This window comes from Castor canadensis, chromosome 5 (assembly GCF_047511655.1).
Source record: "Castor canadensis chromosome 5, mCasCan1.hap1v2, whole genome shotgun sequence".
Taxonomy (NCBI): Eukaryota; Metazoa; Chordata; class Mammalia; order Rodentia; family Castoridae; genus Castor; species Castor canadensis.
In genome coordinates this window covers 156,520,025-156,577,512 of record NC_133390.1, presented here as the reverse complement: position 1 = coordinate 156,577,512, position 57,488 = coordinate 156,520,025, and the positions used below count along the sequence as shown (strand labels likewise).

The 57,488-nt window shown below is 44.8% G+C and overlaps 2 protein-coding genes across 4 annotated transcripts; one reads left to right on the top strand and one right to left on the bottom strand.

The window, feature by feature from the left end:
- Positions 1-5,773: 5,773 nt before the first annotated feature.
- Positions 5,774-43,550, bottom strand: Pofut1 (protein O-fucosyltransferase 1). The gene is made up of 8 exons (XM_020171948.2): positions 43,349-43,550; positions 41,714-41,835; positions 37,684-37,866; positions 36,498-36,610; positions 26,796-26,988; positions 24,935-25,177; positions 21,344-21,494; positions 5,774-8,669 (listed from the first exon to the last, which is right to left on the bottom strand). Exons 1-8 carry the CDS (start codon positions 43,479-43,481, stop codon positions 8,590-8,592), a joined length of 1,218 nt encoding a protein of 405 aa, XP_020027537.2. The 5' UTR covers positions 43,482-43,550; the 3' UTR covers positions 5,774-8,589.
- Positions 43,551-43,654: 104 nt separating this feature from the next.
- Positions 43,655-57,176, top strand: Plagl2 (PLAG1 like zinc finger 2). 3 transcript variants are annotated; one of them, XM_020171944.2, is made up of 3 exons: positions 43,655-43,781; positions 49,094-49,467; positions 52,102-57,176. In XM_020171944.2, exons 2-3 carry the CDS (start codon positions 49,208-49,210, stop codon positions 53,330-53,332), a joined length of 1,491 nt encoding a protein of 496 aa, XP_020027533.1. In that variant the 5' UTR covers positions 43,655-43,781; positions 49,094-49,207; the 3' UTR covers positions 53,333-57,176. The 3 variants fall into 3 exon arrangements, with proteins under 3 accessions (XP_020027533.1, XP_020027534.1, XP_073930645.1); XM_020171945.2 differs by lacking the exon at positions 49,094-49,467 and having other exon boundaries at positions 43,704-43,781; XM_074074544.1 differs by lacking the exon at positions 43,655-43,781 and having other exon boundaries at positions 44,109-49,467.
- Positions 57,177-57,488: the final 312 nt, after the last annotated feature.

Below are 57,488 nucleotides of genomic sequence, written 5' to 3'. Positions count from 1 at the left end.
CTTTCTTAGGTAGCTACGATGACAGGCGCACACCACTGTGCTCAGCTATTCATTGAGATGTGATCTCCTGAACTTTTTGACCTGGCTGGCCTCAAACCTATATCCTCCCAATCTCTGTCTCTCAATTAACTAGCATTACAGGCTTGAACTTCCAGGCCTGGCTTTTTTTTTTCTAATCCACAGCCTTGTGCATGCTAGGCAAGCACTCTACCACTGAACTATACTCTGAACCCCTTTCTCTACTTTAAAGTAAAGTGTTTTAAAGAACTCTGAGGCCCTAAGAGATGACTGAGCTATAAAATAGGGAGAATCTGGATCAATGAGATACCCCTGAGAAGACAACTAGCCGAGAAGTCATCTAAACTGGATAATTCAAGTTAGACAAGAAAATAAACTTTTACTGGATTAAGCCATTGAGAGGCTTTTTGTAGTCAAAAGGCTATAACAAGTTGAGTGTGATGGTACATGCTGTAACCCCAGTACCACAAGTTCAAACCCAGAGTAGGTTACAAAATGACACCCCATCTCCAAAACAAAAAAAAGGAAAACAAAAACAAAAAAGCCATAACAAGTAGATACCTAACTCTGAATCAGCCTTTGAGCCCCAATTTTCTTCCCTTCCCTGCTAACCCACCCTACCCATTGTTAATCTAATTAGTTCAGTTGATAAGTAATATTTTTCTTTTTTTTTCAAAATTTATCATTCATTTTTATTAGGATATATTCATTGTACAGGGGGGATTCATTGTGACAATTCTGAATAGGCTTGCACTGTTCATTGGTTAAACTGACCCCATCATCTCCCCCTCTTCGGCTCCCTCCTGTCCCACTTAAAGCAATTGCAAGAGGTTTCATTGTTCTAGTTCGTATATGATTAATACTTTTCATTGATTACAAATATTTTTGTCTTCTTAGCCAAGTCATGTATGTGCTTATGTTCATGCTTCCTTTTGTTTCTGTGTCATTTTTTCCATATCTTTTGGTATTTTCTGAGGCTAATAATTGCTTCAAGTCTTTTCCACTTTTATTAGTTTTCTTTGTAACTATTGTTAATTTTCTTCTATGTTTTTGGTAAATTGGACCAATAGCAATGATTTGGCCAAATATTTAAACCCAACAGATGGTTAGTTATTTTATTTACTTATTTTTTTATTTTTTTCTCTTAAAGACTTCCACTCTAATCCGGACAGTGTTCCTCAGGCCTACTGTGTACCTATCATACTGGGCTTTCCTCTGTCCTGCCCCTGGGTGACACTGTGTCTTCTCTATTGCAGGTTCACTCCCTCGTTTCTGTATAGCACATCTTTCAGTATGTTCCTGAGATAGGGTACTGGGAAACACATAACTTAGTCCTGTGTGTCTAAGTATGTCTTTATACTGTTCTCACACTTGATTAATAGTTTAGCAGCATATAGAAATCTAGGCAAAAAATTGTTTTCTTTCAGAAAAATAATTGCACTACAGTTTCTACTATTTAGACTTAAGCCATCTAGTGCCACTCTTAATCCTGTCCTCAGTCATGCTAGGCAAGTACTGTACTACTGAGCTATTACCTCCAGCCAGAGAGTTCTCTCTCTCTTTCTCTCTCTCTCTCTCTTATTCTTTGGAAACTTTTAGACTAGTCTCTTTATCTATGATATCATATTTTAGAAAGATTCCCTCAGTAAGGGCTTTTTTCACTTGTGTTAGCTAGACCCTTCCAATATGAAATTTTCTTGTATTAGTTCTTTTGATATTTTCTTCTTTTATTTTCTTTTTCTTTTCAAGAACTTCTCTCTTCATCAGAAGTTGTTCCTTTTAGTCTCAGATCATAATTTCCTCATTGTTCCTCCCATCTTTTTTTTTTTTTTTAGTTTTGGTGGGAATGGAATTTGAACTCAGGGCCTCACACTTGTGAAACAGGAGCTCTACCACTTGACTGACACCTCCAGTCCATTTTGCTTTGGTTATTTTGGAGATAGGGTTTTACAAACTATTTGCCTAGATTGGCCTCAAACTGTGATCCTCCATATCTTAGCCTCTCAAGTGAGCCACCAGCACCTAGCCTATTTTCTTCTTAATTTCTTTCTTTTCAGTGTTTTTGTTCTATGCTGGGGGACTCTTGTTCCCATCTCTGGCATCCACCTCTTCTCTGGAAGGCATCAAGCTAATATTCCCCTCTGCCAACATTCTGGTTGTCACCTGCTACCCTGATTTGTCAGTTATTCCCTTTCTGTCTCTGCTTTTCAAAAACTTGCTGACGTCTCTAAGCTACCAGTCTCCTCTCGTGTCTTATTAAATTGTGAGTTAATACTTTTTTTTATTCCTTATTGTCACATAGGTAGGAGCTGAGAAGCAAAACCAAATACATGTCAATAATTTACCATGTTTTTAGAGCCAGTGGAGTCACTCAAGCAGTAGACCACCTGCCTAGCAGGCCTGAGACCCTGAGTTCAAGCCCAGGTTCCACCAAAAAAAATCTAAAGGGCCATGTTCCACAAACCACTCAGTCAAGGCAAACCAAGGTGATTGGTCACCTGAGTATGGTGAAATGGGATGATTTTTTTCAATACAGAACTCTTAGGTTTCCATTCTGGCATTTTTTTTTTTGGTGGACTGGGTTTTGAACTCAGGACTTCATGCTTGCAAAGCAGGCATTGTACTACATTAGCTATGCCTCCAGTTCATTTCGCTCTGGTTAGTTTGGAGATGGGGTCTTGAGAACTATTTGTCCAGGTTGGCCTCAAACTGCCATCCGCCTGATCTCAGCCTCCCAAGTAGCTAAGATTACAGGTGTGAGCCACCAGCTTGTGTTTCCTTTTCATACCTTCTTCCCCTCTCCATCCTGCGTGGGCTGTGAGGCAATTTTTGGTCAGGGGAGAGTTATCGCAATGGAAAATAGAGAAAGGACTTTCTGAGTCCAAAGTGTGAGGGAGGGGACTTGGGCTATGGAATAAGTCTTGTGAAATCAGAGCAGAGCTGCCAAATCCCACCCTGCTGGAGATTTGCTCAGTGTGATAGAGAAGAGATGGTAAGGATGTCACAATACGAAGGACACCAGTGGGACTGCGACAAGGGTCCCGAACTGGAGAGGTCGTGTGGACCAGTGCAGAGAGCGTTCCTGCCACCTCCCCTGAAGCAAACTCCCGCCTAGAAATGCTCTGGTCTAATTCCAAGGAGCTCAGGGTGTTTGCTCATCATAAACCGTAGAAAGCATCCCTGACTGATGGTAGTAGAAAAGGAATTTATTAGCAGGGCAGTGAGAAGTTCACAAAATCACCAGAAAGTTTCTAGAAGTGGCCAGGAATGAAGCATGCCAGGTCACGTAGGACCATGTGCTGCTACTGGGCCAATCTGGTGAGAACTCACAGTGAGCCCTGACAGGCTGTCCCAGCACCGCCTCACCTTCCCTCCCCATAGACTCCTCAGGCCCCAACGTCTTTGTAATGCGGGCTCTGATTGGTCGAGCCTTATCACGTGCCCCTCCTACCTATCCACAATAGAAGCTGCAAAAGCAAATACCTAACCTTTACAGCTTCTATGGTAGAAGGAAGATCTGCCTCATACCCACAAAGTGAAATGCCCCCAAAGTGCAGGAGGCTCTCTGCTAGGCAGGGGAAAGCCAATTCATTGTAACCCTCTGCCAAGGAGCTCCATTAACTCTGTTACTCAGTGATTAATCTTCCCAGGAGCAAGTGTACCACCCGGTGACCCAGTCAGAATGGGGCCTCCTGAGCCATGAAACTTTTCTCAGTCTCCATCTGTTTTCTCCTGTAAGTACACCCTGTTTTAGTGGCTGGGTACAGGCCAAATCTCCTGTGACAGAAGAGGATACTGGATTCTTGGGAACTTGGGAGTAGAAGGAGAATGTGGGAAAATCTATAGACACCTATCATGAGTGGGATTGACTAAAGCACAAACCAGGAGAAAGGTAAAACACAGCACAGAAACCCACAGCTGGATTTCTTATGACCTTGTGCAACTTCTAATAGACTCTCTACAGAGTTGCCAATGGCAGATGGCGTGGCTCCCCACACAAGAGGAAAATCACTCAGGTGATTTTTAGAGCACATCTTTCCCCAATGATGGAAATGTTTTATATCCTTACTGTACAATATGGTAGTCACCAGCCACATGTGGCTACTGAGCATTTGAAATGAGACTACTGCTACTGAAGAACTAAATTCTATTTGTTTAATTTTAATTAATTTATGTTAAAATCATCACCTGAGGCTTAGTGGCTACCATAGTGGACAGAATAGCTTTGGGTTATGAAAAATCACAAATGAACTGTCAGGTCCAAAGGGTCTTAGGTCTAAATCCCAGTTCTGTCCCTCAACTAGCTGGTACTCAGGGCAAGCCACTTGTCTCCTTAGGACTCAATGTCATCATCTATAAAATGGGTTAGAAAATCTATTGCTAGGAGAATTAAATAAGGCGTCATCTGGGACAATGGCTGCCACATAAGAGGTGTTCCATGAATGGTAGCTTTCTTTCTTCCCTTTGTTGGATGGGGTCATGATGATGCCTATCCCTGAGGGACATAGTAATTGCAAATGTGAGGTGTCCTGCTGGTAAGAGAGCTCTATCTTCTTGGAAATTTAATACTATTTGGGGAAGAGGTCTGAAAAGGGTTTTGTAAAAAAGACTGCAAAAGGAATTATTTATTAGACTGCAAGGAGGTGGCAACCCAAAGCCCCTTTCAGAAGAAACAAGATGCTGGACTTGGAAGGAGGCCAAGCACCTGAGACGGCCTTGACTGTTTTCACTTGGCCGGGTGCCCAGATTCAGCATGGATGAGACCCTGGGACCTGAGGGAGGCTCTCAGGGCTGGGAGTGGAGCTAATGGCTTCTAAATTCACATCTTTGATGTTTCTGAAGAAAGCCAGACAGGAGTTGGCTGCTAATTGCTTCCTCCTCAGGCACTTAATGTCTGCATGACCTTGGGCAAGTTAGTTCACCTTTCAGGGACCTCATTTCCCTACTCACACCTTTGCAAGTTTGCTGTGAGGATTTGCCCAAGGAATGAGTGTGAAAGGCTGTCCCAGCAAATAGAAGAGGATGACAAGAGCAATAGTTATAGTAAAATCTGAGAGCCAGCCAAGCACTGGTGGCTCACACCTGTAATCCTAGCTACTTGTGAGGCTGAGCAAGAGGATCGCTGTTTGAGGCCAGTCTGGGCAAGTAGTTCAAAAGACCCCCACCAATTGGAGAACATCATTCTGAGTGAGGTTAGCCTGGCTCAAAAGACCAAAAATCGTATGTTCTCCCTCATATGTGGACATTAGATCAAGGGCAAACACAACAAGGGGATTGGACTATGAGCACATGATAAAAGCGAGAACACACAAGGGAGGGGTGAGGATAGGTAAGACACCTAAAAAACTAGCTAGCATTTGTTGCCCTTAACGCAGAGAAACTAAAGCAGATACCTTAAAGCAACTGAGGCCAATAGGAAAAGGGGACCAGGAACTAGAGAAAAGGTTAGATCAAAAAGAATTAACCTAGAAGGTAACACCCATGCACAGGAAATCAATGTGAGTCAATGCCCTGTATAGCTATCCTTATCTCAACCAGCAAAACCCCTTGTTCCTTCCTATTATTGCTTATACTCTCTCTACAACAAAATTAGACATAAGGGCAAAATAGTTTCTGCTGGGTATTGAGGGGGGGAGCGGGAGGGGGTGGAGTGGGTGGTAAGGGAGGGGGTGGGGGCAGGGGGGAGAAATGAACCAAGCCTTGTATGCACATATGAATAATAAAAGAAAAATGAAAAAAAAAAAAAAAACCCCACCATCTCCAAAAAATAAACATAGCAGAATGGACTGGAGGTAACTCAAGTGATAGACTGCCTGCTTTGCAAGCACAAAGCCCTGAGTTCAAATCCATCTCACCAAAAAAAAATTTTTTAATTTTAGCGTCAAAGCTGGGCATAGTGCTTTATGCCATATGCCTATAATCCCAGCATTTGGAAGGCTGAAGCAAGAGAAGGTAGCTTGAGGTCAAGGTTACATAACAAGACCCTGTCTAATAAAAACAAGCAAGCAAAAAAAACCAACAAAAACAAAAGAAAAAAGTGGACAACAAAAATCTTAGACTTGGAAGGAGGTCATTGTATGCATGTATGGAATTATCAGAATGAAATCTCCTTGTATGATAATTCAAGAAAAGGATCAAAACACACACACACAAACAAAAACAAAAACAGGTCAGAGGAGCCTGGCAATGGAATCAGACCTTTTTTTGGGAGGTGGGGGCAGTACTGGGGTTTAAATTCAGGGCCTCACACTTACTAGTTAGCCACTCCACCATCCGTTTTTTTGTGATGGGTTTTTTCAAGATAGTGTAACTGGGATTTTCAGCTCCTCTTAAAAACGCAAATCCAAAGATCTGGCTACATCGCACCTGGGTCCCCACATAGTGATAACTGGTGTGTGGGGAGGGGAGTTAATAGCTTTGCCCCCATTAAACAGGATGCGTGTGATTTACTTTGACATTTCCCTCCAGCCCATCCCACCAAGTGCCTCAATACATTCTCATTGCCTGTCTGGCTGGCCACTGGAAGCATTTGAGTTTGTAGCTCTGAGGTCTACACTTTCAAATAGTTGGAATTGTGTTGTTCTGAGCTCCCTCTCACTGGAGACAGACAAACTGAGACTCAGTGCCTACTTGGTAGAGACGATGAGGAAGGATTTAAAAGCCAGAAGAGGAACTGGATCAGGTAACATGTACAATTCCATCCAGCTCTGCAATGGCAAATACTTACTTAAGACTTTGTGGCATATATTTTTAATAACTAACTTCCCCTCTGGTCTCAATTTACTATTTCAACCTTTCCTTTCCCAGCACCTTGGTTTCTTGATCTATTTATAGATTTTTAATCATATGATTATACTGTATGAATTCTTGTAAACTTCCTCAAATCCTTTTGGGAACTAGGCATGGGAGAACAAATAAGTCTATGCAGAAATATTTGCTCAAAGGGCTTGGTTCAAGGTACTGAAAAGAAACAATAAAGAACTACAAACTGCAACTGCCAAGTTATGTGAGTTTCCCTGTAATGCTCAGACGTTTAGTCTGGGTGTAACAGCTGTGAGCATGTGCCACAGCACTCCCCACCCACTGTCTCAGAAAAGGCAGCCCAAAGTTTTATCCCCCCCCATTCTTTATTTAAAATAGACTTTTCTTTTTTTAGTGCTACTGGGGTTTGAACTAAGATCTTTGTGCTTGCTAGGCAGGCGCTGTACTAATTGAGTCATACCCCTAACTCTTAAAATAGATTTTTAAACTCTATAACCAGTTGTAGTAGTTTAAAAAAATGGCTTCTGATTCCTTTGACACTCTCATTGGAGGGGGAATGTCCTCTTTCCTTGACTCTGAGCAGGCCTGTGGTTGATTTAAACAAGAGAATATGGCCAGGTGCTGGTGGCTAACTCCTGTAATCCTAGCTAGTCAGGAGACAGAGATCAGGAGGATTATGATTTGAAGCCAGCCCAGGCAAATAGTTTTTGAGACCCTATCTCAAAAATACCCTACACAAGAGGGCTGGAGGGGTGGCTCAAGTGGTAGAGTGCCTATCTAGCAAGCATGAAACCCTGAGTTCAAACCCCAGTATCAAACCCCAGAAGTGACATTGTGGTAATAAAAAGATAAATAGTTCTGCCTTATTCTCCTGGAATAGTCTCTCTCCAGATGCTTCCTCCTGGAATGCTTCCTGTCGGAACACAGCTTCCATGCTGTGAGGATGCTCACGTGGCACTGAAAAGCCATTTGTAGGTGTTCTAGTCAAAAGAAGTAACCTAGCCTCACATTCTGGGCATGCTGGGTCCTGTCCAAATTCCTGACCCACAGAATATGTGGGCAGATTATAAGGTGTGTTGTTTACGCCACTAAGTTTGGGGTGGTTTGCTAGCCAGAAACAGAAAATTAGAACAGTAACCCAAGAACACATTTTTACAGTAAGCAATTCAAACCATAAAACACATTGTGTAAAAGTGATGGGCACAGGGCTGGTGGAGTGGCTCAAGTGGAAGAGCACCTGCCTAGCAAGCGTGAGGCCCTGAGTTCAAACCTCACACTGCCAATAATAATAATAATAAAAGTGATGGGCTCCTTTTTATGTCTACCATTCCTCTCCCTCTCCACGGGTGACACTGTTAATATTTTTAGACATGCCATTTTAGATCATTTTATAGATATTTATGCATATGCATATAACAGAAATGTATAGGTTTTATGTTTCTTTTTTATTTAAGTGAGGTTATATAAAATGATAACTTAGCTTTTTTCTATTAATTATATGTCTCAGTGATCTTTTTTACTTATTTATTTTTTGGTTGGTAGCAGGGCTTGAACTCAAAGCCTTGTGCTTGCTGAGCAGGGGCTCCACCACTTGAGCCACACCCACAGACCCTCAGTGACCTTTTAAGTTTACAGAAGAACATGAATTTAGTGGTACATTAACATGCTATGGTAGCCAGCCTCCAAGGTTGGTGGCAGTGATGACCGGCCAAATCTTTGCATAGTTCCTTCCCACACTGAACCAGCATTGGCCTGTGTGACCAACAGGACATGGCAGGAACGATGTTATAGGCCATGCCTAATATTAGATTACAGAAGACTCCAGCTTTCATCTTGGTCTCTTGCTCTCTCTTGGATCCGTTGCTGTGAGGATCTCAGTGTGAGCAGCCCTGTGGAGAGGCCCATGTGGGGAATGACTAAAGCCTCTGGCTAACAGCCGGTGGGAACCGAGACCTCCAGCCCATAGCCACATGAATACACCATTTGGAAGTAGGTCCTCTCGACCCAATCATGCCTTCAAAGGATGGCTGTTTTGGCTATACCCTCATGAAGGACCTCAAGTCAGAAGCACCCAGCAAGGTTGATTCCAGATCCCTTCTCCTTAGAAACTTCATGAGATTATGTTTGGTGTCTTCACAGCTGAGATGAAGGGTAATTTATTTGCAGCAATAGATAAGTAATACATGTGGTCCAAAAAGGAATATAGCCAAAGCTCTTTGTCATTCCTACATCTAAACACCCCCATCCTTTCCCATATCATTTACAGTAGGCCCTTGGGAAATATGGCAGTCCTGGGCACAGAAGCAGAGAGCCCCCTGATCCCCCTCACAGATCACCTGGTTGAGGAGAGGCTGCAGCAGTGAGCCATACCCTTTCAGCAGCTGTCAAAGCATGCCTTTCTTCCCCACGGATGCCACCTTTCCCTCTAGGGCTCTGACCACCTCCGAGCATCCCCACATCCTGTCTCACGACTGGGGGTGGGGACTTTCCCTCTTCAAACACTGGTGGAAAACATCACCTGGTCTCTTTCTTCCACTCATAGAAATTAGAGACCAATACTCAGCCCAATATCTGACCCCAGCTGCCGTCTCACTGGCCTCTCATGCCACTGGCCTCCTCCTACCCCAGGCTTGCATCCTTCACTTCAGACTTCCCAGAGTGCTAGACAGCTTTTCATCACTGTCACAAATACCTGAGATAAACCAACTTCTAAAGAGAAAAGGTTTATTTTGGCTCACAGTTTGGAGGTCCAGTTCATAATTGTCTAGCTCCAATGCTTTCAGGCCTGTGGTGAGGCAGTACATCGTGGCAGGAAAGCATGGTGGAGCAAAACAGCTCACCTCATGGCCAGCAAGTGAAAAAGAGAAAGAAGAAAATCGGTCCCTTACTCCTTCCACCATGTGAGGACACAATGAGCAGGGGCCATGTATGAGTTAGAGAGCAAGACTTCACCAGACACTGAATCTGCAGGCCTTCCTAGATCTTGGCCTTTACAGCCTCTAGAACTGTTAAGAAATGAATTTCTGGGGCCAGACCTGGAGGAACACACCTGTATCCTGGCACTCAGGAGGCAAGAGGATCAAAGATCATGAGGTCAGCTTGGGCTAAGGGTTTCAAAAGACAGAGTCAGAGGGAGGGAGGGAAGAAGGAAAGGAGAGGGAGGGAGGAGGCCCAGTGTAGTGGCTTACATCGGTAAACCCAGGTACTCAGGAGGTGGAGATTGGAAGGATCACAGTTCAAGGCCAGCTCAGGCAAAAGTTAGCGAAACCCTCCTCTCAACCAATAAGATGGGGATGGGTGTTGTGGGCATGCCTGTTGTCTCAGCTACGTGGGATGCATAAATAAGGAGGATCGTGGTCCAGATGGCCCTGGACAAAAAAAAGAAACCCTATTTGGAAAATACCAAAGCAAAAGAGGCTGGTGAAGTGGCTCAGGTGGCAGAGTGCCTACCTATCAAGCAAGAGGCTCTGGGTTCAAACCCCAGTTCTGCCAAAAGAAAAAGAAAAAAAGAAAAATTCCTGTTGTTTGTGAAGCACCAAGTCTATGGTACTTCATTCTAACAACCCAAATAGCCTAAGACACTGCTTTATTTATAACTCTCTCAAATTGAAACAACCCTTTCAATGGGTAAATCAAAAACAAACTGTAGTATATCCATACAGTGGGGCACAGGTCCACAATAAGAGTGAAGTATTAATACCTGAAATAAGTTAGATGACTCTCAGAGGCATAATCCTTAGTGAAAAAAGCCAGCTTCAAATGGTTCCATAGTATATGATTTCATTTCTATGACATTCTCTAAAAGTCAAAACTCTTGTGAAGGATTCTTGGTCAGGTTAGGTGGGAGGAATGTGTCACTATAAAGGGCAATACAAGGGTTTTTTGGGGGTGACGAAACTGTCTTATATCCTGTTTGTGGTAGTGGTTACACAAATCAACGTGTCTGAAAATTCATAGAACTACACACAAAAAAAAGCAAAGAAAAAGGTCAATTTTACTATATATGCTAATTAAAACAAAAAGCTTGTGCTAACCAGCTGACGATGGTCTTTGCCTCCTCCTAGTACTTGTGCCCTTGTGTCCCCTCTTCCATAGAGTAGGGCTAGCCTGCACAATCAATAAAAATGCAGAAGAGAGCTGGGCGTGGTGGCACATGCCTGTGATCCCAGAACTGAGGCAGAAGGATCATGAGTTCTGAGGCTGGGTAATAAAAATCATTGCACTAGCAAGTTTGAGGCCTTGAATTCAAACTCCAGTCCGAAAACAACCAAACAAAACAGCCACTGCAGCTTTGTCTTGGTCTGTAGAGTCACTCATTCTAGGGAAGTCAGCCATAGTGTTGCAAGGACTCTTGAGCAAGTCCATGGACAGGAGTGGAGGCCTCCTGCCAACAGCCAGTCCCAACTTGCCAGCCATAAGGGTGGGCCGCCTTGAAAATGGAGCCACCAGCCTGCCAAACCTTCAGGTGAGTGTAGCCCTGGCCAACATCTGACTATCATGAGGAACCCTGAGCCAGAACTGCTCAGCCAAGCTACTCCTGAATTCTTGGCCCCCAGAAATTGTGCAGGGGAATGAATGATTATTGTTGTTTTAAGACACTATGTGTGTGGTCTAAGTTAGATATGCCATTTCTCTCATCCAGTGGCTTCAGATCACTGGTAAAGCCAAGGCGATGTTCATTACCATCTAGTCCCTGTTCCTTCTCCTACCTCACTTCCTGCTCCTCCCTCTCCTTTGATACTCTCTCACTTTTTTTTTTTGGTGGCACTGGGGTCTCACACTTGGTAGGCAGGCACTCTACCACTTGAACCAAGCCTCCAGCCTTCCCTTTCCTTCAAACATGCCAAGCTCTCTTCCACCTCAGTCCTCTGCCTTTTACCTGGAATGCACCTCCCCAGAAAGCCATATAGCTCATTCACTCACCTCCTTCAAGCCTCTTTTCAAATGTCACCTGGATACAGACACAGAGGCCACTCTCTTTACCATATTTCTTTCAGAGTCTTCATGGGAGCAGGGACTTAACTCATAATGGTTTAGTGGCTTAATTTGTATCCTCTCTCTCTCTCTGTTTGTTTTTGGTAAGACTGGGGTTTGTTTTGTTTTTTTGTTTTGGTGGTACTAGTGTTTGAACTCAGGGCCTCAAGTTTACAAAGCAGGCACATTACAGCTTGAGCCACACCTCCAGTCTGAGACTGGAGTTTGAATTTTGGGCTTCACGCTTGTGAGGCAGGCACTCTACACTTGAGTCACTCCACCAACCCTTTTTGTGTTGACTATTTTTGAGCTAGAATCTTGTGAACTATATACCAGGGCTGGCTTTGAACCTATATCCTCTTGAACTCTGCCTCCTGTAGATAGGATTACAGGTGTGAGCCACCAGGTCTGGCTTGTATTCTCATTTTACAGATAAGAATATCAAGTCAACTATAAACAATTCTAGACTGGATTGATAGTAAAGCTAAGCCTTGCACCAAGCCTTTGGTCTCCAAGCCTAATGCCCTTTCCAAAAGGGCATTCAGTCCAAAGCCCTGGTTTTCCAGTTGAAGAGAACACAACAGTTGGGATGACCCAGGGCCTGCCACAAACAGGCAGTTTTAAGCCTCTTCCTATTCCCTCCCTCTTACATCACAGGCCTGAGTCCTTGGCTCCCTCTAAAAGCCTAATCCTCTGGAGGCCTGGGGCAGAGTGTGTGTGTGTGTGTGTGTGTGTGTGTGTGTGTGTGCGCGCGCGTGCGTGTGTGTGTGTGTGTGTGTGCGCGTGTGTACAGCTGGGAGAAGATGGTCTCACCTTGAGCAAACAGAACATGAAGAAACCAGGGGAGGTTTAAAGAAAGCTTACAGGAGGGTACCTCAGAAAAGCTTAATCCCCTACCCTACCCCTTCTAAGACTTGCAAAGCATTTTCAGAGCTTAGCATACAGTCTTTCTGGCTGCTCTGTGTCAACTGATGGTTCAGAGTTGAAGAAACTGAGCTTCAGAAAGGGTATGCAAGTTCACAAAATAATAGCACACTACTATTAGGTTATCAGATACTATGGCAATATTAGTGGTTTACCTTCTCAAAGCAGTAAGGTGTTGTATCATATGCAGGTTTAACAAATTGGAACAGCCATTAAGATATATAACTTTTTTTTTTTTTGGTGGTACTGGTGTTTGAACTGAGGGCCTCATGCTTGCTGGGCAGGCACTTTACCACTTGAGCCACCCTGCCAGCCCCAATATGTACAATTTTAATGTGTCAGTTAAAAATACACTTAATTTAAAACAAACTAACAACCAAACAAATTGGGGCAGAAAGAGAATAAGTTTTTCTTAATACTTTTGGGCCTGATTCTGCTGAAGACATTGTTTCCATCTTACAGTCACAAAAATAGCAAGGTTAATGACTTGACTCCCACATTACCTAGTGGCTAAGCTGGGATTTGATCTGAAGTCTCCCAGGCTGTATACAGCCAGCATGTTGCAGCACTGGAACAGAAATCAAAGCTTTCAGATCCAAGAACAGTGTCTCCCTAGGTCACATGAAAAAACAGTGAAGGTCAGTGTAGGGGACAGGCACTAATCTGGAGAGGATGAAGCACACAGCTATGGAGGACACCGTGACCCTGTCAATCAAATCACATATGTACATGGCCTTTTTTTTTTTTTTTTTTTTCATCACGGGGGTTTGAACTCAGGGCCTCATGCTTGCTAGGCAAGAAGTGCTCTTACCTCTTGAGTCACAGAACCAGCCCTTTATTGTGATGGGTGTTTTCGAGAGAGGGTCTCACAAGCTGTTTGCCCAGGGCTGGCTTCCAACAGTGATCCTCCTGATCTCTGTCTCCTGAGTAGCTAGGATTACCAGTGCCTGGCTTTACATGGCTTTTTTTTTTTTTTTTTTTTTTTTTTTTGGCAATATTAGAGTTTGAACTCAGGGCCTTGTGTTTATTAAGCAGGCACTCTACCACTTGAGCCACTCTTCCAGCCCCTACATGGCTTTTTGACCTACCAATTCTACTTTCACAAACATATCCTTTGTGATGGCTAAAAATGGCAAACTTAAATGTCTCACAATAAGTTAAGTGCATTGTTTTTGGTCCATTTCATATTATGGAATATTATGTGACAGACAAAAAGAATGAACATGAGCCTGGTATGGTGATACATGCCTATAATCCCAGTACTTGGGAGGCAGAGGCAGGAGAATTGGGAGTTTGAGGCCAGCCTGAGCTATATAGTGAGATCCTGTCTGAAGAAAAACAAAACAAAACAAAAAAACCCAATATACTTCTAAGGTAAAAGAAAGCAAGAGCCAGACAGTGAGTTTTGTGTTTAAAAAAAAAAAAAAAAGACACACGTGCATGTATACTTATAAATGGCATGAAAATCTTCTGGAAGGGTTACAAGAAACTGTTAGTAGTGTTTGCCTCTGAGGTGGGGTCTGGTCATTTTTCACTCTACAAACATATTCTTTTGTATTTTTTTATTTGTTTTACCTTGTGCATGAACTTATTTTAAAGTAATTTGCAAATCCAGAGCTCAGCCTTTTGGAGTGTGGGGAGACACGCACTCATGACCAGGTTGTCCTTAGTGACCACTGAACATTCTCTGTGCACATCTTTACCCCATATGCCCTAACCCAGAGACACTGTCTAATTAACGTCTGGTCAAGGGCTTGGATGTAGCTCAGGTGGTAAAATGCTTAGCAAGTGCAAGGATCTGGGTTCAATCCCAGCATCACCAAAAAAAACAACAACAAAAAAAACCCTCAAATTTCAAACATCCTCAGTTTAAAACCTTCATCTGACTCCCCAGGGGTGAGGGTTAAACTTTGGTTTGATGTTCCAGGCCTTTCACATACTGTTCCCATCTTCCTACATCCCTCATCTCAGGCCCCCACCTCACTAGTTCCGAATCTGGGACTGCTCCTTGCTCCCCACACAGCATATCCCTCAACTCGCCTGTTCAGGCCACTTTGCATATTCATTCATTCAACCCTCACATACAGGACAATCTCATAAGCCAAGCACTGGGTTAGGTGCTCTTACACGGAGCTACATCCAGTGCGCCAGTGTGGTCCCTATTCTTTTTATGGTGGTACTTGGGTGTGAACTCAGGCCTTCACTTGCTAAGCAGGGAAGGCTACCACTTGAGCCATACCCCCAGTCCCTTTTTCCTTTGTAGTTATTTTTGGGGTAGGGTCCTGAGTTTTTACCCTGGATTGGCCTGGACCTTAATTCTCCTCATAAAGGTTTTTTTGTTTGTTTTTTGTATTACTGGGTTTTGAACTCAGTTCAGGGCTTCATGCTTGTTAGGCAAGCAGTCTGACCTATGACTTGACCCCTGTGATCCTATTTAAGCTTCCCACGTAGCTGGGATGACAGTTGTGAACCACAATCCCCAGTTATTGGTTGAGATGGGGTTTCACTAACTTTTTGCCTGGACTGGACTTGAACTATGATCCTTCCAATCTCCACTTCCCAAGTAGATGGAACTGTAAGTGTGAGCCACCGCACCTGGCCCAGGTGTGGTCCCTATTCTTCGGGGGAGCCTCTGGTCTACCTATAGAAAAAAATACGCAAACATCCTCCTCTGGAAAGTGACATGAGAGACAGCTCAGCACAAGGGTCAATGGCACTGAATCTTATGCATCTAGTGTTTGAAACCTAGCTCTGCCACTCACAGGCTGTGTGACCTTAAGCTACTTCTTTTACTTCCCTGTATCTCAGAGCCCTTTTATGTTAAACAGAGATAATAAGAAAAGAAACCTCTTAGGGTTGTTCTGTGAATCAGATGAGCTGGCTTATGTAAAATGCCTAGAGTACAATCTGCCATGTATGGTAGTAAAGCATGCACATGTGTGAAGCCTTGGGTGTGATCCCCAGCACTGCAAAAATACAAGAAGCAAAGCAAAAACCAAATGATCCATGCTAATTGTCATGATACATGTTAGTTATAACAATTTCTGCAGAACTCAGAAAGGAAAAATTTCATAGAATAAGACCTTAACACGTTAGTGAGTACTAATTAAAGCAGAGGGAAGGGGTCGACAACACGGTGGAGATGGAAGGGTAAGTAGAGTCTCTCTTGTTCAGTAACTGAGGCCTTTGCATCTTGTTCTGAGATGTCTTTAGGGGATAAAGATGAGGTCTCCCAAACTTTATCTTCATAATTCATGCGTCATCATTTACTAAGCATTTTTCTCTGAGCCAACTTACTTTTTATAATCTAAATAAATTCCTTAAAAGGAAGCTTTATTTTTTCTATTCTTTCTTATCCCCCCCATTTTTTGCAATTTGTAATGGATTTCATTATTCTATTTTCATACATATATATAATGTACATCAACCAAATTCACACCTGCCCCCCCAACTCTCTCCTTTCACCCCCACTCCTCTGGTTGGTTCCCATCCCCATTCCTCTTAAAAGGGAAATTTAAATTATATCTGTAAGTGAAAAAAAAAAAAAAACCCACAGAGGATAAAAAAATAAATATAATGAAGACAGTTAAACTTTAGCTGTCCGACTCTGAGGTGTGCTCTTGCCACAGAAGGGCAGTTACTAGCAGATGTAGAGAAGAGTTAATGACGCCCTGGCACAGAACTGAGACTTTCTCTGGCATTGTTATCTGGATTGAGAAAAAGAATTTCTTTGAGTGCTCTGGGATCCTAAGCCATCCTGGACACTACTCAAGAGGTGATCGCCCCCACTCATTCTGAGGGAGGGAATGTCAGTCAGACTGCTCAATGTGGTGCAAGTTTGTTTTGGAGGTGCATTTTCAGAGAGGGCTGGGGTGTTCTCCCTCCCACCTTGGCTGCCACCAGGTAAGCACTGCTTCTCTGCTTCTGCTGAGTCCCACTCTCGGGAAGGAGGCCCCTGGGAAAGGCCTTTGTTACCTCCTCCTGTTTACCTGGTGATACTTGGCTTCCCCTGCTGCTGATCAATACAGGATTAAACCTGCTGGCTGTTAAATCATGCTATTTCAAGAGAAAGGTCCCAACCCTGAAATAAACCAGGTTTCAAGCACGAATCTGAATTAATTCTGACAACATAATCCAGAGTGCAGGATTTGCCTTCAGGACATGGGGTTTTCTGTCAACTCTAGTAAGGACAGAAAGAGCTGGGGAGAGGAGCGGATCTTTATTTTCAGGCCAGCGAAAGCTTATTATTATTGTTTTCTATTCTCATGTACGATGCTTCTTTGAGGTGAATAATGGAAATGAGAGCTCAATTCTTTCTTCCTTCCCTTGTCCTTTCTCCCTTTCCTTCTTTTTGCGCTTTCCTCCTTCCCTTCCATATTTCTGGAGGTGCTTATAATATTTCAAGAAAGTGTTTCTTGACTTTGGTTCCTAGAAAACCAGCTTCTCTATTTCTGCCCAATTCACAACCCATCTCTACTGGTAGCTACTTGATTTTAAAAATGTCTTTCCGGGTGGTAAGGGAGGGGGTGGGGGCAGGGGGGAGAAATGAACCAAGCCTTGTATGCACATATGAATAATAAAAGAAAAATGAAAAAAAAAATTAAAAAAAAAATAAATAAAAATGTCTTTCCTTTGTTTACTTATGTAAATTTGGTCTCATCCTAAAATAAGGAAAGGTTTGATCATCTAGTTGCATATCTCACCCCTATGATACATAAGAAGGAACATAAATGATAGAAAATGAGCACTTAGGCACCTGCTAAAGCCACTTTGTTGAGGATACTTGGTGGCACCTATAAGGCTTTCTGGGCAAGGCTACAGAGAGCTCCCACACTGCTTGTTGGTGAATGACACAGCTATATCCCCCCACAGGCCAGTGCTGCCTCTTCAGAGTCTGACTTAGCAGGCCTGGGAGTAGGCATGTCTAACAGGTTCCCCTTGTGACCAGACACTGCTGATCTGAGGACAATCTAAACTGGCTTGGGCTACTGGGCATCAAAATCGTTTGGAGGTGCGTGTGATAGTGCAGGCACCGTGTAGCACCCACCAGTCACTCAGATTCTTTAGGTGTATGGGCATGGGGACCGCCTTGTCCAGGAGCACTGCAAGGTAGTGCTGGATACTGCTGTAGCACATAGTTGACAATATCTGCCCGAGGTCCCTGCAGGTCAGGGACAACTTCTCTGGGAAGCTCAGGCCCTAAACACAAAAGCATCTGGGCTCCTCTTTCCCTCCCTCCCCCTCAGTGTGGCAGCAAATCCTGTTGGCTTTTCCCCCAGCAAGTATTCAGACTATCTTTAAAAGACTAACAAACAGATTTGGGGGTAGAAGAGTAAATGAAACCAGAGTGGCAAAATGTTGACAACTGTTAAAACTCTGAGTCTAGTTTATTACTCACAACTTTTGTGTATATTTGAATTTTTCTATAGTAATATGTTTTATTTTTAAATCTTGGACCCAACAAATCCATTTCTGGGAATTTATCTTGCATATTTTAAATAAAGAAAAATCTTTACAAATAAAAAGTTTTGAAACAATTATAGTGAAAAATTGGGGACACATTAAGGTCTCACAATAAGAAAATGATAAACTGTGGAATACCCCTCAGTGGAATTTTATATACTTAAAAGCATTTATTCAGGAAAAGAGCATTAACAGGGAAAATATGGGATCCCATTAAGTTAAAAAATATCAAGACATTAGGTTGTATATACTGCATGATAAAAACTATGCAAAGATTTATATCTTTGAAAAAGAATGAGTTACAAAAATAATTTCATATATTCAAAAATGTGACCATTTCCTACCACCCTTAATGCAACAGCCTTTGCCTCCTAGAAGAGGATGCTGGAGTTCCAAGCTAAGGGAGAGATAGACAAGTGTCTCCTACTTGCACCCCTGCCACACCCCACACTGCTATCACCCCTCCTCTCTCCAACCTCTTCTTAGTATGCTAACTAGAGTCATCCTTCAAAAATGTAAATCAGACCATGACCCTCTTCTGTCCAGAACCCTACAAAGGCTCTCATCTCTCCAACTAAAAGCCAAGTCTAAACTTAGCATGGCCCCCCATGCTATGGTAGTGTCACCTTGCTGCTCTCATCTACTGCTCTGCTCCCATCCTCACCCCTGTTGCTCCACAAATGCTTACTCCATGCTGCTCTCTAGGCATAAATGTAGCCTCAGGGCCTTGGCACATGCTGTTTCTTCTGCCACGTCCTGTTATCTGAACGATTATGCTTCTTTCCTCCATAAGGAAGCTCTTTTTAAAAATAGGTTCCCTCTTCACCCTTATCCCCTTTTCTTTATAGTGTTTACAAACACCTACCACAATACACTTGTTTATTATCCCTTCCGCTTTCTAGAATGCATTCTTTGAGAACAAAGACTTGATTCTCTGCTGTAGCCCTGTACCTAGCAGAGCCTGGCACATGTTGAGCTAAAGAACTCTATGGGCTTTCTGTTTCTTGGGTGACCTCCTCCCAAAAGTGGTAGTAGCAAACCCACAGCATGTGTGCAGTGGAAACCAAAGTGGGAGATGGTCATTTTCCAGGGAGGTCTCCATAGCACACACAGTACAAAGAGTATCCTGGGAGCTGGAGGCAGTTCAGCGCAGTGGAGAACAGAAGCAGCTTTGGGAGATCAAATCCTGGCTTACCACCACCAACTGCACAGCCTTGGGGAAATCAGAATTTCTGAGCATTCATTTTTTCCTTGTACAGAAAGAGAAAGATAACAGTTCCTGCTCCCCAGGGCTGGGGTGGGGACTAAAGAAAATGCCCACAAAGCACTTAGCAAGCACAGTGCCTAGCATGGAGTAGGTGTGCAATGAGAAGCAGTCAAATTTATCAATAGCCACATATATGCCTGTCTCTTTCAAGTTTACAATGTGCTCTTAATATATATGCTTTAGCTGATTTGGGCCTTTCAAACAATCCACCAATTTTATCACCATTTTACAGGGGAGGAAACTGGGTCAAAGAGTAAAGTGCTTGCCCACAGGCATAGCTGAATCTGATGAGTGCTTTGGCACCTTCTCTTCCAGAACACAGTGCCAACTGGTAAGGTGTGGACAGCCTGCAAGGATCCCAGACTCTAAAGCATGTGCTTAGTATAAGGCTGAGTTCAGAAATGAAATGGGCCACCAAGCTATGCTGTGTTAAGCTCAGGGAGGCAGCAAGTACACAGAATCCCTCGTCTGTGGCCCTTCCTCTGGGCGAGGCTTGAGAGCATGTCCGCAGATAAGCTGTCTCTACCTCTGAGTCCACCCAGGGTTAAAACACTCTATTGTTTTCCCCAGAAGGAAAACTACAAACACCATTCTGTACAGTTTCTCCTGTTTAGAACTGAGCAATAGCTGTAGGTAGCAAATGCCAACTTTGGTGTTGGAGGTCCCTGTGACCTCTGACCTCTGGCCCCATCTGCCCCTGACAACAAAGCATTTCTTCCCAAAGGTCATCAAGGGAGAAGCCCCTGAGTGGAGCTCTGGGCCACCTATTCAGGATCAAAGGCTAAAAGAGGCCACATAGCAGGGAAAAGATCACAGATGTTAAATGTGGAATTTTAGAATGAGGTTAAAAAAAAAAACAAAAAAAACACAGGCTTTCAGGAGTTGTGGCTTATGAGAACTGCAGCATCTGAGAGTAAAAAGTCCTTATGACTAAAACACCTTGTACCTCACAGCATTGGCAGAGATTACACTGGATGGGAAAGGGCAAGGAACTTAAGATGGCTCCTGAGCATCTTTTATGGGTCCCAGGCTTGGTGAGTATTCTGTGGTGAATAACTGGTGTAAGGGCTGCAGCCGCAGGACGGAGGCTGGGAGAACAGCTCTGCATATCAACCTAATAGCAAAATTCTATCCACAGGTCCTTGGATTGGGCAGTCTTCAGCGCATCCTGTTAAGCCAATCAGGCCTGACCACCAGTGTTGTATGGTGATGCCCCAATGGTGCCAGGTTTGCAGTTGTGACCAAGCTACCAAAGGACCATGATCATCGGCCTTGATGGAACACACTGTGTGAGTAACACTTAGCTGCCTTGGAAGCACTGCACAGCACCATGACTGGTTCCCATTTGCATGGTATTTACCATGGAGGAGAGTGTGGACCCCAAACCTTGGAAATGGCCTCAAAGGTGGGAATGACAATGGCTCTAGCCAGGGTGTGGGGATGGGTCCGAAGGCCACTTTGGGGCCACCTGGTATAGTGACCCATAGGTCCATCCCAGCCCTGGCTTCATCCACATTCAGTTAAGGTCACTTTAGGTGTCTATGCAATGGACTTCACTGATTTTTAAAAAATGAGTTCTCTGGTAGTCATGACCTAGTATCAAAACTATAAAAATCTGTCTGGAGGGAGTTCACCATCCCAGGCTGCTCAGTGCAGGGCAGACCAAAGGACAGAGATTGGACAGCTCTACCAAGGTCAGAAATCCTGAGGAGAAATAGCAGGAAGCATGTGCAGTGGGGAGATATTATGAATTTGAAGAGTTCGGAGGCCCTGTGCCCTCCACCAGGAAGTCCCTGGTACTGCTCTCCATCTCTAGTGGGCAAAAAGAGGAGCTTACAATTCTGAGAGCCAGGACTGGTTGGGGGGCCCTGATTGGACTGATGGGGTCTAGTCATGATCAGAATTCATCCCGCAGCTGAGGGGGCCTATCCATACCGAAGAAAGAGGACGGCCTCCCCTGAAGGTCTCGTTCCCGCTTTACGAAGGCAGTAAAAGAGGAGACACAGTTGCCAATAAAGTGGTCGGCCTGGCCGAGGATGTACAGGTCAATCTGGGCCACATCAGGCTTCAGGCTCACAACTTTCACCTGCAGGAGCAAGGGCAGAGTGTTAGCTGGGTGGCCACCAAAAACCAAAGTCAGCTCAGCCAAGGCCGGTTATAGCCCTAACCTTCCTCCCCTGGGTTGAGGTTATAGACAAAAGGAAGAGTAGAGAGGATAGAGACAAGGGGTTGGTTTTCTGAAAGAAGACCTGGGTGCTGCCTAGGCCCACCCTGTGCCCTTTCCCCTCCAGATTTGGCTCCAAACATACCATTCCCACCTCTATGCCTTCACCTGTGTTGTTCCCTCTGCCTGCAATGCCTTCTCTCCACCCATTAAAATCCTGACCAGGGTTGGACCTAGTGACCCATGCCTGTAATCCCAGCTACTTGTGAGGCAGAGATCAGGAGGATGGTGGTCTGAGGCAAGCCCAAGCAAAAAGTTGGTGAGGCTCTATCTGAACCAACAAGTTGGATGTTATGGCACCTGCCTGAGGTCTCAGCTATGGTGAGGCATAGGTAAGAAGATTGCTGTTCAGACCCTATCCAAAAAATAACTAAAGCAAAAAAGAACTAGAAGTATGACTCAAGTGTAGAGCACCTGCCTAGTCTGAATTCAAACCCCCCTCAAAAAAAATTCTGACCAGAGCTGGGGGTTTAGCTTGCATGCCCAAGGCCCTGGGTTCTAGTCTAGTACCAAAAAAACAAAACAAAGCCCAGAGCAGACTCAAGGCTCACCTCCCATTCTACCTTTCTCAAGAGTCTTAGCCTGCTGAGCTTCCCCCACCAAACCTGAGATCGAAGCAGATATAGCATGCACCCATCAGGTCCTCCTGCCTCCCTCTTCCACACACCCACCCCAAGCCTCAAATTCTGTCCAGTCGACCCCTGAGATCTTCCCAAAGGGTAATCCTTTCTGTGAGCGACTGCCCCATCCTGGGCCCAGTCAACTTTGACAGCCTTTTCATTGTCCCTCACTGCCTTCTCTGGTCTGCTCACCACAGAACAGTCAAAAGAAACTTCTGAAATACCCTTTTCCCCATTCTTCCTTCCCCCCGAAACTGAATACGCTTTAATAGTGCTCTACTGCCCTCAGACAGAGATGACAAATCATCTAAATCACACTTAACAAGGCCTTGGTCGGGCAGCCTCTCCCCTCCCCCATGGTCCCTAGCACTTTGGCCACTCCCTGCCAGGCTTCCTCCATCTCCTTCTCTGGACCTTTGCATATGCTGCATCTCTCTTTACCTGATTAACTCCTACTTAGCCTTCACTTCTCTGCTCATGTGGCACCCCTCTGGGATAGCCTTCCCCAGGCCCCAGCCTAGGCTGAGGTCCTCTACTCTGTGCTCTCACAGAGCCCCACTGCTCTACTTGGAGCACATATCTCAGTAGTTTAGGTTCCCTAGTGATCTGTGATTAACATCGTGTCCTCCATCTGGTTGGGGCTGGAGCTTTGTCAGTTCACTCTCCATTGCTGTGCTGGCCAGGCCTGGCCCAGAGCCTGCCTTAATAAACACCTGCTAAACTGACAAGTGGCTGAACAAACCCTGCTCCCCACCTGCCCACCTCCTGTTTCTTCCAGGATCTAGACTGTGAGTCTGATGGCTGGACCACATCTCATTCATTAGGGCCCTGCCTGAGCACTAGTCCAGCTTAGCGGAGGACCAAGGCTTGGTTCAGAAGGAGCCTGTGGAAAGGGGACTGAGGAGCAGAGGGGAAGGGCGAGAAGACTGGCTCAGGAACAGGAAATAGAAAATAGCAAGAGGCTCAGGGCGTAACAAACACATCAACTCTAAAGCTGCAGAAAAACTCCCTGGGACTCTCCAAATGCTTCAACTTAGTAGAGAGGCGAGGGGGAGTGTAGGCAGAGCTTGGCTGAAAGTGCTTTGCTGTTCCACTGAGACTTCTAATGTCAAAACCCCATTGCCTTACTATTTGGGCTATAGCAAGGAAATACTACCAGTTTAACCATGGCCAAAATCCCCCAAACAATTCCATTCATGCCCTGGAACTTACCTGTTCTGTGTCATGCCCACTATAATTAGCTCTGGGACCTCTCGGGTAATTCTGTCCCAGCTTGGGACTTTAGTTTTCACAGCAACAGTGTGGACAGCCCCTTCACTGTCCCTTTCAGGCTAGGGGGAAAGGACCCCCAAGGTCTCCAGCTGGTTTTCTATCTAGGAAATGGGAAGGTAGAAGACCAGAATGCCCTGACCAGGCACTAACTCCACTGGCTGGAGCTTCTTGTTTTGGAGTGGCAGGGTAAAAGAGAGAAAAAAGCCCCAGAATATAAAAGAAGGGGCTTCTAATGCCTACCTTTAAGGTCTGCCCAACATTGACAGTTTTCAGTCATTCTGTAGTCTTGCTGAGTGCTTATTATTAATTCAGTCATCACATTACTCACTACCTACTCTTCACTGGCACAGTAAGCATTTACCAAGCACATTCTGCTATTTCTGCTATTCCTACTTAAACATTTATTCATAGCTTCACTAAGCACAAAAGATGTTTCCCTTTACAATCAACCATCTATCTCTACTATTGATGATAACTAACTTTTCTGAGCATTTATTTATAGTGGGAACTGTTTTAATTTCTTTATATTCAGTCTTTAGAATTGCCTCATGAGATACTATTCATATTCAGTCCCACTTTATAGATGAGGAAACACAGAGGCCAAATAACTTCTGCAAGGCTGCACAGTAAATAGAATCTGTGCTCCAGAGTATATATGCTCTTCATCCCTCTCATACTGGATCCCTTCTCAGGACCTACTCTGTATTCTTATTCAACAAACTGATTGTGTACTGAATGTCAGGCACTGTCCTAGACACTGGTGAGAGTAAGATAGGCCTCAGCCCCTGGGAGTCAAAGCACCAGGTTAGACATTGGGGACTATAAGAATGGGTCAGGCTGGGTATGGTGGCTCCCAGGTACTTGGGAGGTAGAGATAGGAGGATCACAGTTTGAGGCAAGCCCAGGCAAAGTTAGCAAGATCCTATCTCAAAACAAAATACAAAGAAAAAGACTGAAGGCATGGTTCAAGTGGTTGAGCACATGGCTAGTAAGCATTAGGACCCGAGTTCAAACTCCATTAACCCCCCTGCAAATAAAAAAAAAAAGAAAGAAAAATCAAACTAAATCAAACCAAAACAAAAGAATGGGTTAGACTTGGATCCTACCTTCAAGGAGCTCACACTCCTGGGAAAAAAATAAGACACATTTCTATGTTAGCCTCAGACAATCTAGAAAGTGCCTCAAAAGGAGAGAGCAGGTACCATGAGAGTTCCCAGAAGGGACTCACAAGCAAGTGAAGGAAGAGAGGAAGGAATCTGCAGAGGCATTTGAGCTGGGGTTGGAAGGCTAGATGGATCTGGAGAAGGAAGTGGGTCTAGGCAGGGGCTCATGAGGGGAGAACACGAAGCAGAGTGGAGGCAGTGGCCCTTCCTTCTTTCTGCATTGCATTCCCTCTTGGCCCATACATACCTTGTCTTTGAAGAGCTGCTGGATCTCAGGCACATAGCTCTCAGAATCTGTGGCGATGTAGACTGACTGGGCATGGAGCTTCTTCACCCAGAGCTTCACAGCCCGCTGGATTTCCTTCAGGTCAGGGAGGCACATGGTCATGGTGAGGGGCGCTGCTGTGCTTCGGCTGTAGCCCACACACTGCGGGGAGGCCATGAAGTGGGAACCTGCAGTCCCGTCCTTCAGCATGGCACAGGCTTTCTTCTACAGGCAGGAGTGGGGGCACAGAGTTAGAGTAGCAACTGCCCTAGACCCCAGAAGCAAGAACTGGGAAGTGGAAAAAGACAGGATGTATAGGAAGAACCCAACTAATTATTTTGGTGCTGGGAATGGAACCCAGGACCTCACATGTGCTAAGCACATGCTCTACCACTGAGCTACAACCCCTTGCTCGCAATAATTTATATATATAAATGCAGGAAATGCATCAAAATGGTAATAGTGGTTATTTCTAAGTGTGTGTGTGTGTGTGTGTGTGTGTGTGTGTGTGTGTGTGTGTGTGTGATATTGGTTTTGCAAATTATTTTTTTCTTGGTCTCACTGCATTATCTGGGACTTCTAGCAGAACTGTGAACTGTGGTGGTGACAGGGGGTGGGCAGGCTATCTGATTCCTGACTTCAGTGGAAATACTTCTGATAGTTCCCCATGAACTGTTTGCTATGGGTTCCAGAAAGATAGCCTTTATCAAGTTAAGGTGGGTCCATTCTATTCCTGGCTAGTTATGAGTTTTTATCATGAATGGGTTGTTGACTTTTATCAAATGCTTTCTTATCCTTTACTGAGATGATCATATGATTTTTATTCCTTGGGTGTTAGTACTGTGAATTTCATTGTATTCCTGGGATAGATTTTACTTGTTTGAGTTGTATATTCTTTAGTTTATTGGATTTTACGCACTAATATTTGACTTAAGATTTCTGCATCTAGTTCACCAGTGAGAACTGCTACAATTTGGGGTTGACTTTATCTGATTTTGGTATTAGTGTTACACTAGTTTTATAAAGAAAAAAATAGCACCTTACATTTTCTGATGTTCAGGAAAATATAGATGAGAGTTATTCCTTGAATGTTTGGCTGAAACCACTTATAAGTTATTCTGGGCCTGACTCCTTTTCCTTGTGGGAGAGGGGCAGGGAGAGCCTACAGGGTACTTGTGAGAATATCTCATTATATGATTATGAATGAATTTTAATCTAATTTCTAAGTTTACATATTTTTCAGTTTTCAACAATGAGCATTTCTAACACATTTGTATATCTCTTTATGTAAATTAAGGAGACTGTCTATATTGGTTCTATTTTCACATGGATGATATTGTGAGGAGGTTTCTGCACATTTAAGTAGCTTCCAAATTCTGGGAGGATGACATCTTTATTTCTTAGGAGCCCCACCCAATCTTCATAGTTGTTTGTTTTGTTTTGCTTTTGTAGGGCTGGGGATGGAACCCAGGGCCTTGCAATACTCTACTACTGACCTCCATGCCCAGGCCTTGTAGTTTGTTTTTTTATCAAGGGGTCTTTTAGGTCTCCTAGGCTATGGGTCTCTCTCCAGCTTACTGTCTGGCCTGGGATCCAGCTGGATAGTAGTTTATCCATCTGCAAAATGAGGATACAAATGGGAGCTATTAAAATGATAGCTGGCTAGCAAGCACTCTATAAAGTCACACTTTTGATGTGTGCTGCGGCAGGATCACAGGACATAATCCCACAGACTTGACCAAATGAGCTCTCTCTGCTCAGGATGGGACTTGGGTCAATCCCCAGATATGAGCTCTGCTCAGCTGCATGTCCAAGTCTCCCATAGAGAGGAAGGGGAAGTTACCCAGTCAGAGCCAATGCGCAGATGAATGCCCACATAAGGCCGGATGAGATGGGTGAGGATCTGGGCCTCTCCTGTTTTCACCATCTCGTCTGACCACACCATGTACTTTTGGAGCGACCTGTGTTCTTCCAGGACAGGGAACTGGGCTGGGGCCCCGGGCAGGGCAAGCACTGGATGTTCCTTTGGAGAAAATCTAGGCATAAGATGGAATGAGGGTGAGTGAGATGAGGATGCACAGAGAGCCTGGCTGCCACCCCCCACGGGAAAAAGGATGGCATTGCACCAAGCTCCAGAGACCCTGTGGAGGGCCCCTGTAATGCGCAAGAGGCACAAGAGGTTGTGAAATCCCAACGGGCTGATAAGAAAGCTTGTAGCAGCAACAAGCACAATATGCAATACTGTCCCGCCACACGGAATTTACAACCTTCTTTGCTTGTTTAACAATTAAAAATTTACAGTAGAGCATTCCAACCTTTTATATGTCACGCTGGCTTCCAATCTCTGGTGCGGTAATTCACTCCTGGGTGGGGTGTCTAGACCAAGCCTTTGCCCTTTTACCCACACGGCGGGACTGGGACAAGCAGCTGCTTACAGAGGCAACGGCTGGGTCCCACGCACAGGGACTGTGCACACTGATCATTCATTCAACACCTATCAAATACATATTGACTACCTACTATGTGCGGGGACCAAGGAAGAATGAGTCCAGCATAATCCCTGCCCTCTTGAGATGTATCAAAGGTCTGCAGATGCCCCTGTTATGCCCTCTTAAGTCTTTCCCCATTTGTATGGTATGTGTTTTGAATTATTATATTGCATCTGTCTTTTTTTGCTGGACCTCTGTCTTTTCTGAGGCCACTGGTGGCAGTGTCTCCAGTGTGTATAGACCAGTTCCTAGCACATATGAGAGCTCACTAAATAGTTGTTGACTGAATGAGTGAGTAGCAAACTTGTGTTCCCTCTATTTTTTTTTGGTGGTACTGGGGTTTGAATTCACACTTGCTAGGCAGGAGCTCTACCACTTGAGCCACTATGCCAGCCCTAGGGTTCCTTTTTTTAGCTAAAAAAGGCCATACCAACAACATGAAGCACCTGCTGTTCTGTGAACTCACAATGCACTTTTAAACTCTGGACCTCTGCATACTTCTTCCCTTCACCTGTAATACCTGCCCCTGCTAGTCAAAATTCTTTTCTAAACATAACGAAAGAGGCACAGCCACTTTGCAAAACAGCCTGGCAGTTACTTTCTTACAAAAGTAGACGTGCAATTACCATATGATCCAGTAATGGTACTCTTGGACATTTATCCCAGGAAAATGAAAGCTTATATTCACACACAAACCTGTACACTAATGTTCATGGCAGCTTTATTTGTAATAGTCCTAAATTAGAAACAACCCAGATGTCACTGAGGAAATGGTGCAACAAGCCATGATATATCCATACCACAGAATACTACTGCAGCTTGGATGGCTTTTTTTGTTTTTTGTGGTATTGAGGTTTGAACTCAGGGCCTATATCTTAAGCTACTCCACCAGCCCTTTTTTGTGATGGTTTTATTTGAGATAGGGTCTCCCAAACTATTTGCCAGGGTTGTCTTTGAACCGAGATCCTCCTGATCTCTGCCTCCTGAGTAGCTAGGATTATAGATGTGAGCCAGAGGCGCCCAGCTTGGATGGCTCTTAAAGGAATTATCCCAAATGAAAAAAAGTGAATACCAAGCTAGGTGTGGTAGCATGCACGTGGATTAGGTGGATCATGATCTGAGGCCATTACAAGCAAAAAGTTAGCAAGATACCCTATCTCAACCAGTGGCGCTACACAGGAGGTGCAAATAGCAGGACTGTGGCCCAGGCAGGCCTACAAAAATGCAAGACCCTATTAGAAAAATAACTAGAGCAAAAAGAGCTGGGGGCATGGCTCAAGTGGTAGGCCACCCTGAATTAAAACTCCAGTACATCCTCAAAAACAAAACAAACAAACAAAAAATCCCAACCAATCCCTAAAAGTTACACATTACATGATTGTTTATTTAATAATGAAATGTAAAACAGAGAAGAAATTAATAACTGCCAGGGGTTAAAGATGGTTGTGTGTTTAGGGAGGTGGGTGTGGTTATAAACTTGCCACACATGAATCCTTAAGATGATAGAACCTTTCAATGTCTTACTTTTGGTGGTGGATACATAAACCTATACTTGTGATAAAACTGCACAGATCTAAATACACACAGGTGAATACAAGTAAAAGAGGAAATCTGAATAAGTCAGGCACATGGTATCAGTGTCAATATCCTGGTTTTGAGACTGTACTATGGTTTTGCAAAACGTTACTATTCAGGGAAACTAAGGAAAAGGCACATGAAAAGTGAAAGGGCACATGAGATCTCTATGGGTTATTTCATTTTTAAAATTGATTTTTGGAGTTTGATTCAGGACCTTAAACTTGCTAGGAAAGTGCTCTACTATTTGAGTCATGCCTGCAGGCCTTTCTGCTTTATTTATTTATTTTTTCAGATAGGGTCTTGTGCTTTTTGCTCGTGCTGACGCCTTGGGCTGCAATCCTCCTACCTATGCTTCCCTTGTAGCTGAGATTACAGTATGTCCCACCATGCTTGGTTTGTGCTTTTGAGATAGGGTCTTGCTAACTTTTCTGCCTGGGCTGGCCCTGAACTGCAATCCTTCTATCTCTGCCTCCCAAGCAGGTGGGATTACAGGTGCTGCTACTATGGTTGGCCTTCTATATTATTTCTTACAACTACATGTGAGTCTACAATTACCTCAAAATATTTTTTTAAAATTATGAAGTATTTCAACCCCTTAGGCAAATACAGAAAATAACAACCCACATTTCCATGACCCAAGTCAGTAGATCACTTCAGATTTTTTTAAATGCACACCTAAATGAAAGTTCTAGTCTACCATCTCTTTCCTTCCTTTTCTTCCTCTTTCCATCTATCTGCATGCCTATTTATACCTTAGCTTCCTTATTTGTATAATGGAGCTGATAATACTTCCTACCTCATAAAGGCTGGGTTTTTTTTTTTTTTTTTCTCAGTACCGGGGTTTGAACTCAGGGCTTATTAGGCAGGCATTCTATCATTTGAACTATACCCCCAGCCCTCATAAGGCTGTTTTTTAAATACTGTACATATTTAAGGTGTACAGTATGTTTTGATATACACACATAATTAAAAAATTAGTACGTCAAGCCAATTAAATATGTCTGCTGAGAGGATTAAATGAATTAATACAAGCAAAACATTTAAAACAGTGCTCAGCACATAGAAAGGTCCCATAAAATTCTGGCATCACCATCATCTTGCACACAACCTACTTTAACATCTTAAAAACTCAACTTTAGCCATCTACTGTGGCTCATGCCTGTAATCCTAGTTGCTCGGGAGGCAGGATCAGGAGGATTGAGGTTTGACTAGTCCAAGCAAATAGTTTGTGAGCCCCTATCTCAAAAAAAAAAAATCACAAAAAGGGCTGTTGGAATGACTCAAGGTATAGGCCCTAAATTCAAACCCCAGTACCACACATGCACACACGCACGCACACACACAAAACAGCCAAAAACCTCAAGTTCATGCTTTAGAAGCTGGGCCATGTTGGTTTCTCAAAATGTTTCAGGTAGTGTGAGCAAACCGGAGCTTACCTATCTACTCCGCTTCGCTTTGCTGTAGACTGTCCACCCCTTCATGCACATGACAGTGCTGCAATGGATGTGTCACTAATTCTTCACACCCAACCCAGGCATGTGGTTGAGCAAACACCTCCCAACCCTCAAATCAGCTGCCAACCACTGCATGCTGGAGTGCTCAGCAACCATCCTCCCTGCTGTTGGGACTGTCAGCGGTGAGGACAGGGACCCTAGCAGCCTGTGTACCAGGATTCACACACACACTAGCCAAGGCCTCCATTAAGGACACAAGCAAGTATTCTTTCCGTGGTCTGACTGCATGACACTGGCTTCTTAGACTCTTAAGTTTTTGTTTATATGGACATACATGGGAATTAAGTATTGAGCCTTACTTTGTGACAGGTCAATTGCTTTATATATTTTAACTCATATGATGTCTGCAGGAGGAATATTGTGAGGTTAGTATGATTACTAGTCTCTTTTTACAGATGAGGAAATGGAGGTACAAAGAGGCTAAATAACATATGGAGGTCACACAGCTGGGAACTAGTGGAGCTGGGATTTGAACCCAGATAGATTGCTATAAAAATTGTTCTTGACTCTTAGATCTCATTCCCATCTTCACACGCAATCAAGGAGCATCTCAGTGGCTGAGTCTGAGGCTTCTTCTTCTGAGCCATAGTTCCTAGCACAGGCATCAACACACAACAGGTGCCATAAATATTCTTAGAATGAATGAGAGGGACTCAGGGACCTCACTGGAAAGACCAGGTCAGGATGTCAGGAGTTGGCAGAAGAAACTAGTATTACCTGAGCATCTACTATGGGCCACCCCCTCAGCTAAGCTCCTTTCAGATATAACCATAAAGGACTCTGAAAGGAAAGAGTTTTCTGGTTTCTCAAGGGGCTGGAACAAATCAGGATTTACAGGTTGCAGGCTGGAGGTGTGGCTCCAGCAGCAGTACACCTGCCTAACAAGCATGAAGCCCTGAGTTCAAACCCCAGTACTGCTAAAAAATAAAAAATAAATCAGGATTTGTGTTCTCCCTGATTTCTTCAAAGGAACCTTCACATGACCCTTGGTGAACTCTAGACTTGGAATGTCTGTCCCTGCTCCCTGGCTCTGGTCCAGCACTGAGCTGTCCCAGTGGGCACCATCAGCATGGACCCAATAAGCAGCAAAAGGTCAAGTCTGGACTGCTCATTTACTCTTGGTGAGGTTAGAGAGTGTTGTCTGGAAAGAAATTCTGGAGTAGGCATCTTGGTTGCAAAAAAAACTTGACCAGCTCCACCTACTCCACCAGGTCAGTTTTTAGCCTGGTCACTGTCCAACTAAGAAAGATGGCTTTCCTGCTGCTGGGCCCAGTGAACCTCTGGGGTTCTTCACCACTTTGCCCACACTGTTGAGGTTCCCCAGCAGGCTAGGGATCCTCTAGGCACACCATCCACTCATGTTCCCAGCATAGATGGGCACTCCGCAGGTGACTGCCATGCTGAGTACAGAGATACAAACAAGGCAGGTCTTACTCTCCACATTCCTCTAGCTGGCTACATGGCTGGATCCCTTATCCTTCAGGTCTCAGTCTGGTTTCAGTCCTGCCAATTACCTGTCACCTTCTTATATCTTCTTGGGGAGGCTATGGCTTGGGAGAATGATAACCCATGTGTTATGATTTGGATATGAAATGTCTCACAAAGCCTTGGTCCTCAATGCAAAACTGTTTATAGAGGACTCTAATTTTATCAATGAATTAGTCCACTGATGGACCCGTAGCTGAATGGACGTTAGGAGATGATAAAAACTGTAGGTAGAAACTGTAGTTGGAGGAGGTAAATCACTGGTGATGTGACCTTGAAGGGTGTTTCTACTTTACTCCCTTGTTCTCTCTGCCCCCTATCCATCATGAGGTGAGCTAGTTTACTCCACCACCTGCTTCCCACCATGATACTCTGCTTCACTACAAGCCCAGAAGTAAGGAGTCAACTGCTCAAAGACTGAGACCATAAGTCAAAATAAGTCTTTCCTCCTTTAAGTCCATTTTCTCAGATATTCTGTCACAGTGATGAAAAGCTAATCAACACACCATGTACTCAAATACCTACTATCTTTTTATACGAGAATGGTTCAACATGATAGTCCATAAACTTCCAACAGTAAGAGTGCAGGACATATCTGCTGAATTAAAGCTCTACCATGACTCAGAATTGGAAGAGCTGGAAGGAGTCTCAGAAATCATTTGGTAGGGAATAAATACCTCTTATATCCTCCTAGAACCCAATTTTCAGCTGGATACACTGAAGCCCAAAATAAAGACATTTTTCCAAATTTCTTGCAGCCATTTTTGGTTCATGTACCTTTGCACTAGTCAATGAGATGCAAACAAAGGGTTATAATGGATTTTTGCCCTAGTGTTACCCTAACTTAAGCCTGATGTACCTAGACCTGTAGCCTACAAACTTTTTCACCTTACCCAAGCCCTGATATGCATGAGGGTTATTGGTCTAAGATGGTGTGGAGGAAGAACTGGATCGTTCAAACCTGGTCCCCATTGCTACCCCTGACAAAGGCCCAATAGCATTTCTTAAGAATGGTGAGGACAGTTTGAGAACAATGGTCTTGCTCAGTGGGGACTGATCTTGCTCATTCCTTTCCTTTTATAAATAGAGCATGGAGGCTAGAGATGAAAGCATTTAATTTGACTGAGTTGTATACTTAAAAATAGATTTTAAAAAACTTCCATTAACATAAATATACATATATATATAGACATACCTGTAGCTATTTTTTGAAATTCCATGTTTATATGGTTAAAATTGATCCTGCCAGCATATTTACCAACCTGGCAAATATTGATATTCATTGCTCCTCAAAAAAGATACTTAACTTCCCCCTCTATATAATGACTTTAAGTTAAAGTGTGTAGGTACGTATAGGGACTAAAAATGTGTGGAGGGTACAAGTATACACGTCAAAAGGCTAATGGTATTTGTTTGTTTGTTTTCTAATGGTGTTCTAAGGAGGAGTAGTGGGATTAGGAGTAAATTTAATTTTTAATTAAGAAAAAAACTCTTTGACTCTGTAGTAGATATTATATTGACTATTCATTCCAAAAAATTAGATGTTTAACCTGGATTTGAACTTTGTATAGCTGGGATGCCAAACACACACACACATACACACACACACACACACACACACACACACAAATTAGAAAAACAGGCTGGATGTGGTGGTTCACCCGTAATTCTAGCTAGTCAGAAGGCAGAAACTGGGAGGATGGAGGTTTGAGGCCAGTGCAGGCAAAAAGTTCATGAGACCCCATCTCAACCAATAACCCAGGCTTGGTGGTGCCCACTTGCCATCCCAGCTGTGCAGGAGACAGAAAAAGGATTGTGGTCCAAGGTAGGCCCAGGCATAAATGTGAGACTCTCTTTCAAAAAAACACCAAAAAAAGGAAAAAGGGCTGTGGGGTATGACTCAGGTGGTAGAATACCCGCCTACCAGTACCACCAAATATCAAACAAACAAACAAATAAAAAAATAACTGTCAAGCTGAGCTCAGTAATACACAGAGCCCTGAGAAATAACACATTACTGCAATTCCAGTAAGTTTGGGTAGGGTTATTATATAGCAATGGATGACAGCAGCATCCTACCAATCCCCTCCTCACTCCACCCTGACCACACTGGCCTTCCTCTGCTCCTTGACCACAACAGGCTTGTTCCTGCCTCAAGACCTTGGCTTGTGACCTATCATGAACTGCCTTCTTTCCAGCTCTTAGTGTGGTTGGCTTCTTGTCATCCATCAGGTTCAGCTCTGCCAATCACATATCACCTTGTGTGGTTCTGAAACCATTCTACATAAAAGTTTACGCACTGTCTCCTCTTTTAGAAAAACAGACCCACCAAGGTGGGTTTTATCTATCTTATTCCTGCCAGTATCTGCAGAATCCAGAGCAGTGCTTGACCTTCAGTAAGTGCTTCTTAAATATGTATTTGAAGAAAGGAAAGCAGCTGCTTATAGGGCTCTACCTCCCTCAAACTGCCTCACAGACCTCAAGTCTACTAGTTTTTTCTTTTGCCTTTTCTCATGTGCAGTGAACCCAGGCAAGACTACTGAGAAATGAAGAAACATATCAGCAACATTCCCTGACCAATGCATTCATGTAGCACTGTCCTTTCTTTGCCCATTAGGACTGGGTGCTTTCTCTTGCTTTTTGGAATTCACTTTTGGAGATGCTTTTTGAGTTGGTGGCATGTTTTTTGGCCTGGCATACTGTCAGCAATAGAGGCAACTCCATTCTTTGAGGGCAAATCTGCCTTCTGGCAATGGCTCTGAGATGAATGGGGATAACCCAGCAGGTGATCAAATGGGAGAGTCCTATTTAGGATCAACAACAAGGAAGGTTAGAGTCTGCAAAACTGAGTATTCTCAGTGGTTCCTCATTCCAAAGACAAGTCCCAAACCAGAATGGGCAGCTGATAACAGCACAGCCCCTTAATCCTCAATGATTAAAAATGGGTGCTTTCTGGCCGGGGTTGTGGCTCACACCTGTAATTCTAGCTACTTTGGAGGCTGAGTTTGGAAGGATTGAGGTTCAAGGCCCAGGAAAATACTTCACAAGATCCCATCTCTAAAATAATCAGAGCAAAATGGGCTGAAGGTGTGGCTCAAGTGGCAGAGTGCCTGCTTTGCAAGCATAAAGTCCTCAGTTCAAACCCCAGTCCCACCAAAAAAAAAAAAAAAAGGAACTTGGTAGTAAAAGCCATTTAGCCATTTTATGAAATTTCTTTTTTTTCTTGTGGTACTGGAGTGTGAACTCAGGGCCTACATCTGGAGCCACTCCACTCCAACCAGACCTTTTTTGTGATGGGTTTTTTGGACATAGGGTCTCTTGAACTATTTGCCTGGGCTGGCTTCAAACTGAAATCCTTCTGATCTTTGCCTCCTGAGTAGCTAGGATTACAGGCATGAGCCACAGGTGCCCATCATGAAATTTGTCACAGTCTTAAATAAAATAAGGTGTGTGAATAACAGTGACAGCTAACTTTGTTTAGCTGCTTACCATTAGTGCTCTTTCCATTAAAGTAGGGAGAAAACTGAAGCCAGAGAACTGGAAGGCTTGTTCAGAGTCCCCCTGAGAAAGACAGGAGTGGGACAGAACAGGACTCTTACTCCTAGACTTGTGCATATGTCTCTGTATCAGTCCATCTCCAGCCTACTAAATGCCAAATACTGTGACTACACCTGAATTCATGTGTTCCTCTTCCTAATCCAGTTTGACTTTAATTTTTTTTTCTTTTGTTTTGCAGTGCTGGGGATGGAATCCAGGACCGTGCATATGGTAGACAAGTAAGTGCTGTATCACTGAGTTACACCTCCAGACCCCAGTCTAACATTGAAGCCCAGGCTCTTTCCTGCCATATTACGTCAATGTCAAGTGCACCATGGGAGTTATCATCATTCTAACTAGATGGTTGCTCCCTGAAGACCAGGGCCAGGTCTTCCTCCTTTTTATTTATCAACTATGGCCTTTGAGTAATATGTTTCACACATGATAGACGCTCTATAAATATTTCACAGCCTGTGCCTATGCCCTGCTAACCTATTTTTTTTTTAATAGGGCCTACTGGCACACAATTAATAAAGCACAGCCAGTAATTATGAGGGTGACATCACTTCTCAGTCTGCACCTGAAGCTTGTTCTCTGGGAGCTACTTCCAATTTTCACCTTGTGAAGAGGAAAGCACAGGGGAGTGATTCTCACGCCTAGAGGAGGAAATCGAGATGCATGTGACTGCACAATGTTCTTTTTATGACATCCCTTATCAGCCGAGAAACTCTTGCTCAACCTTGTGGCAGGTCAACGTCCCACTGTGTCAGGCGTTGAGATGGGAACAGATCACACGGGATCCTAAGTTCAACAGACAGAGTGCCTGTACCTTTGGTCTCATACATCAGGGTGGGGGAGAGGAAAAGAGGGCCAGGGAGGTGCTAGATGCCCCTGAGTACCAGGCCCCTCCCTGAACCCAGCACTGCTGCCCGCTCCAAGTACCTCTGGATCCATTGTTCTTTGTAGGAGGCGCTGAAGGAAATGCCAGCAAAAAGCTCTGACTTATTGAAACTCACGTGAAACTGATCCCAAAATGGGCCAAAGGGGTTTCCTTCCTGCAGAAAGAGAATGGTGGAAGGCTCACTGAGCTGGAGGGAAAGAGTATGGGGATGGGGCCAAGGAACTGTAGGTAAGGGAAGGCGGGGCGGTATGACTCAGGCTGAACACCCTCACAGAGTGGCTCCCTTGGCTAGGAGCTGAGGAGATTGCTCAGCATCTGTTATGATTTCCAGCAGGCTGTTTACCAGAAAGAGTCTTTCCAATGACATGGTATGTCCCACTGACCTTGCAGCATTGGTGCTGCAAGGAGAAGCAGACCTTAGATTGCAAACATGTGGTAGAGCTTCAAGAGACTCCCAAGTCCTGGCTAATACAACACTCTCATTTTCAAGATGCAAATGAAGGCTCACAGAGAGTAAGAAACATGCCCAACGTCACACAGCAGGTAAAGGCAGTGTTGGGGCTACCAGCTAGGTTTCCCTTATCAGATTTAGTGCAGCATATGCACTAAAAGACATATTTGAGGACTGTCTTATTTCCAAAATGCCAGAAATTTACAAATTTCTACTGATAAAGTATGACAGCTTCTCATCTGCCTACTGAAAGGCAAGGAAGTAGACAATGGAGTCAAATTACCTAGGGTTGAATCCCAGTTCTGCTTTGTTTCATGAACTTGGGCAAAACTTAGAATCTCTCTGCCATAAGAAGTGTCTTCGTTATAAATGGGGCATTACTAGTACTTTTCTCATGGAGCAGTTTGAGGACTAAATGGGTTTGTATGCATACAGCTCTTAGCATGGTACCTGACATGTAGTAGAGTTACATATGAGCATTAGTTATTATTATTGATGTGGCACTTTGTAGTTTACAAGCACTCTTACACCTAGCTGTCTTGACTCTCTCTGAATAAAACAGAGCAGGGACTGGTTTCTCTTATGTTTTTTATTCAGAAATAAAGGTTCAGAGAAACAAAGTCTGCCCAGGGTAACACTGCTAACAACTGCTAGAAATAAACTCAAATCTCCATCTTTCTACTTTATGCCTTTTTGGTGTCTTTCCCCCATGTAGTCTCAGGGGCTGAGAGGACACAGAACAAGCCAGAAAAGGCCCCCAGACCCACAGTACCTACCTTCATGGGGCATGTCTTCTTATCATGGCTTCGCTGGGCTGCTACCTCAAAGCAATATGCCACCCGTTTCTCAGAGGGCCAGTGGGTGGGTGCCAGCTTTTCCATGAAGTCCTCCAGGCTTATGACCCGATGATAGGCCTGAAGGGGCTCTAGCTTGAAATACTTCTGGTAGGACACATGGAGCTATAGGAAAAGAAGGAAAAGGAGAGCAGAGGTTCCTTTACAGTGTTCCAGTTTTAGAGACATTAAAACTACATACTCCAAGACCCAGACAGCACAGACTACGTGGCAATGAGAAACTTCTGTTAAAAGACACTAAGTGAGGGAAGGGAAGGGAAGACAAGGGACGGGAAGGAATAGAAAACAAAGAAACCAAAGTTAGAACAGAGACAAATTGGGAAAAGATATCTATAAACCAAAGAACTAACAGTAGTATCTCGTGTCCAAAGATGACTGATGATCTGTTAGAAAGATGACTGATGAACAACTCACAGCGAAGGAAAGTCAAATAACCAACACACTCAAAACTTGTACAACCTCCCAGTAATTAGGGAGAAGCGAATCAAAATTGTAAGAAGGCTTCACTTCTCACCCATGAGACCAGCAAAGATATAAAAGCTAACCCCAATTGTGGGAAAGGATGTGGGGAAATGAGCATTCTTGTACATGGCTTGTAGAAGAAGTGCACATTTTAAAGCCATCATTTTGGGATTCACTCTGTCAGTAGCCATAGAATCAGAATGCTTCTTCCACTGCTAGGTATTTGCCCTGGAGTCCTTGAACTTTGCACTAAAAGATGAGTACAGGGGTGCCCAGTGCCACAAAGGAAGTATAAAAATGTTTATCTAGTGTGGAAAGAGTCATACTAAATACACTAAATCCATGAGGGCGGCTGCCTCTGGGGGCAGGGAGAGGGACAAGAATTAGCCACAGCAGCCATGGGAAGCTATCTTTTTTAACTTTATCTGTAGTGCTTTATTTATTTTTTTAACAAAAAGAAAAGATGAAGCAAAAAGGAGAAAGTGCTAATGATGATCACTTCTAAGGGTGGGCACAAGAATAGTAGTTGTATTCATCTTTGTATTTTTTAGATTTAAAAAATAATTCTTAGATCATGGAATAAAATTTGGAACTCATCCTATAGGTCAGGGCTTCCAAAGCATGGCCCACTAGTTCAGGGGGATAAAGGGTTCTGCAGTAAAAGGGCTCCAGAGCTAAAGAGGCCTAAGAAATGTTGTTTTAAGCTAGTTTTTTACTGCAGAACTTTTGAGGACCTTTAACATGCTAATGTGCATTTCAAATCTGCAAACTTGGGAGGATGGGTAATTGACATTGTTATTTCCCAGTCAGGGTAATTGACATTGTTATTTCCCCAGTCAGGCTGATGGCACAAGCCAACAATCCTAGTTACTTGGGAGGCTGAGATCAGGAGGATCCAGGTTCAAGGCCAGTCCGAGCAAACAGTTTGAGAGGCCCATCTCTGAAATAACCAGAGCAACATGGACTGGAGGTATGATTCAAGTGGTAGAGCGCCTGCTTTGCAAGTGCAAAACCCTGAATTCAAACCCCAGACCCACCAAAAAAAAAAAAGGGAGAAAATGTCATTTCCCAAATGAATTTAACTACTGTAGCCTTTCAGCATTCCATCCATCCACAGTTCATGTTCCAATGAACAGACTTTGGGCACCTTAACTATAAGCAATGAGGTATTATAGCTAAAGAATTTTAAGCAGAAATAATATAAGGTTTGTCTTTTTTGAAGGATCACTACGGTGACATAGGATAGAATGCACTAATAGTAAGATTAGAGGAGGGAGAGGAAGTAGGAGGCTACTGCACGGCCATTGCATTTGTTTAAGCATGCATTTAACATGCACTCTCTGGAACCTCCTGCACATCTAAGTGAGAGAGGGAGTGGACCACACAGGTAGGAGATGGAAGGGAAAGTGAAGCAGAGGTTTGAGAGCTGAGTGTATATTAGGGGAGGCATTTAGGATAACCTCTAGGTTTCTGGCTTGGTAACCGGGTGAATAGAGGTAGCATATACTAGGGCTGGGGTTTCAGATAGTGACAGATTGGAGGGGAAAGATGCCAAGATCAGTTCCAGCTTTGTGAATTTCGGATATTTGTGGGACATCCAAGTAGACTTAAGGGTCTATGAGTCAAAATGCAGGCCTGTGGTCAGAGAGGAGGCAGGACCACAGATAAACTGGAGGTGCACGGAGAGTAGTGAAAGCCACAAGAGTCAACAGAAAGTTACAGCAAAGCAAGTGATGGTAATAACAGCAACTACAATTTATGGAGTGGTTAGTGGCAAGCGCTATACTCATCCCTTTACAAGGATCTGCTCACCTAATTCTAAGAGGCAGGAATATAACCATTTTCAGTTTACTTGTAAAGACTCCCAGGTGTACGTGAGTCCTACTTGACTTATCTGAGGCCACATAGCTAATAGCAAACAGAAGGAGGACACACCAACGGCTAAACAGTGGGTGGAGAGAGAGGAGACCCCAGGATAGCACAAAGAGGACAAAGTAGAGCGATCAGTACTGCAGCAGGAACAGGCAGTGTCCTGGAAACCAGGGGAGGAGGAAAATTCAGGAAGAAGAGATGCTCAGGGGGCCAGGTGCCACTGGGAGGTCAGGTGAGACAAAAACTAAGAAATGAACTCTGGATTTGGCAATTCTGAGCTTCCTGGTGACCTCAGTGAGAAAAGTCACAGTGGGGAAGGGAAGCCCAGCTGGGGCAGGTTGAGAAACCAGGGAAGTGGAGACTCAGTACAACAACTGTCTGAGGCAGCAAGGAGACAGAAAACAAGCGAACCACAGGGAGATACACAGGCAATGTTTAAAAAGCAAGTGCAAAAAAATCAGAACATCAATGGATCCAAGGAACTGAAAACTTCCTGAGGCCTGTGTCCTCTCTACATTGAGGAGCTCAGCTGATTCTAAGAGGGAGGCATGTGACAACATTCAAGGCATGTTACCCAGTAACTCATTCAATACTCACTTTGGGAAGTAGTGATAATTATTACCAGGCTATTTGAAAAATGAGGAAATTGAGGCACAAAAAGGTTGAGTACCTTGCCTAGGCCACACAATTAGTAAGTGGCCAAGCTAGGTGTGGTCTGATAGTCTGACTTTTAATTTCTATACTAGCTGCTTTAGTATAGTTCAGTTGTAGAGCACATGCCTAACATGTATAAGGTCCTTGGTTTGATCCCCAGCACTGGGGAAAAAAAGTCTCTCCAAACATAGGTATGCAAAGAAGAAAATACAACCTATACAGAAAAAAAGCTATATGAAAGAAATACAGTGTTTTGTACATACTAAGTATAAATTCTAATGTCCATTCAAAATTTTAAAGTCAATTCATTAATATTAATTAAGTTCCTACTTCCAGGCCTCTGGGGATGCAGCATAAAGACAGACAGACACATGCTACTGTACAAACTAGGAATTAGAAGACACTAAGCATGCCATGCCAAGTGAGCCCCTTGATAGGATGAGAGGTGGCAGTGGAGCTAGACTGCCTGGGTTTATAGCATTAGACACACTGTTAACTAGTCCATGCCTCAGTTTCTCCTTCAAAATTGGTAATAGCATCCATTGCCTGGTGACTAATGGAATGCACAGAGGTAGAGGCAATCAGGACTGGAAATGGAGGTTTTAGGTTCAGGTCACAGGCTCTGGAGTCAGACAGTCATGGGTTTGAATTCTAGCTCTACCACCCACAAGTTGTGTGACCTTGTGCAAGTGACCTAACTTCTCTAAACCTCAGTTTGCCCACAGGGATGAGATGTGTGAGAAATGAGCTAATCTTCATGCAGTGCTCAGAACAGTGCCAGCATATGGTAGGTGCTGCATAAATGTTAGCCTTTGATATTCAGAGATGACAGTTTTAGGTAGGAAGCCAGGCAAGCTCAGAGGATTGGCTTTTACAATGACGATCCAGAGAACTTGGGAGTCAAAGAGAAGTCAGCAAGACTGGAGAAGGGTAGACAAGGGCCAAGATCAGTGGAAATACTCACATTGGTGAAGGGAGGCTTGTGATGTTGGTACTCAATCCACGGAGGTATAGCCAAGGTGCGGTTCAGCAGTTTTGCAAATGCCAGGGAGCCCAAGAAGTGATCAGCTTGGTTCCCAAAGCGCCCTAGAAATGGAACAATGGGTGTGAGGTGAGGCCTGGGGTATCAAGAGCATGGGGTATGCAGGGCTCAGAAAGGATGTGAATCCAGGACACAAGAAGAAGTAGGGGAGCTGGCAGCATGAGAGCAAGTCTGGACTTTTGAGTATGACATTTAAGGTCCTATAGGCCCTGTTCCTTCTGCCTAGCCCGTTCCAGGTTCCTTGCTGTTTTCTCAATACAGTCCCCACTCCACCTGTTGTCTTTGCTCTTGCCTGAGCCAAGAATGCCCTTCCACTTTTATCTCCATTTACCTGCACATGAAGGAATTCCAATGCCTCATTTGCTAAGATCCTTTCACCAACTTCCATCAATACTCACTCTCCCTCCTCTGCCTCCCACCTTGGATTTGAGTTATTTAAGTTCTTCATTTATCCTCAAATGGTTTTTGTTTTTAATTTACTGGGTTTTTATACTGGCTGTTTTCTCAACCTGTAAATGCCTCAGGTGCAACGACTTTGACTCTTTTTGTTACCCCAGCCTGACATCTATATATACATTCCACAAACATTGAAAGCCACAATGTGCCAGGTTCTATGCTAGGTGTTAGGATACAGTAGTAAACAAGGACAATGTGTCTGCCCTCAAGGCACTCACAGTCCAGCTGGGGAGATACTAAACATGAAAACAAAGACTTGCAAGAAAGAGATGAAAAAATTTGGTGACGGAAATTAGTAAGATTACTTGGGTATATAGGTCAGTGGAGTCTTCTCTGATGACATTTACACAGCAGTGAAGGGGAAGGTGTACTAAGAACAGAAAGGAGGTAAGAGTGGCTTCAGCTGGAGGGTCAGGGAGTTTTGGAGATGCCAGCAGAGGCCAAATCATACAGGGCCTTTGGCAATTGGTCAAGAGTCTGGAAGCTATTGCAAGGCTTTAAGAAGGAATGACTTTTACAATAATGATCCACTACTCAATTTACATCACACTCTTCAAATGTCCCTTTAGAGCCTTCCTTCTCTTTATCTTCTCAGAGTTTTCTTTATTTTCCATGAAACTATGCACTTATTTTTTATGTTTATCACTTATTGTCTTCCCCCATCTAAAAATGAGGGCTCTGTACAAGGACATGAGGTTTATCTGTCTTACTCATCACTGTATTCCCAGCCCAGAGAACAGCGCCGTGAAAGTGCGCCACAGACCTATTTGGTGAGTGAATGAAAAGAATCGCCTGGAGCGAGCGTGGGCCAGTGACATCAAGTCCTGTTCCACAACTCCATGTACTGGACTCCGGGCAGGCTTAGACCTGGAGCAAGTCACGTCCTCGCCCAGACTTAGTTTTCTCATCCGTCAAATGGAAGGTTGGACAGGGTGGCTCCTCTGTGCCCTTGCAACTTGGGCACACAAGAGAAGAGCAAACCCTGTCCCACTCTGGGGTTCTCTCCTGCATCTGTCAAGGCCTCTCTGGGCGCCTCAGGAGTGGCTTCTCCTCTCCCGGCCTCAGTTTCTCCACTTAAGCAGAGGGCTCGGGAGGCCTTACCCATGCAGGGACAGTAGAGCAGGTAACCGGCCGGGTCCCAGGAGCCCGTGGGCTGCCCCGGGAGCGGCAGAAGCAGCAGCAAGAGAGACGCACGCAGCGGCACGGGCGACAGTGCCCACGCGGCGGCGCCCATGTCGGCCAGGAGCCCGAGAGCGCCGCGGCGAAGAGGCGGGGATCGAAGAGGGGGTGTGAACGCTCGCCCCGCTCCCGGCAGGCCCCGCGCGCCGCCCGCGCGCCGCCCCGGCCGCTCTAGCCCGCGGGCGGGCGGGACCATAGAGAGCCCGCGGCGCCGCCCCCTCCCCAGCCCGAGCGCCCGCTCGCGCGGCTCCCACAATGCACCGCACAATGGCCCGACCGCCGCCACTACCGGGGCCTGAGCGGGCCTGGCGGAGCCCGAGCGCGGCCCGGCCCGCAGCGCGGGGCCCCGAGCGCGGTGAGTGCCGGCGAGGGCCCTGGGGGACGGCGGGGAGTGGGGCGGGAGGACGTCTCGCTGCGCCCGCAAGCCCGGCACCCAGAGCGGCGGTGCCCCTCACCTTGGGCCCCTCAGCGCGGTCGCCCACACCCCCGACTGGGCCCCCCCTCTGCGCCAGCCGGGTCCCAGATAGGCCCCAGGGCGACGAAAACTCTCCCCGGACCTCATACCTGTGTTTGGGGGATCCGAAGAAGTCCTCTCAGCCCCCTCCCTGCCTAGTCCTGGAGACGCAGCCTGAGGGTTCCCCACTCCCGACCCCTGGGCTCCCTGGAGACCCAGATAACGCGCGGCTGACCTTACTAGGGACCCGGGTCTGGGGGACGTAGATAAGCTGCACCTGCTCCCTCCCAGAGACACGCCTACCCCGACCCACATAACCCCCTCTTTCCTGCTCCAAATAGTCAGCTCTTTACCCTCTCTTTCATTTTTTTCCGGATTTATATAATCCCTTTTGAGGCTTCCCCCAAATCCCAGGGTCTGGAGAACCCAAATGAGGTCCTAGCTGTGGTTCCCTCCCCAGGGACCATACTCCCAAACTTTAGACAGTTTCCATCAGGAGACCCATTTTGAGACCCTCCTGAAATTCAAGAGAAAGCACTTCTCTCTTCAACCCCCGGAGCCTTCCTCTAGCGCTTAGAATCCTCCTCCCCCTTTCTTTTAGGGGTCTTTTAGAGAGCCAGGTAACTTCCTTATGATTCTTCACCATGCTTGCCCTTCCTGCCCATCCCCAAGACCCCCAACCCCTTAGACTTCTTCCTGAATTCCTGTCTCTTCCCACCGTCCACTCCCATCTCCCAGTCTTAAGGGGAATTTAACATTTCCCACCAGAGTTGGGCGGGATAGAAGCTGGCCAGCTCAGAGACAGGACCGTTTCCCACAAATCCAGTCCCATGCTGTGGCCCAATTTGGGGGGAAAACTGTGTGGGGGAGTTGGTACTTTCACCTGCAAGTGTAGTCAGTCTTCTTTCTTGTGTGTTTTTCCACCTGTCAGCCTGGAGCTGTGATAGAGTCTGGCCTTGGGTTTCTAACCCTCGGCTCCCAAGGAGAGGCCCCACTAGATTGGGGGGTGGGTGTCTAAGCAGGTTTCCTCCCTGTGAAAATGAGACTGGAGTGAGTTGCAGCCATTTGCTCAAGGCCTCCCCAGGAGTGGGAGGCAGTGGAATCTGAAGAAATAGGGAATCAAAGGGACTCTTTGCAAAGAGGCCCATCTACACTGACAGAACTAGCAGCCCAGAGTAAATCCAACCCCTGTTAATCCTGTTTGATGTTTCTTGGAATGATGCAAGTCACTGAGACTCCTCAGTCTCCCTGTAATTTAATTCTCCCACTACTCTGGAATGGGGTGTGTGTGCGCTGAGTATGAGTGAGGGGGGCAGCTATTCCCGTTTCCCCCTTCCTGCTCACTATTTTCCAGCCAACCAGAGAGTGCCTTTTGGATTTGTTTCTGGTGCCTAGGACCTGCGTATATTTTGTTGTTGTTTTTCCCTCTTTAATTCTATTTATAATTTCCCAGTTTCTATTTTGGGTTCTCTTAAGAGAAGATTCTGTCCACCCCAAGGAATGATTCCTGGGTGTGTTTCCTTGTAGGCAGGTGTTGAATTGAGTTCTTCAGCTCCCCAAGTAGCTCTTGAGCAGGAGAAATAAAAGCTATTTTAGGGTAGTCACTGAAGTGAAGCTGTTAATCCTCTGTGGGTTTCTTTAGTTAAGAACACTCAGAGAGTAACCCTTTCCTTGATGTGGGGGTGGGGAAGCTATCCCTCAGCAGTATTTGGGTGGGGGGAAAACTGGAGTGTCGCACAGAAGTGGGAACATACAACTCAATACAAAGATAGTAGCTCTCTTGTTGGGCACTTGTAGCAGGCCAAACCCAATGCCGAGCCCTTTCCATACCTGACTAAAATAATCCTTACAATAAGCCTGTGAGGTAAGTATTTTTTAGCTTTACAGATGAGGAAACAGGCCAATAATGGAGAAAGAACTCAGTTTCTATAGAGATGATGTAACTCCATAAAAACTAGTTTCATCAGAGGGCAGCAGGCATCATGGCACACAACAGAAGATAGACAGGACCTTCCAGAGGCCATATAGAGCAAGAATTCCTACTTGGGATATGGATCTTAATACAGAAGAGGGTAGCATAAAAGTGTAATAAAGTGGTTATCCAGGTGAAAGAGAATTCTGGCCCAGGAGATGTGCTAGAGGAAGGTAAAGTAAGGAGCTAGTTAGAGGGGATGTACTGAGGGCTAGTTGTGAGGAAAAAGAGGAAGGCTGCATTCTGGGGAGATGCTGGGAAGGGAAGGAAACTCACTTTGAGGCGTAAGAAGTAACACCAAAGGGGGAAAAAAGAAGTACTACTCAGGCGCTGTGGGGAAAAGAGGCAGATGCAACTTGGACCTCAGAGGGCACTACATGTATTCACACATTTCATGTCACTTTCAAGAGTATTGTTTTACTTAATCCTCTAGGAATATCTTACAGGTACGTAAAATAAAACTCTAGTGTAGAAATTGAAGAGAGTGAGGTTCAGAGAAATAAAGTAACCTGCCTGTGGTTTCACAGCCAGTAAGTGGCTGCTCTTCTGATAGTAAGTCCAAGGTTCTTTCCATACTACCTCCCCCTTCAGATCAGACTCCAGAAAGAATCTTAGGCTGAAAACATACTGAGTTATACCAGTAGCTGGGAGGGATTGTGTTTGTTTTATGGGAACAGGTCTGTCAGCTTCTCTGTAGTTACGGTTATAGCATGAGACTAGAAGAACAGCTTTGAAAGAGAAGCAGAATTCTTACACAGTTTTGTCTAGGAAGGAGTCTGAAGGAACAGGTCTGATTATGTTCCTTCAGAACTCAGGAATCTTTCTGGATCAGAGGAGTTTGCAGACAAAGGAAAGAAAGAGAAGGACTAGATCCTCAAAAGTGTTCCTAGGTAACACTAGCAGCATTGGTTATCCAACAGCCTTCTGGTAACTGTAGGTAAGAACTTTGCTATGCTTTTTAAAAGGCCTAGGGGAGTAGGATCAGGGTGGTGGCTCTTTTGGTTTTAAACCATAGTCCCATTAAGTACAGATCAAGGAGAGCACATGGTTCCCGCCTTCTTCCCTTGGTTCTATCAGTACAACCTCATGGGTTCTTCTTAGCCACCACCAGCCTCTTTCCTAGAAGCCCATTACTCACTCTTTCAGTAGCAGCATAATAAACTGCTGTGTCTTGTTTGTGCATGTTCAAGAGAATAGATGAGTTGGACGTGTGGGAGGTGGGGGACCTACCATTCTCTTTCTGAGTTTGTGGAATTTCCAGGCTAGACTCCCATCTCACATCAGCCAAAGTGATTGTGACTTACTTTCCTCTGGCAGCCATTCCCAACTTTCCAGAAGCCAGGGTGTGAATCAAATATGAAGTGGGAGAGAATTTGACTTTGAAGATAGGGAAAATTCCCTCTAAACTAGATATGCACACTGGAGTTCACTGTCTGCCTGCTACAGTGTGTGTAGTAATCACTGGTATTATAAACAGGTAATTCCACCCTTGCAAAGGAGGAGGGGACTTAAACAATGAAAGCCGGACGTCAGAGGCCTATAAGGCTTATAGTGAAGCAGGCAAATATGTCACGATGATTTGAAGCTCAAGTAGGTCTGATTTTTACTGTTGCTTTCTCTCCCTGGCATGTGATTCACGCAAAATGCAGCCACCTTTGTGCAGAGCTTTCTAGGCAAATCTCTACTCGTGATGGGGAAATGTTTATCAAACTACGTTGCAATGTTTCTTCAAAAAAGAGGAATGGTTCCTGAACAGGATGTAGCTCCTGTTAATGTCGAGCAAAGCTTTGGGGCATGAACCCGCTGATGCTATCATCTCGTTCATGGCCAGTCTGTTGGATGAATGGTCACTGTAAGCAGCAGGTGCTAATGAGCTGAGCAAGCATTCTGTGGCCCACAGCTAGTTTGTGCAGTTAGCGCTTCCCCCAGATTCTTGTCGACAATCCACAGATACGTTCTTTGCTCTCTTCACATGGAAAAGCCTCATGTCCAGATTTTGGCATAATCTCTTCAAGGGGAATCCCCCTATTGTACCAAGATACATTGCAGTTGGTAATGTGTAGTTAGTGAGTATGAATGTGGATCTGTTGTCCCTCTTTTGAGAAATAGTATAGTTACTCCCATCTTTTCCCTGAGTTGGTATTAGGAAAGGAATCATGTCACAGTTAACTCCAGCCTTTCTCCCTACCTACCAACAAGAGAAAGGGTCAGACTTCAAAAATTTGGCTTCCCATTTTGGCAGGGCTTGAACCCAGTTTAAACTAGAATTTCCGGGTTTAAATTAAGCCCCTGAGAATCAACTTGCATTTAGTGATTAATTTACTCGTCTAAAAGAAAGTTGAAATTCTTTTTCTAGACATTAGATATATAGAGATAAAAGAGATATGATAAGAGCCCTCAGACAATCAGTTGGAGAAGACTAAATGCTAATGCTAATATGTTACCTTCTCCTAATGGAGAGGTGCATATATTCCTTTACAGTCTATAGGAGGGGCCACTCATCACCTTGAGTTGTTAGACAGGCTTTGCTGAAGAGGCACATCAGGCCTGGAGACCACAAGACCCAAAGAGGAGGTAGAGGTCAGGATGGCACCAGTACTGGTTTAGGGAAAATGCTGAATCTGCTATTTCCTCCTTAGACGGAACCTCCTGACATTGATGTGCTGCTAAAAAGCACATCTAGCCCAGTGCTGTCTCTCAGGGTGTAAATTTCCTAAGAAAAGGATTCTCCTCTTCCTTCTCCCTTGTCTTTTGGACATTTTATTGCTCCTTAGCACCTCTGTGAGGAGCAGAATTGTAGAAAGTAGTGGATGGGGGTGGGGATAGGATGAAAAGGAGGAGGAGAAACTGCTATCTCTAGGTTTAGTGGAAAGAATGTAAAAATGAAGTCAGAAGAGAAAGTTTAGCATTTCAGAGCCTTTAGTTTTTCAGATTATCCTGTTTCTTCTTAACCTAGACTGTACTAGCAATAATAGTTACCACTAAGTACTTTCTGGGTACCCACCCTTGTACTGAATGCTTTATATTCATGATCTCATTAAATCCTCAAAATGTCCTTATGATTTTGGAGATTATTATATCCACCTTATAAGAGAGTAAATAGCTCAGAGAAGTAAGTAATTGTCTGAACATCACACAGATTCTAAGTGGAAGACTGGGATCGGAGCGGGATCTGTCTGCTTTCAGAGCCCATGCACGCATGGTATTGGGCTCCCTAACACCAGGTGTTCTGATATTTCAGGTGAAGAGATTGTTTTCTGAAGGCTGCGTTGGAGGCTGTGACAGAGCGGAGAGCCCATGTGGAGCTGATGGGGAGGCTTTCTGAATAACATGGCCCTTTGCCATTAGCTTTGCCATGACCACATTTTTCACTAGCGTCCCTCCCTGGATTCAAGATGCAAAGCAGGAGGAGGAAGTGGGCTGGAAACTAGTTCCCAGGCCTCGGGCCCGGGAGGCAGAGAGTCAAGTAAAGTGCCAATGTGAAATCTCGGGGACACCCTTCTCAAATGGGGAGAAGCTGAGACCTCACAGCCTCCCCCATCTGGATCAGAGACCATATAGCTGCCCTCAGCTACACTGTGGCAAGGCTTTTGCCTCCAAGTACAAGCTGTATAGGTAGGTAACACTCTTATACCTCTTCCTGCCCCGAGGTTCCCAGACAAAGCCAGAGAGACTCCACTGAGTGTATTGCTTTTATTTGTGGCAAAAAAAAGTGAAGGTTAACTTGTCCTAGCCTTCTCTGAACGCTAACCATTTGAAGTCACTCACTAAAAAAATAAACATAGATTCAGACACTAGAATCTGATGAGTGCAGAATCAAGCTTCTGTGAACAAACTATACTGAACATTTTTTTTTTTAATATCTCACTTCTGTCAGGTAAATGATCAGAATCTTAGCCAAAAGTTAGACATCAGTCTTAGAACTTTAGAAGGAAGAGGAGATCCTCTGGTTCAGTCTGTACTTTTTAAAGTGAAGGCACAGAGCAGGGCCTTAACCAAGTTCACATGGCTTTGTAGGTCCTGCAGTGTTGCTGCTATTGAATCAGCCTGCTGCTCAGATGATTACTTCTGTCTTTGTAGAGTCCCTGGTGCCCCCTGGGTCAGCTGCTTTTCTGAAACTTGTAAGCCCAAGAATCCCTACTCAAAAGTGAAATAGAATGTGAAAAGCCTTGTTAAGGCAGATACGGCGGAGAAGATCTGGTGGGGAAGGGGCCTGGTGAGAGCTATTTTTATTTTATCCCTACCTTTCCATCAGAGGAACCAAGAACTTGCCCATTACAAATGAAATAGACCAGTCTGATGTACAGTCACCTAACCATTCGTTCATCTATGCAACTATTATTTTTTGACTAGTCATAGTGCTCATTGCTAGGGACAGAATACTAAGCCAGAAGGATGGGGGTGCTGACCCTTCTTGTATTTACCTTCTTAATAATGGGGGCAGGTAGCAAACAAGTAAATGCATCAACAAGATGACCATAGAAAGCCTCAGTTCCTCATCTGGAAAACAGTTTCTAGGTAGGAACTAAAATAGGCACCAGGGTAGTGTGGAGGCCAGGATTGCCCTCAGGACAGTTCTGTGGTCCTAGGAAAGTTTTGATTCTCTGTGCTTCTATATCTTAGGTGGACACTAGTCAGAGTTAACCTCTTAGACTTTCTTAGTTCCAGTAGGAGACTTCAGGAAAGGTCCTGGTCCAGGAGGTAGGAGCCCTGACATAATTTACGAATGATATTTGGTGAGTTACTAAACCTTTTGGGTCTTAATTCCCTCACTTGCAAAATGAAGAAAATAGACTGAAACTTCTCAGCACCTCCCTCCTTTATGTTGTCATGTCAGTCATGTTACAGGATCATGAACGTGAACATTCACATAGAGCATGAGGATAATCCTCCAGGTGGAAAAGGTCATAAGAGACAGCTATGATCTGCCTGAGTGAGCCAGAACTCAAGAAGGTTTAAATCTGCTTAAATACAGCCTCTGCCACTTACTGACTGGTAAATGGGCTACCTGGTGTTTCAGCCTTGTTTCAGAACAAGGTTAATGATACAGCTCACCCAGAGCTTCATGGTCTTGCCGAGTTGATTCTGAATGGATACTGAGCTATGAATTTCAGCTCCTGAACTCTGAGCTGCTTTCCAACCAGATAGGAACAGGTAAACTAAGGGACCCTAAGGTACTATACACTAAAACATTTCTTAAAGTATTACTGGTTTACACGGTAAGCAATTCAAATGCTACAAATGGGCATGCAGTGAAAAATGAAAGCCACTGTTCTTCTCCTCAAAGGCAGCGGTGGGACTAGTTTCTTGTATATCCTTCCTGAAACATTCAAACATGTATTCCCTTCCTTTTGTATTTTAAAAATGGATCGCATTACATGTACTGTATTGAACTTCCTCTTTTCACTTAGCTCTGTATATCTTGGGAACTTGTTCCAGACCAGGAACTTTATATACATTTCATTTTTCCCTTTATTGTGTCATTAAATTTTTTTACGTATATTTTTGAAGAGAAAATATATTCACATAATTCAAATTCAGAAGTTACCAAAAGATATGCAATGAAACTTCTCCATTACATCCATCTGTAAATTGTCTACTTCTTTCCCCCATAGACTACCAGTGATGTCAGTTTCTTATGCATCATTCCAGAAATTTTTTTTCTTTTAGTGGGACTGGGGTTTGAATTCAGGGTTTTGGGCTTGCAAAGCAGATGCTAACAAATCAGGCACTCTACCACTTGAGCCATACCTCCCAGAAATATTTTAAACAGATACAAACAAATATACATATGACTTCCCCCCTTTTCACATACAGAATATTCTGCCTCTTTGCTTTTTTCCACTTTTGTATCTAAGGAGTTTATTCCCAAAGGTACATTTATGCCCCCTCATTTTCAGGGCTGGTGGCATGGCTCAAGTGGTACCCAGTACCACTACAAAAAAGACTCTACTAAAGTTGCCTCATTTTAAAAATAACTTAGTCATTTTATAAACTTAGCATAAATTATGAACCAGTTCCCTATTGTTAGATTTGATGTTCAGATTGCTTTTTATTTTTTGCTACTACAACTAGTGCTTCCAAGAATGGCAGTACATACATGATTTTGCAAGGATATGAATAGAATATAGTTGGCATGGTATTCCATTGCATCACTTTATCACAATTTTTCTATCTAGTTTCCTGTTAATAGACACCTTGTGGTCTCCCATCTTCCTGCTATGACCTGTCTTCCATCCCTATCTTCAGGCACATGGCCACTCACTCAGCCCAGAAACCCCACCAGTGCATGTACTGTGATAAGATGTTTCACCGCAAGGACCATCTACGGAACCACTTGCAGACCCATGACCCCAACAAAGAAGCGCTCCACTGCTCTGAGTGCGGTAAGAATTACAATACAAAGCTGGGTTACCGTCGCCACCTGGCCATGCATGCTGCCAGCAGCGGTGACCTCAGCTGCAAGGTATGTTTGCAGACCTTTGAGAATACCCAGGCCCTGCTGGAGCACCTGAAGGCCCACTCACGCCGCGTAACAGGTGGTGCCAAGGAGAAGAAGCACCCCTGTGACCACTGTGACCGGAGGTTTTATACTCGTAAGGATGTGCGGCGGCACCTAGTGGTGCACACAGGCCGTAAGGACTTCCTTTGCCAGTACTGTGCACAGAGGTTCGGCCGCAAGGACCACCTGACACGTCATGTTAAGAAGAGCCACTCACAGGAGCTGCTCAAGATCAAGACAGAGCCAGTGGACATGTTAGGCTTACTCAGCTGCAGCTCCACAGTCAGCGTGAAGGAAGAGCTGAGCCCTGTGCTGTGCATGGCCTCTCGGGACGTGATGGGGGCCAAGGCCTTCCCTAGCATGTTGCCCATGGGCATGTATGGTGCCCACATCCCTACCATGCCCAGCACGGGTGTGCCACACTCCCTGGTGCACAACACGCTGCCCATGGGTATGAGCTACCCTCTGGAATCATCACCTATCTCTTCCCCAGCTCAGCTCCCTCCAAAATACCAGCTTGGATCTACCTCATACTTGCCCGACAAATTGCCCAAAGTGGAGGTGGATAGTTTTCTGGCGGAGCTTCCTGGAAGCCTGTCTCTCTCATCCGCCGAACCCCAGCCCGCCTCACCTCAGCCGGCGGCAGCTGCGGCCCTCCTAGATGAAGCACTGCTCGCCAAGAGCCCCGCCAACCTTTCTGAGGCCCTCTGCGCTGCTAATGTGGACTTCTCCCACTTACTGGGCTTTCTTCCACTCAATCTGCCCCCGTGTAACCCACCTGGGGCCACAGGAGGCCTGGTTATGGGCTACTCCCAGGCTGAGGCACAGCCCCTGCTCACCACTTTGCAAGCTCAACCTCAAGATTCTCCAGGAGCTGGGGGACCCCTGAACTTTGGGCCTCTGCACTCCTTGCCTCCTGTCTTCACCTCTGGCCTGAGTACCACCACCCTGCCTCGTTTCCACCAAGCATTCCAGTAGCTCCCACGGAGGCTCTCACTCAGTTTTGGCTCTGTCAGGGAGCCTCAATAACCACCCCGTCCGAGTCCCCCACAAAGGCAGCTGAGCTTTCAGAGCTGGGTTCAAAAAAAATTCCAGTGTCTGTATGGAGCACTTGGTTTGGGAGTTCAGGCTCTAGGATCAATTCCAGAAGGAGCCTTGAGCCCCTGCCCTATGAAAAGATCTCCTACTATAGGACTTTCAGGTATTTTTACTTTTATTTTTTTGATCTGAATTGGGAGCCACATTTAGCCCTCTTCTCCAAAGCTTCATCCTTCCTTCTCTTTGTAGAAGGGAAGGCCTCTTGGAGACACAGAGGGTTTCACCTTGGATGACCTCAAGAGAAATAGCCCAAGAAACCCGCCTCTGGTCCTAACCTGCAGACCCCACCACAGTTAGTTGTTCAGGCCCTGCTGTGGAAGGTCACTTGACTCTTTTGCCTACTTCCAACCATCAGGCAGGAGAGAGGGCCTCTGTTTTTCCCATCTACCCCCATCCTCACTGTACCAGCAGCTCCATTTTCAGTCAGTGTTGTCCAGCAGCGGTACCGTTTACACATTCGCCTCAGACACACCATTTCACCTCCCTTGCTACACTGTTAGCCTTAGAGTGATTGCAGTGAACACTGTTTACACACCGTGAATCCATTCCCACCAGTCCATTTCAGTTGGCACCAGCCTGAACCACTTGGTACCTGGTGTTAACTGGAGCCCTGTTTACAAGGCGGAGTCGGGTCTTGCTGACTTCTCTTCACTTGAGGTCACATTTTTCCCCTGTGGGGAAATAAACTGACTTTGGACTGCTTCAGCCTCTGCCATCTTCCATGACTTCGTCTGTCCCTGCCTTTCATGGCAGTGTCCACAGGAGACAGGCAAGAAGATCCGAGCAGCTTTCTCACAGGTCTGCAATTCTGTTTCTCTCCAAGTACATCATGACTCCCTCATCCTTCTTCTGAACTGGAGAGGGGAAGAAATGAAAGGCACGCCCACATCTATCACCTCCCCATTTCCTAACCCCACCCTGAACATCATGAGCTATTGTTATTTGTCTTAGAAGGAGGGACTCCGGGTTCTTGGCGGGTGAGGATTGCAAAGAAGAGGGAATGCGCCCCTCATTTGTCTCCCTCTCACTTGTCCCTTTTTCAGGAAGTTGTAGAATTGTTGAAAGAAGAGTTTTCAGAAAGTCAGGACTGGGCAGATAGTTGAATCCAATCTATGTAATCATTGTTGCCTCCCATACCAAAATTTTTCTTATTCACAGTGTCCCTTCTGTCTCCTCCACTTTGCAGTCCCTATGGACTCAGGACTACTGTGCATAGCCTTCTCTGCTCTCCATCAAGGAAAACTTCCACCTTCTTCTCATGATCCACCTCAATTGCCCCTAGCATCTAGTAAGGTTCTTACAGGAATTGATTAGTTTTTCTAACTTGTGAGGCTCCCTACCACAGACAGCACAGCCCTTGTCCAGAATCCAGCCGAACCCCAAATCCTGCTTCATCTCAGTTCTGCATGGGCTTTTCCCACGCATAGAAGGGAGGCAGCTCAGGGACCACCATTGTGGAACCTCTTGAGACACCTCCTCTCTGATTCAGAAACACACTTCTACCTCTTTACTGTTAACTCCTACAGTTGCAGCCAGAAGTCTGGGCACTATGTCAGTGGTGCCTTATGCTGGCTTCTCCACTAGGGTTTCAGGAAAAACTACCTAGGAACTGCCTCAACCTCCCACCTGTCCTCTCCTGACCCCCTCCTTCCATCTAGATTCACTGGTTTATTATCAGGAACTGTGCAGGTCCAAGACCTGGCCTTCCGCTTCAGCTCAGGCCAGTACTCCCTGTTTGAGGTGAAAGCCTTTAAACTTAGCTCCCTGGCCCTTTATTGGAAGCAATATGGAATGAATAAGCATGTTTTGATTTAGGCAGGGTAACTTGGGATACCTTTTAAAAAACAAAACCAGATATAAAAATGTCTGTCAAGGTTGTCATCCAACTAGGTGATTTGCTTCTAAAAATCAGTTACTGTCAGTGAGTCCCAGGGACTAATTAACATTTAGTTTTTAAAAGCATCTACCTTGGTACGCAGCCACCTCCTGCATGCTGTGCATGTTGTCGGGACTCATATTACAGGAAATGGTATGTGAGAATCCAAGTGGGACTTTGTTGCCATTCTTGTGTCTGGTCTTCACGAGACCCAGCACCCCTTCTTCTCTTGCCTGCAACCTTCCTGTGCCCTCAGTTTGTAGAGGCAAATAGGCCTCTGGCCACAAGAGTATAATGTCTTGGGCTGTTAGAGGAGTCCCATCTTCTCTGCTTGCCCTTTCCTGACCCTTATTGAGCTCTTCCCTCCCTTAGTGAGGCTGAGAAACTCAGAGGACAGGCAGAGCAACTATTTAACATCTTGTAACGGGGCCTTTCCCCCATCTCCTGTCTTTTCTCCTGCCTTTGCTCATTCCCATCTCCCATCCTTCCTGTCCTTTCAGAGTCCTCAACATGAGGAATTTTCCTGTCACTGTGAACTTTGCTGGTGCAAAGGAACATTACCTGCCTTCACTTTTTTTGGGCCATAGCCACCCTGCTGTTTCTCCCCCCCCCCCAAAAAAAAGCCTTTTTTTTTTTGCCTGGCTGTTGAAAGGATAAGAATCGCTTTATCCTGCACTCAGTACCCAGACTTACTTCAGTACCCCTTCTGAATCCATGAGAACCAGAGGGGCATTTGCCCAGGACAGGAGCCATGTCATGTGGCACAGGCCAGTCAGGGACAAGAAAAAAGTGATGTGCCCTTTCCTGACCACCTTTTCCAGCCTGCCAGCATTGAACTGACCTGTACTGCAAAGTAGCTGGTCAGGGCTGAGGACAGTCCTGGGGCCAGGGGCTGGCATGCCCAAGCATCAGCTCAAAGGATCCCTCCTCCAGTATCTTAAAGAGATGGGATGCCGGAAAAGGTGCACCAAGTTCCCCCTAACTTTTTACACATGGCATTTTGTTAATGGAAATCCGGGAAGCAGGTGTGATTACGTTTTTGCTCATAGATATTGTCCTAAGTTGAAGTTCCCCAATGCCCTAAACATTTTCCTAGTAGTCCTTTAAATTTCCCCTCCCTTTTTAGTAGCTGTTTTCTCCACCCTCTCTCTACCTTCCTTCTTATCTAGGAGCTGTTTTTAAGCACGATTTTTTTTTAACAGGTTGTATTGTACAGGATCAATATTTTGCTTTTTAACAAGGATATTTATGTAATAAGAAACTTTGCCTTAGGCAGGTGTTGGCCAGAAAAGTCCAGATTCCTCTGGGACCCCACCCTGGCCTCTCCTGGAGCTCTGAACCTGCTGTGGAAGGAATTGGCCATTACCTTCACCACTGGGGAGTAGGATCTGTGGCAAGCAAAGGGATGTTCACTGTTATAACCTAGTGCCTCATGGAGGGGTGTTGAAGCATTCCAGCCGAGTTGCTTCAGGTGTCGGTTGGCTTCCTTTGCCAGTTCACCCATATTCTGCATGTATGGCACTAGAAACCCTGAACACCTCTTCTCACGCCCTTTCCACCCTCCCAGTGGTCAAGGCTTGGGGGCCACTCTTTCGTAACGCCAGATTATTTAAAAAAGAGAAAAATACAAGACAAAAACCTTCTAGCACTTTGTAAACACAGTGAATAACCTCTTGGAGTATTTTTGGCTTTATATGAAACAAGGTTTTTAATTGTAAAATGTAAGTGCCATTAGAAAATGCACAGGGCGTATCTTTGTTAAAGTAGATTTTTCAATGTTTTACAGAATTACATTTTCAAAAAAAAGTTTTTATAATGAAGTTGTTTATTAAAAACTTCTGAATGATGTGTTTGGTGCTTGTGAACCTGTCTGATTGGGAAATTGTTGGAGAAAGCCTGTAATTGGAAAGAAGTTGAATCCCCAGACATCCTTAATATCCAATGTGATGATGGTGAGTGTAGAGCAGACAGTAACAACCACTCACATTAACAGAACCTTTATACTTTGAAAGGGTTTTAGTTTATTAGCATATATTGTATTAGAATTGTGGGTTTCATTATGACATGTTCATACATGTAAAATCAAAGTTATTGTAATGGGATGTCTGAGGTAAATAGTATTCTATTGGTTAAATCTTGGGTGCAAGGGTCAGGAAATCC

Excerpts from the sequence above, each read along its gene's own strand:
- Plagl2 (XM_020171944.2), top strand. The coding sequence starts at position 49,208 with ATGACCACATTTTTCACTAGCGTCCCTCCCTGGATTCAAGATGCAAAG. Across the intron at positions 49,468-52,101 it reads TCCAAGTACAAGCTGTATAG|GCACATGGCCACTCACTCAG; the intron begins GTAGGTAACACT and ends CCCTATCTTCAG.
- Pofut1 (XM_020171948.2), bottom strand. The coding sequence starts at position 43,481 with ATGGGCGCCGCCGCGTGGGCACTGTCGCCCGTGCCGCTGCGTGCGTCT. Across the intron at positions 41,836-43,348 it reads GCTCTACTGTCCCTGCATGG|GGCGCTTTGGGAACCAAGCT; the intron begins GTAAGGCCTCCC and ends TTCCATTTCTAG. Across the intron at positions 21,495-24,934 it reads AGCAGCTCTTCAAAGACAAG|GTGAAAGTTGTGAGCCTGAA; the intron begins GTATGTATGGGC and ends TTGCTCCTGCAG.